The 72,089-nt window shown below is 43.2% G+C and overlaps 2 protein-coding genes across 2 annotated transcripts; one reads left to right on the forward strand and one right to left on the reverse strand.

Moving 5' to 3' along the window:
- The first annotated feature begins 16,943 nt into the window (after nucleotides 1-16,943).
- Nucleotides 16,944-20,087, forward strand: RAG1 (recombination activating 1). The gene has a single exon (XM_035105593.2). It carries the CDS (start codon nucleotides 16,944-16,946, stop codon nucleotides 20,085-20,087), a length of 3,144 nt encoding a protein of 1,047 aa, XP_034961484.2.
- A 6,928-nt stretch (nucleotides 20,088-27,015) lies between these two features.
- Nucleotides 27,016-30,712, reverse strand: RAG2 (recombination activating 2). The gene has a single exon (XM_035116086.3). The coding sequence runs from the start codon at nucleotides 30,706-30,708 to the stop codon at nucleotides 29,125-29,127; it is 1,584 nt and encodes a 527-aa protein (XP_034971977.2). The 5' UTR covers nucleotides 30,709-30,712; the 3' UTR covers nucleotides 27,016-29,124.
- Nucleotides 30,713-72,089: the final 41,377 nt, after the last annotated feature.

A 72,089-nucleotide genomic window follows, 5' to 3' on the forward strand; every position in this document is an offset into this window, starting at 1 on the left:
GACCCATTGGCTACCCTCACCTGGTTACGCTGGTCAGTCGAAGCCTTTTCCTGGGGTGTGGCTGCTGTCGGTATGCTGACAGCTTCTAGGAGCCACAGGTAAGAGATAGAATCATAGAATCATAGAGTTGGAAGAGACCACAAGGGCCATCCAGTCCAACCCCCTGCCAAGCAGATGAGTGCAGGGTGGGAACCAAAGGTGGACAAACTACCCCAGAAGGAGCATGACTTGTCCCCTACCTCCCCTAATACCTCACACATCCCAAAGAAATAGTAAGCCTGTATATTAAGAGAAGAGTTGTATACCCCAGTTGATGAGCCCTAGATAGCTCTCTGGCAGCTTCATTTTGGATCAATATTTTGAAAGGCAGGCCCACATAGAATGCACTGCAGTAGACCAGCTTAGAAGTAAATATGAGTGACTGGTGTCAGGTCCAACTCCTCTGATACACTGAAACAGAAGTCACCAGATGTTTCAGTGTATCTGAAGAAATGTGCATGCACATGAAAGCTCATACCAATGACAAACTTAGTTGGTCTCTAAGGTGCTGCTGGAAGGAATTTTTTTTATTTTGTTTCGACTACGTCAGACCAACACGGCTACCTACCTGTACTTAAAAGGGTTGCAACTAGCAGACCAGACATACCTGTACAAACGAACTTTATTCTCTGACTTGCAAAACGGAATGCAATTTCATTCAGCTATCTATATATCCAGACTACAATTCTGAGATTTTTCACACTGAGCAGCAATTTACAAGCGCACTACTACCGTGTTTCCCCTTTTTTAAGACACCGTCTTATAACTTTTTTCCTCAAAAAAACCACAGGGTGGCTTATTTTCGGTGTGTGTCTTAAGTAAGATGCAAAGTGATACACAAAATAAGGAAAATATTTGGTGTGTGCAAGCAGTTTTGCATTTATTTCTATTCTGCTGCTGAGTCTAGTCTTCTTACAACACAAGGAGGCGGCTTGCCGGGTTGTCGCCCAGCAGCGCGCGTGGAGCGCCCCGAGCCTCTGGGAGCCGGAGGAGGAGGCTTGCTGGATCGTCGTTTTCCTTGTGTTTCCTTGATTTCCTAATCCCTTCTTATCCCCGCCCTGTCCCACCCTAACCCTTCCCCACCCCCACTCCCACCCCCTCATCCTCCTAGTGCCGTACCTTCACTGCGTGTTCCCTGCTGGGGGTGCGGCTTGGGGGGGGGGTAATTTTTTCGGTTGCATAGGCTTCGTCGAGCGGCTTTTTAGCTGCTTGAAGGGGGAGCAGTCCAGAACGCTCCGTTTGTTTGCGCTGGGAGCAGGAGCGCTTTAGTGGCCGGGCTAATTTTAAGCTTTTGCCGTGTTTTCCGTGCTCTAGGCTAGCGCTCTGAGCGGGAGCGCTCTAACCGCCGCCCGCTACCGGTATTTGGGCGGCAGGGTGCCGTTTTCGCGCGCCTCAGGCCACGTGTCCAGTTTTAGGGCTGGCTTGTGGCGCCTTTGGAGGGGTGCTGTTGTGTGCGGAGGCTTCCACTCCCTCCCCCTCCTTTGTTGAGTCCATTGACAAGCGGCTTGAACCCGCTTGTCAGCGGTTCGTCAGGCTTTTCCTTGTCTGCGCTCTGACAGCCGCCAGTCAGCTGGGCTCGGGGAGGCTTTTGTGACAGCTGCAGGTCGCGCCTTTTTTGCCAAGGGAAGCGCGGAGCGGCTCCTGGCTCGGTGGCAGCGCTTCCTGTTTGGTAGTGTCTCTCAGTCCTCCGCCTTGCGGAAAGCCGCCTCCTCCTCTTCCCCGCCCCAGTTGTCTCCTTTCCCCGCTCCCCGCCTTTTCTCTCTCTCACACACACAGAGGGAGAGACACCGTTCCGTGCGCACGGCTGCTCAGCCATTCTTTCGCGAGCGTGTCACAAACACCGCTCTCCTCCTCCCCCCACCCATCCTTTCTTGCGTGCGTGTGCATGCCTCCTCTGTGCTTCAGGTCAACAGCTCGGTGAGCGCGAGCGCCGAAAGAGGGCCGAGCGCGCGGTGCTTGTGCCTCCTCCTGCTTCTCCCCCCCCGCCCGTGTGTGAGGGAGAAATTAGCAGTTGAGGGCGAGGACGGATAGAGAGCTGCACGGCGCTTCAGCAGCAACAGCAGCAACCAGTTCCAGGTGCCGAGTCGCGGCAGAAAGAGGAGGCGGCTTGTCGGGTCGGCGCCCAGCAGCGCCGCGCGGAGCGCCCTGAGTCTCCGGGACCCAGCGGTGCTCTATAGCCCTTTGAATCCTCCTCCTGCTGCTGCTGTGGCTTGGGGCGCTCCGTGCTGTGTTGCTGGGCGCTTTGTCGGTCCCGCTGCTGGGGCGCTCGGCGGTCTCATTCTAAGCGGCGCTGCTGCAGCAGCAGCAGTAGCCAGTTCTGGGCACCAACCCAGCAGCCCTCCTTTTCCTGCCGCGGCTGGCATGCTGGGTTCCGCTGTCTCGGGGTATGGCTTATTTTCGGGGTATGGCTTAATTCCGCAAAAGTGTAAAAATCCTGCTACGTCTTATAAAATGACTACGTCTTAAAATAGGGGAAACACGGTACATACTGAGAGCTCCACACCAAGCAGATGGTTGGCATGATCACTTTTAGAAACACTGATTACCAGCTGGTGTGAAGCTGGTGTGGGGTTGCTTGGAATCATTCCTACAAGAAGTGATTGGTGAGTTGTCAGAGCTGGCAGGACAAACCATCTGTTTGGTGCTGAACTCAGCCCAATCTAGCAAAATAAGCTACATGTACAGGCCTAGAGCTGGAACTCTTTCCCTGTATAACATGCCTTGCAGAAGATCTGATCAGGAAGTGGGATCTGTGTTCCCTGAATGCAGATCCCTTTCAGGTTTGGGTCACCTCTTATTAAGTCTAATCCAGAGGGACAGGAAAGTGGATGGTGTTTTTTTTTATATATATATAAAAATTATCTTGCTGGAGAGCAACAGATCTTGAAGTTCTTCTGGGTTTTCTTGGACTTTATCAATGCCCTTGTTCCACAGTTATGGGGGCCAAGCCACCAAGAATGTGTTTTGAGCATATTCAAGATGTTCTTACTTGGTGTATGGAGCAATAAGCGCAGAGATAACTTTTAGGTGTGCTTAAAGCTTGTAATGGAACATGATAAAAGGATACAACTTTTCATTAAAAACAATTTAAATTAAAAATTAACAACGGCAACAATATTTCATCATCAACATATTGATCAGGCCCAGTGTCACCACCCAGTATAGATGGGATGACACCAAGATTTCATTTTATATTTTACTTTAATGGCCCAACCTAGAAAACTAGGTTAAAAATAACCACAAGCAAATAAACAGAATGTTATGTTACCCTGTAGGACAATTCTTAGTGAATAGAGTAACAACCTCCCACCATTAGCACTGTAAGCTGCCTGCTTGTAGGGTTGCCAGACTCAATAGAGGACAGGACTTCTGTGCCTTTAATTGCCCTGCTCTCTTTTGAGTCTGGAAACCTTAAAGAGAAACCAGCAGACCCTTTGCTTGGAAATTAACAAAGTGTTAATTTCAAATGGGCAGTTCCTCCCTTCTTCTGCCTCCTTTGCTGTCTGATATGTTCAGACCTCCAAGTCTATGGTGAGGGGTCCCCCCCCCACTCTCAAGTGACGTCTTGACTAGCTTCCCCCTCCCTTCTGGCTCCTTTGTCATTATCTTGTAATTGGGTAACTCCTCCCTAAGCTGTTCAGCTTCTCTCTCTCTCTCTCTCTCTCTCTCTCTCTCTCTCTCTCTCTCTCTCTCTCTCTCTCTCTCTCTCTCTCTCTCTGCTTCTGGACACGCTGTGGATGGGGGGGGATTCTTCCCCCTCCAGCTCTCCATTGGAGAGAAGCTGGTCTGCCATAAAATGCATTCCCCAGTTCTTGTCTTCAGACCATTCCCTGACAGCCACGCCCCACTTGCCTGCCATCTCACTCCAAGGCACGCACCCCCAAACTTGGCCCTCCAGCTGTTTTGGGACTACAACTCCCATCATCCCTAGCTAACAGGACCAGTGGTCAGGGATGATGAGAATTGTAGTCCCAAAACAGCTGGAGTTTGGGGATGCCTGCTCCAAGGGATAGTGTTGCCTATCAGCTTCCTCAAACATCTCGATTTTGCCCTTAGAGAAGGTGATGGATGGAGACAAATCTAGAATTGGCTGACGTCTCTATCATTTGTTTTGGCTCCACCTGCTGTTGACCTCTCTGTTTTCTGCCCTACAACCCCCCAGTGGGCACCAACTTCCACTGATCACGCTCCCTGTCTGTCTTACCAGTGAAAGTCATGAAACAGGGTCCTGAATGCCATTTCAGTCCTGAAACTTGGCTATGAGCTCCTGGAAAAGGCACTCCTGATTAGAGCAGCTATTGGAGGTATAGGCATGGCAACCTCCTTTCATGCTGTCTCCAGGAGAACAATATGTCTGTAGCCTTTCTACAAAGATACGGTCCGTTATGAGATATATTGAGTGGACCAGCTGTGCTTCCAGGCCTAGAATGTTGGTTTGGAGTCAGCTCGGTTTGGCAGCAGGTTTGTTATGACCTGAGAGCTGTTCAAGGGATTTTTATGAATTGGCAGTTTCATCCAGAAGCTTTGTATCACACAGTTGCAACTGGCCCTTTTCTGAATTGCGTGGACTGAACTCAAAAGGTCCCAAGTGGTGTCCCTTTAACAGCATATCTGAAGTACGTAGACAAAAGCAGCTTATCTGTAAAGCATGAACCACTACTTCTGGTTTCAAAGATAAGTGCCCATTCCAGAGAGGCACTCTGATGATACAGGGAAGAAAACAAGCAAGTGCCACTTAGAGACAACAGTTCTACTGCTTCCATTTGTGGGGCACCATTTCGCTTCACAAAACAATGGCTTATGGAGCGTTCCTCTGGGTTTGAAGCCTGGCTAGTGAAATGGAGACTCAAACTTGCTTAGCATCTGAGACTCTCAACCTCACAATTCAGAAGAAGAACCACGATCAATTTATAAAGCAGAACAACAACAAAAAAGGCCTCCTAAAATGTATGCCTGTATTTATTTAAATATATATAGGCCACACTTTTCATTAATTACAGCAAGGCAGTATACAATGTACAAAATTGCAGTAAGATCATATATATATATATATATATATATATATATATATATATATATATATATATATATATATATATATATATATATATATATATAATCTATCTAGTTGGGAATAAGAAAGGTGTTTCAAAGGCCTGTCAGAATAACCGAGTTTTGAGGAGAAGTCTAAAGGTTCTTCTTTTGTCCTGCGACTAAACCTGCTGTTTACTGCTGAATCAGAATGAACACCATTTTTTTTTTGTGTGTGTGTGTGTGTATTGTTCCAGTTAAGCAGTAAACATCAGGTTTTCCCAGGGAAAGCGGCGAGATGAAACTAAAACCTCTTGGACTCATAACTAGAAACCATGGGACAAACAGAAGTGTCGATGAGCCCTAAAAGTAGGCAGGGATGATTTCTGCCGAGCTGCTAGTGGCAGGGAGTTCCACAGGGCCTGCTGCAGTAAATGCTCAGTCCCAAGTAAAGGATGCTTGAACATGAGGGGCATGAGAAACCACCAGAAGATCTCAGTGATCGAGATGGTGTGAAAGAAATCAGACAGTCCTTAAGGCATACATTGTTTAGGGCTGTACATTGTTTGCTGGCAGGGAAATTGCAGGCGCCATTTTGCCATATATTCCTGGAGGAATCGAAGTTCCCCAACAGGTTTTTTTTTGGGGGGGGGCACTGAATTTGCCCACACCTCTTTCTTGTGTTGGTTGTAGTGCAGTTCTGACTGCAGAGGTACACACACAAGATGACTGGAAGCACAGGAAAATTGGTATTAGTGATACAGCTAGAAAAACTAGCTGCAAAATGTCTTCTAGTAATTATTTGTTATGGAAGATCTATGCGGTAGTGATGGATAACTAACCATAAAAGATGGTAGGAAGGGGCAACCATGGAAAGACCATAACTATCAGAACTACCTATTCCTATGGAATGTGATGTACTTGATACGCCGTGGTAAATTGACATTTAACAAATGTCAATAGAAAGATGATAATAAGAATTTTTTTAAAAAAAACTAGCTGAAATTACCAATTTAAAAAGTCCAGTTGAAATTGCTATATCAAATTAATGTATATTGTGCTGTAATTAGTAACCAAGAACTGAACTTCTTGCTAAACACCAGAAATATATATTGACATTTCATGATGCAGAGATGCTATCCACCACATGATGGTGCTAACAGAACACAGAAAGCAAACAGATGCTGTGTATCATCAAGCCTGTGGTAACCGTTGAAGCGTTCATGGTTTTTGTGGTTTAACCCAATTGTGATCAAAGTGATAAAAGATAGACTTTCATGTAAAGCGGACAAACAAACTGGGATCGATCGCAGAATATTCCTGTATATACACATACACTGTAAGGGCAGAATTACTGTACTTAAAGGGAATATTTGGCAGGTAGGTTGTTTCCTTATATCTGAAACAATGTGGCATAACAAAGCACTTCTGCAAAGTCTCTCTCTTTTCCTTAAAAAAAAAGGGGGGGGGGGAGCATTGAAGATCGTGAATCTGAGCACTTTATGTATGGAGCCTGATTTCCTCCCACCAAACCTGGTTAGAATCGTGGATAAATAAAAACCACGGCTGGTTTCCCAACACCAGAGCTGAGAAATCCTGGGACAGATGATGTAATAAAACAAATGGTGTATCTGACCATGTGCTGAGAGCATTTCCCTTAACACGGAAGTGGCCACAATCAGACCCCAAATATCTGGAATGAAGGATTAGTTCCCTTATTGCTTCCTGTAGACTGAACACTGTAATTTTTCCCCCTTGCATAAATCTGGCTTATAAACGTTGCTGTCATTGGGTATTTATCAGTTACTCATGTATTTTCCCCTCCTATTTCTCTGGCTTCCTCTTTCTTCTCTGTTTTCAGCTTCTGGAACCTGCTTTTAGCTTTGTTCCTGTTTATTCTTTTGTACCCTTTATGCTCTTCTCTGTACTCTTTACCTTATTGGTACAGATGACCACTCTATTCCCTGTCTGCAAGTCTCTTACCCCTTGAAGTTCTCTGCCACTGGTAGGGCTGGCACAATACATTTTGGCACCTGAGGCGAATCACAAAATGGCATTTCACACCAGGGGAGAAGGGGTGAGTGAAGATCTACATTGAGAACAAGGAAGGGTGGAAATCAAATCAACCATACTCAATGGCTGAAGTGGAACTCAAAGGGTGGGTGGGTGGGGGTGGAGCAGTGGCATAGCAAGATCAGGTGGTACCTGGTGCAGAAAATTTCTTGCCACCAATTTAATAATTGATATTATTAAAGGAAGGTTTACTTACAGTTGCAAGTGTTATTTTCTGATTTATTTACTTAACATTGTGAGCATAAGCACTTAAAACCTTTTTTCCGTGATGGGAATTTCTTATTTTAAAAACACATATTTTTGCCCCCTCAGTGATGACACCCACCATGACTCCCTTCCTACGCCACTGGGGGGAAGGGGCCCACTCTGAATCATGCCAGTCAGGTACAGACCCCAGGAGATCTCAGAGGGCAGCTTCCACCACTTCCTCCCTAGAGGTGGGAGGAGACCAGCAGTGGCTCCTATTTGCCAAGAGTGGCGGCAATGGGGAGGGTTGCTGAGTTAGCAGCAGATCCAGGCCCGTCTTACCCATTGAGACTAGTGGTGCGGGGCACCAGGGCGTCAGGTTCTGGAGGGCGCCAGGTGAGAGTCCGGGGAACACTGAACGAGTGCGCTGAGTGAGCGAGGGTGTGTGTGCTGCTCCTGCCGAGGACTGGCTCAGTTTTTTCCCTTTTAGCCTGCAGGCACTGAATTCCGCAGGGCACCTGTTTAGGGAAGCTTTTAATGTTTAATAGCTCTTAATGTTTAATTTTAATATTCTGTTGAAAGCTGCCCAGAGTGGCTAGGGAAACCCAGCCAGATGGGCAGGGTATAAATAATAAATAATAAATTATTATTATTATTATTACTAAAAAGGGGGAAACAAAGCCAATGCTTGGTGGGAGCGATGCATGCGCCCTCGCTCATTCGGCGCAGGCCCGCTTGCTCGGTGTGCTGCCTGCCATGGCCACCGTGACACGAAGCGACCAGCTGAGCCAGGAGGCACGTCGTCCAGCCTCCACCTCTTCGCTGCCGGAGGAGCCGCCCTCTAGCCACTGCCTGCCTCCTCCAGCCCTAAAAAAAGGGCAGCTCTGGGAGGGGGGTGCCAGAGGGATCTTTGCACCACAGTGCTGGATATGCTTAAGATGGCCCTGAACAGATCTGGCCTCCAAGGATCATGCCACACCCATTACTGCCCCTCTGGCGGCAGCAGTAGCAGCAGACAATGCATTCTGTATAGGACGGAGCTGCTGTTACTGTGGATCCTGCCACCTGAAATAGTTAACTCACCCTGGCCAGCGGAATGCCCTTTTCACATCTGGCTTATCCTTTCTCTTCTGCTATCACAGTCCAACAAGTCATGCAGGCCTGCTGGCACAATATACTAAACTCCCCTTTCCAGTAAGCAAATGCAGTTCCCTGTTCTCCAATTTGCTCCCCCTTGGAAGCTAACACCAAACCTGTGATATCTGGGGTGATCTGGAGTGGAGAAACAGTGGGCAGTTAAGAAGCCCATCACCCTGTCTCCAAATAGTCTCCATTTGTTAATTGTTTATAAAAATCAGCTGTAAGGTAAAGAACCCCTGGATGGTTAAGTCCAGTCAAACTTAATGTGGGTGTGGGGTGCGGTGCTTGTCTCCGCTTTCAGGCCGAGGGAGCTGGCGTTTGTCCACAGACAGCTTTCCGGGTCATCTGGCCAGCATGACTAAACTGCTTCTGGCACAACAGAACACCATGATGGAAGACAGAGCACACGGAAATGCCATTTACCTTCCTGCCACAGTGGTACCTGTTTATCTGCTTGCACTGGCGTGCTTTCAAACTGCTAGGTTGGCAGGAGGTGGGACAAAGCAGCGGGAGCTCACTCCATCTTGCAGATTTGTACTGCCGACCTTCCACTCGGCAAGCCCAAGAGGCTCAGTGGTTTAGACCACAGTGCCACCTGGTTCTTAAAAAGCAGCTGTAGGGTTTACATGCGCACATGGGTAATGAAACACGTGGAGAGAGAGACAGAGACAGAGAGAGAGCAGCTACTGTGGTGGCAGCATCACCAGCCCTACCTGATCACCAACCCACCTGTACTGAGCCCTTTGATGGATGTTGTGGAGTCTAGAGAGGAGTCAGTAACCACAGCAGTCAGCAGCTGAAAATGCAAGCTATTGAAACCTTGGCTGTACCTCATGCTTTGTAAGGAGAAATCCTAGCCATGAGCCCATGTTCAGATGTCAGTGGCTAAGTGTGACACAAAAAGGACCAGATTGGAGCTAAGCGGCCACAACCTTCTCTGTGGGAATGTATACAGTCATACCTTGGTTTAAGTACGCCTCGGTTTGAGTATTTTCAGTTTAAGTACTCCGCGGACCCATCTGGAATGGATTAATCCACTTTCCATTACTTTCAATGGGAAAGTTCGCTTCAGGTTAAGTACGCTTCAGGTTAAGTACGGACTTCCGGAACCAATTACACTCATACCTCGGGTTAAGTACGCCTCGGTTTGAGTATTTTCAGTTTAAGTATTCCGCGGACCCATCTGGAACAGATTAATCCACTTTCCATTACTTTCAATGGGAAAGTTCACTTCAGGTTAAGTATGCTTCAGGTTAAGTACAGACTTCTGGAACCAATTGTGTTTGTAAACCGAGGTACCACTGTACATTCATGTGGTCCTGGTAAGCCATAGTTTGGTTTACTGCATCGTGTGAACCAGACCATAGGCATCTCAAAGTGACTTCAACGACACTCAGCAAAAAAGCAACAACAAAATGCAATAAGAATGTAAGAAGACCCCTTCTGGACCAGGCCAGTACAGCATCCTTTTCTCACAGTGGTCTACCCGATGCCTATGGGAAACCTGAAAGGAGGACCTGGCTGCAACAGCCCTCTCCCCACCTATGATTCCCAGAAACTGCTGCTCAGAGATAAGTTGCCTCTGACAATAGAGGCAGAACATGACTAGTAGCCACTGGTGATGGGAGTTGTTGTCCAACTACATAGAGAGGACAACAGGTCCCTCTTCCCTGTGCTACCTCCACTGTCCCAATTGTCCATATTTTGTACTGTCCTCTGACTCCAGATTCAAATTGGGAGGCAAAGGTAACTGCAACCCCATTATTCCAGCAAGGCCTCTCTTTTCTCTAGCAAGCCCTTCTCACACTTAAATATCTGAGAAGCAAATTGTGAGGGTTGACTAGGTGGTGCAGGAGTCAACTCCATTTCCAGTTGGACCTGAATTTGGAGGTTTCTGGACCTGGCTTTGAATGGAGGAGTTGATAATCGGAACTCTTCCCAGCTCCAAATTTCCCCCCATTGCTAACCAACATGGTGAAATGGCATAGCTTCATACTTTCAGACTTGTCCTTGAAACCTATTTAAAACATAAATGTACCATTGTGCATTACCTTTAAGAATGACAGTGTTTACAAAGGTTTTCTCGAAGTGCTTCACATAAGCCTTAAACTTGAGATAGCTTTGTAAGGTGGGCCCATAAAATTATCCCCATTTCGGGAGGGAAGAATTCTGAAAAATACTAGTTAGGCAGGGTGGACTACAACAGCCATCATCCTTGACCACTGGGCATCCTAGCTGGAGTCCATCAACATCTGAAGGAAGGTAGATTATCTATCCATGCTCTAATATCAGCTACTGAGTGAGATTCTTCAGGGGGAGCAAACTCTTGCCTGAGAGAATGTCTGTTTTTAACCATCATTTTAGCTGTGTAATGTATTTTATTCTGTTTTTATTCTTTTTGATGTATTTTATCCCTTGTAATGGCTTCAGCTGGACAAAATGAATGAATGAATGAATAATAAAAAGAGAGTGAGATATAAAGCAGGAGCACATGTTCTTAACTATTGCCCTAATTCAGGAGTCCAGTTTTTGACCTCCTGCAAAGGCCCCAGTGCCAGAACACAGAAGTGGATTGAAAAATAATGGCAAAATTCAATTGTGTCCATGAACTGTGGTTGTCCCATGGGAAGGTGTTGTTTTGCTAAGCTGCACAGCATCGACACATTAAAAAACAAAAACAAACAAAGCAGGTGTCAGCTGGAGCGGGGCCTCCTCAACTGTGGATGACAGTAAGCAACTTGTGGTTAGTAACCAAACGGCACAGGGAGTTGGGAGGGACAAGGCGAGGGCAGCATAACATGACAAGGAGCTTTAAAAGTGCAGTGGGAAGCATGTCTGTGTTTGTATGAGAGACCCTGGTGTCAGCAGAGCAGACATACATACGAACAACCAACGTTAGAAGCTGGGAGCGGAAACAAGGTAGGCTTCACTACATTATTCCAGTGTGTTATGGGCACTCTAAGGCTGGATTAAATTATTTTACTTTCCCAGAGCTTCTGTCGATTTTGTTTCTCCTCACCAGATCCACACAGTAGTATCTCCTCTATAGTACAGAGCTCATTTTACAGAGAAAACTGACAGAACATGGCAGCCTTTCCCAATCTGGTGCCCTCCAAATGTTTTGGACTGCAGGTACCGTCAGGCTCTGGCAGTATGGCCAATAATCAGGGATGATGGGATTTGTAGTCCAACAGCATCTGAGGGGCATCACATCAGGAGAGATGGAAGAAGGAAGGGTTCATGATGAGTGTGTCAGATGAGTGTGTCATTCCACAGCAGAAGTAACAGAAAAACAACAGCTTTCTATGACCAGTTTGAGCTATTGCGATTGAAATGAACTTTGTGTCAGAATACAAATCTGATTGTGCCATTCTAAGCAAATGCCAGGGATGAAAACAAACAAACAAACAAACAAACAAACAAACAAACAAACAAACCACCCTAGCCATTTTGCACATTAAGAGGGAAATAGCTTGAGAATTATTTTCATTCCCCTGCACCCCAAGTTAAAAAAACCCTATCCAATCTATCCAAATACAGAGAGTTAATTGTGGCAATTACGCAACTGCACGTCAAGGTAAGCACCAAGGGCACTGGAAGTCCTCTTGGTGCAGCTCCTATTCCTGCAGAAGGAGTTTGCACAGGAGATCTTCCCCGTGGTTTGTGTCCTTGGGTAGGATTACCTCACAGAGCTTAATTAGAGCCCACAGAGCACAGATAAATGCAGATGTAGTAAGTGAGAGGAAATCCCTCATGGTGAGACCTTTTGAATAATCTCCTAAGCAAGTAGATGGAAGTTACATTACCTGAGGCCTTGAGACCAAAGAAAGTATTTGACTACGAGGCCAGAGGGATTAGGAAATCTTCTCCTGGCATTTTAGTTTTGAACTTTTCTTAGGCAGGAGATGAAATCAATCTCATGTAACACCTGAGCTGCATAACCGTAGCAAGCATTAGGCCTAGGTGTGTGATATGGGATGAGTCATTGTGGAAGGTTGAGACAAGGTGAGATGACGTGATGAACTGCTTTGATTTAATGTCATCCACTGCAATCTGATTCTTTACTATGAGCCTCTCTCTCTCTCTCTCTCTCTCTCTCTCTCTTGCCAGTTTCTTAGGTTTAAGGAAAATAGTTTTGCATTAGCAGGACTATTAGCCGCTGCAAGGCAATTCTAAACACTCTTACTAATTCATTAAATCCCATTTAATTCAGTGGGACTGACCTTTGAGTAAACATATTTAGGACTGAGCTCTAAGGAAGCCCACACTTGGATACACTTAACAGCACAGTCCTGTGGATGTATCTGAAGAGGTACATTCCTGCCACAGGTTTACTGCCTTATCTGTTATTTGTGAGCTCTAAATCCTAGGGATCTTCCAGTACTGAAGGAGGATGGATGAATATTTGTTCCAATGATATTGTGAAAGGGAAGAGGTTATATGGCACTTTATTTTGCAATATAGATGTGTCACTGATTTGAAGATGGAAGGGTACAGATGATGGGCCAGATGCAAGTAACATCTGAATCAGGGGAGGCTGTGAAAACTTTGGATAGGTGTCTGGATGCTGGGTGGTAGTGTACAAGGGCCAATAAACTGTGTTTGAATCCTGGGAAGATGGAGGGTCTTTGGGTGGGTTCCTCTCATGTTCAGGAGATTGACAAGTTACCTGTTCTTGATGGGGATCCACCCCCTCTGAAGGAACAAGTGCATAGTTTGGGGGGGGGTACTCCTGGATACATCATTGCCACTAGAGGCACTCCACTAGAGGTGTCCTCTGTGGCTAAGAATGCCTATTAATGATTTTACTGTCTGGTTTTATGTTTTTATAGTGTGGACCACTGTGATATTTTTTTTCAAATAAACAAATAGTTGCCCTAGTGGGAGCCAGTGTAATGATTCCTGCTAGCACCATGGGGGTTTCCTGCATGCCCCCCAAAAACCTTGGTTCTGGGTGTGTGCATCAGAAGAACCCCTGTAGCAGTGTGGAGGGGAAGGACAGAGAGATCATTCCATCAGGCAAGCAGGAACAGTTGTGCTGATGGAGTGATCTCCTTAGCAATTACGTCCACCATTTCTTGTTATGTTCAAGCAGCACAGTTAGAAGCAGACTATAAAATAGCTTCATTGTGAATCCATGGTGCTGGGGGTGGGCAGCAGAAAGGGCAGGTCCTCTGCACTTTTAGTAGTTCTAAAGAAGCAGGGATTTCAGCAGGTGTGGGTTGCACAACAAGCTACACCTGTTGTGGTTCTTGCTTCTGCACAGCTGTTGAATGTGTAAGAGCTCTGTCCTCTTGTTTTGCATCTGCCGCCCCTGTCCTGTGTGGATCACACAGCGTTCTGTACACATCTGGTAAAGTGGATCAGGGAACTTGTAGCCCTTCCCTACAATGCTGTTACTTCAACTCCTATTAACCTCAACTAGTAGGCCAATGGTTAGGACTCCCCATTCCCATAGTTGCCAAGTTATCCCTTTTTTAAGGGAAATTCCCTTATGCTGAATAGGCTTCCTCGTGAGAAAAGGGAAAACTTGGCAGCTATGACCATTCCTGATGTGAGCTCTGTTGAAAACAATGAGACTAAGAAGTCCTAAGTGTCATGTAAACTAGCTTGAATGATTTGCAGAATGCAGCTAGAGTTGGATTATTATTATTATTATTATTATTATTATTATTATTATCATTTATATGCCGCCTTCATCTTCCAAGGACCTGGTTCTCCTTCTCTCAACTTCATCCTCACAACAACCCTGTGAGACAGGTTAGGCTGAGAGATGGTGACTGGCCCAAGGTCACCCAGTGAGCTTCATGACTGAGTGGAAATTCAAACCCTGCTCTCCAAGGTCCCAGTCCAACACTCTAGCCATTATGCCACACTGGCTTTGGATTAAGTGGTATGAGGACTGTGACCCAAGGGTGCAGTCAAAGACCTCCAAAGACCTTCTTTGGAGGTCTTTAAGCAGACGCTTGACAGGCATATGTCAAGAATGCTTTGATGGTGTTTCCTGCTTGGCAGGGGGTTGGACTGGATGGCCCTTGTGGTCTTTTCCAACTCTATGATTCTATGATTCTATGTACACAAGCACTGTTGCTGTACCTCTATGCATGCTTATCCCACTGAACTCAGTGAGACTTGATATGAGTAAGCAGTATGTACAGGATTGGACTGCACAGTCTTAATAGCAATAAGATTATTTAGAGAAAAAAAGAGGCTTAAGTTTCTACATTGCGACTATCAAATTCATTATGCTTAGAATGTTTTGTCTTGGAAAGACTTGGACACTCCAGTGCCTAATTTAGGGTTGCCAGACTCAATAGAGGACAGGACTTTTGTGCCTTTAATTGCCCTGTTCTCTTTTGAGTCTGGAAACCTTGAAGAGAAACCAGCAGACCCTTTGTTTAATTTCCAAGCAAAGGGTCTGCTGGTTTCTCTTTAAGGTTTCCAGACTCAAAAGTGAGCAGGGCAATTAAAAGCACAGAAGTCCTGTCCTCTATTGAGTCTGGCAACCCTACCTAATATATTGTGCTTGTTTGTCTTCTGTAACAAAAGGCACAGACTGCAGGGTTTTATTACTTGTTTTTCTAAGACACTGTACTTAAGATCACCAGCCGATTTGCACGTCTGCATTTAATAGCAATGTTTTATGCAGAAACCAGCAGGTAAATGTTAGGCCTCTTGCTAATGTGCTGAGACTAAGTAAAATATCTCAGGGACAGGGGTTAGGATACCACTGGACCTGCCCTCCAACTATTAATATATTATAGCTCCTTGTGCACACAGGCCTGCAGGAACAAATCTGTGGAGAGAGGCAAAATATGCCCATTGTGTACATACACTGAGCACACAGAGTAGTCCATGCATGTAGTTTGTGTTTGGCTAATAAATGTAATTCTGGTTGCCACACCACAGGCTGATTTCAGGCCGACAGAGCCGATGTCACCTGCTAATGGCTATGAATCAAAAAGTAATTTTAAAGGGGCCAGTTCCAAAGCTGGCAAGGCTACACACTTCTAGGACAGCACTCAGTGGGACACAACATAATCTGGGTTATATGAATCTATATATCAGACTATGGGGCCCCACAGGGCAAAGAACCTGCCCCCTGTTCCTTTAATAGTTGTGCAGAAGTGTGAATTGCAGCATTCAGCTTCCCTCGTATATATATGACAAACTTGTACTTGTCAAAATTTTCTCCTTCTGCACAGCTGTCTCCGTTGCATTCTGTCACTCTGGTTTTCTTTTTCTTTTTAACAACGAAGCTGGTTTTCTAATGCATAGCTGCCAAGTTATCCCTTTTTTTAAGGGATTTTCCCTTATGCTGAATAGGCTTCCTCGCGAGAAAAGGGAAAACTTGGCAGCTATGCTAATGTATATCCTGCTAAATTGGGATATTCTCTGGTGTATCCATATGCAGACTACATACCTTGATGAAGTAGTCTGGCAGCTATAAAAGTTCAAGTTAGTCTCTAAGGTGCCACAACATTTCCCCTTCAATCTGGCAACTCTCTGTAGACATGGGATCAGCAGCACACAGTCCTCAGAGCTGCTGAAGCTTTCTTTTCGTTGAACATAGACAGAATGCACAACGCTAATCAAAGGTTGTAACTTCTCTACATTGAAAACAGATGTAGCTACTGTCTGAAGGAGCCTTTTCCCAAATCCAAGAGGTTTAAAGTAAAGCATGTTGCTCATAAGAGCATTACTAGTGTAGAGTTGTAAGTATAAATTCCATGCATTTTTAAGTTGAGCATGTGGGCAGGGGACCGAATCCAGGGAAATCCTTCCCTTTCTTTCAAATAACGATGGAAGCTTATAATATTTGTGATCTGTTTACTGGATGCATCCTGGGTGCAGGCTACTGATGTATGTGAGAATCTCTGAAGCAGGACCAAATTCTGAAACATACAGGCCCTGGGCAGAGTTGCATAAGGATGCACACGTTAAACACAGCAGGACTTAACTCCTGAGAAAATGTGCATAGGAGTGTGCTGAGTGGCTTCAATCCTATGCACATGCTCATAACAACAAGCCCCATTTAACACATTGGACTATACTTCTGAATACTGTATACATAGTCAAGACTTGGCTACCAGTCTACGTACATGGCCACAACTGAATTGGCATGGCATTAATAACTGTGAGGGTATGCAATGGCTTTTAAATGTTGTTGGATGCTCTAAATGTTTTTAAGTTGTTTTTATTTGTTTTTTTAGATTGAATTGTTGTGTACAAACATTTTTCTGTTTGCTTCCCTGGACTTCTTTATAAGTAAATTAAACATTTCGTTGTCATTTTGTTAGCAATCAAATAATGTGCATTGGCCTTTTTAGGAAGGCGGGATATATTAGCACTTTCCCCCCTCATTGGTTTTTTTTAATCATAGCATTCACTTTGGTGCACTGAAATTCCTAACCCTCTTCTTTTTCTTTTTCTCTTTCTCTTTCCCTCATCATAGGAAGTCAACATCTGCCAGCATGGAGATGCTGCCACCACCAAGCATGAACTTGTGTTTTGTGTCGGAGCAGCTCCAGCCGCCCTCTATGAAGTTTTCTGAATGGAAATTCAAGCTGTTCAAAGTGAGATCACTTAGCAAACCGCTTCCTGAAGACGGTCACCTGGCTCACAGTGATAAAGGAAAAGAGGCAGCCTCTCTGGACAATGTCACCGAGGAGCAGGCTGAGGTGATGACTTCAGTGTCACAAGAACCTTCTGAAACAGTCACGGAAGTCAACAGCACTGTGCAGGCAAGAGATAAAAATGCCTCCCCCGTGAACCAAAGCGAGATTGAAACTCACCAAACGAAACTGCAGCACCTCTGTCGCATCTGTGGAGGCTCATTTAAGACTGACCCTTACAAGCGAAGCCACCCAGTTCATGGGCCAGTGGATGATGAGATGCAAGCCCTTCTAAGAAAGAAGGAGAAAAGGGCCACATCCTGGCCAGATCTTCTTGCTAAGGTTTTCAAGATAGACGTGAGAGGAGACATTGACACAATCCATCCTACTAATTTTTGCCACAACTGCTGGAATGTTGTTCAAAGGAAATTCAGCAATTCTCCATGCGAAGAGTATTTCCCAAGGAATGGCACCATGGAATGGCATCCCCATTCACCAAGCTGCGAGGTGTGTGGCACTTCCTTCCGCGGGGTCAAAAGAAAGAAGCAAGCCCTGAATCCACAGATGAGCAAAAAGCTCAGGATCGCAGCTGGACGTGCTAGAAAAATAAGGCGCGTAAGGAGTACGAAACGAGTGAACAACAAGGCTTTAATGAAAAAGATTGCCAACTGCAACAAGATACACCTCAGTACCAAGATCCTTGCTGTAGATTATCCTGTGGACTTTGTAAAATCGATCTCTTGTCAGGTCTGTGAGCATATCCTGGCTGATCCAGTAGAAACGACGTGTCGGCACTTATTCTGCAGAGTCTGCATCCTTAAATGCCTCAAAGTGATGGGAAGTTATTGCCCAGCCTGTCGCTATCCTTGCTTTCCAACAGATCTGGTGAGCCCTGTTAAATCCTTCTTGAGTATCCTCAACAGTTTGGCTGTGAGATGTCCAGTGAAAGGGTGTCATGAGGAGGTCCTCCTGGGAAAATACTGCCACCATCTTTCCATCCACAAAGAGGTAGAAGACAAAGAGGGCTATGTGTATGTAAACAAAGGTGGCCGGCCAAGACAACACTTACTTTCATTGACCCGGAGAGCACAAAAGCACCGCCTAAGAGAACTCAAGCTTCAAGTGAAAGCTTTTGCTGAGAAAGAAGAAGGGGGAGATGTAAAGTCTGTGTGTCTAACTTTGTTCCTACTGGCTCTGAGAGCGAGAAATGAACATAGACAAGCTGATGAGTTGGAAGCTATGATGCAAGGGAAGGGATCAGGCCTTCACCCAGCTGTTTGCTTGGCAATTCGGGTCAACACCTTTCTCAGCTGTAGCCAATACCATAAAATGTACAGAACTGTAAAAGCAATAACAGGAAGGCAGATATTTCAGCCATTGCATGCCCTCCGAACTGCTGAAAAGTCTCTCCTCCCAGGTTACCATCCATTTGAGTGGAAGCCACCCTTGAAAAATGTGTCCAGTAACACAGAAGTAGGCATTATTGATGGGCTGTCAGGCATACAGCGTTTGGTTGATGACTACCCAGTGGACACAATTGCCAAGAGATTTCGATATGATGCAGCTTTGGTTTCTGCCCTGATGGATATGGAAGAAGACATCATGGAAGGGCTGAAAACTAAGGACTTGGATGACTATTTGAAAGGCCCTTTCACAGTGGTGATTAAAGAGTCCTGTGATGGAATGGGAGATGTCAGTGAAAAGCATGGCTGTGGCCCACCGGTCCCCGAGAAAGCAGTTCGGTTCTCTTTCACACTCATGAGCATCACAGTAGCTCATGACAAGGGAAGCTCCAATATCTTTGAAGAAAGCAAGCCCAATTCAGAATTGTGTTGCAAACCTTTGTGCCTCATGCTGGCTGACGAATCAGATCATGAGACACTCACAGCCATACTGAGCCCTCTTGTGGCAGAAAGAGAGGCCATGAAAAATAGTGTATTGATACTTGATATGGCCGGGATCCCCAGAATGTTCAAATTTGTCTTTCGGGGCACTGGATATGATGAAAAGCTTGTCCGTGAAGTAGAGGGCCTTGAAGCCTCTGGCTCGACTTACATTTGCACACTTTGTGATGCAACACGCCAGGAGGCATCTCAGAACTTGATCCTCCATTCCATAACGAGAAGTCATACTGAGAACCTAGAGCGATATGAGGTGTGGAGGTCAAACCCTTTCCACGAGACTGTGGAAGAACTTCGTGACAGAGTGAAGGGTGTTTCTGCCAAGCCTTTTATTGAGACTGTTCCTTCGATAGATGCATTGCACTGTGACATTGGCAACGCAGCCGAGTTCTACAAAATATTCCAGTTTGAGATTGGCGAAGTATACAAAAACCCTGACACATCCAAAGAAGAGAGAAAGAGGTGGCAATCAACTCTTGATAAGCTCCTTAGAAAGAAAATGAACTTAAAGCCCATGACAAGGATGAATGGAAATTTTGCAAGAAAGCTCATGACCAAAGAGACTGTGGAAGCAGTTTGTGAATTAATAAAGTGTGATGAGAGACAGGAAGCCCTTAGAGAACTCATGGACCTTTACCTCAAGATGAAGCCAGTATGGCGGTCCTCATGTCCCACCAAGGAATGCCCAGAACTTGTTTGCCAGTACAGCTTCCATTCTCAACGTTTCGCAGAGTTGCTGTCCACAAAATTCAGTTACAGATATGAGGGAAGGATCACAAATTACTTTCATAAAACACTAGCTCATGTTCCTGAAATTATCGAAAGAGATGGCTCCATTGGTGCTTGGGCAAGTGAGGGCAATGAATCTGGGAACAAGCTATTCAGGCGCTTTCGAAAAATGAATGCCAGGCAATCAAAATGCTATGAAATGGAGGATGTCTTGAAGCACCATTGGCTGTACACCTCAAAACATTTGCAGAAGTTCATGAATGCTCATAATATGCTGAAAAGCCAGGGGTTCACATTAAATCCAGAGCAGAGTATGGGAGATTTCATGACACTGGAAGACTCATTAGAAACTACCGATTCCATGGAATTCTAAGCGGAGGGTAAAATTGCAATGGTCCTGGAGGTAGACTTGGAAATAACATTGTTGTTTACAATGAGTGGTAGAGAGTCCTGCCTTTGATGGCATTTTCTGGTGGGCTGTCCTGGGTAACATATTCCAGAATATGATAAGGCGTGTTAGTAGACTGGTGTGAATTACTGACCAGTTTGTAAGAGGAAAGTTGAAAGGTTTTAGGAATCTTATTCTGATTTCTTTCTATCATGTAGTAACTTTTGCCAAAGTTTTGGAAGTTTAGAAAAGTTTGTGGAGGCATCAAATGAAGATTATAATGCAGAGAGAGAATAGAATGCTTGTTTTCATAGCTATATTTTATCCTCCCTGGGAATCCATTTTATAGCTATATTTTATCCACCATGGGAATCCATCTTCAGGGTAGAATACACATTCATTTAATAGATAAAATATAAATATTTCATTTAAAAGTTTGAGATTTCTTTATTAGTGGCCAGTGGCCTCTAGTTTCTAATAGCAACATGAAGGGATTTGGCCCTTATTGTCCATTAAATGTTGCTAATATATAGATCTGAGGCTGTGCCAATATAGTATAAATTAAAAATTTATAGACTTCAATCCAGATAAATTCAGTCATGCTTATGTCCTTGTAAGAACAACACCAGAAATTGAAAACTTGAAATAATCACATTTCAAGTTTCCTTTACTCTACAAGCAAAGACCAATGAACTGGAGCAGGATGGAAAAACTTGAATTGTGATTATGTCACAGCATGCACACAGACTCACGTGAGATCATGGGAAGAGGGCAAGAAGGAGACAATGGGTTGCAGGTTGTTGGTAGGCACACCCATCTTTCTGTTCTTAACACCACTCACTAATAAATGACCATCTTCTATAGGTTTTCAAGAAGTCCCAGTGAATTTATTGTTAATGATTTCAGCATGCTTCAATGTAAGCTTTTGTTTTAACTACCTTATTGGATTGTGATTAGTTTAATTTACACATCTGCAATGCTGCTCATCTATTAGCATCAGTACAGTATTTATAAAATTGTTTGCACACTAGGATAATGCCGATCCAGGCTGTTCAGATAACTACAGCATATGCTTTTTATGACAGTCACTTTTATATTTTGCCAGCAAGTTCTGTGACAAGTAATTTTATTGATACAATAGCAGTGATTTTATATTTTACTGTTTTCTGAACTAATCTTATGTTTCTTTTAAAAATGTTTGCTTAAGCATTACGATTTTTTTTTTTAAAAAAACCCTGAAATGTTTTCCTTTTATATTTTAGCTTTTTAACAGATTGCAAATTGTTTTTGGTAATAAGCAAATGTTATTCTTATATATGTAATTTCTCTTGCAGTATGTATTTGTTTGAAAATATGCATCTTTCTATGCTTTGGGTACAGTTTTGGAGCTGAGAGCTATACTGTATTGCAAAATTGGAGACGTGCAAACTTCCCAAAATAACTGCATTTTGGTCCAACAGTAGTCTGGAAGGTGAGGTTCCAGAGTTTTGCAAAGAACACAATTCCCCAAGCATCCCATTGCCGAGACTCTCACAATGCACCAAGAGTCTGCTTTTAGTCTGTGGACTTAATAAATTTGATAGATTATAAATAAACTCAGTTGATGCTTAAAGGGATCTTACTGCCCACTGTGAAATTTTTATTTACAGACAAGTCCAGAAGGCTTAGTAAAATCTGCACCTTTCCTTTGGCACAACTCTGAAGTTCTGAACTATTCATGCTGCTGCATGTTTGCTTTCTACTTTATCTGGAACCTGACATTGCTGGGTTTGTAATCTTCTACTATATGCCAAATCTGCTTCAACAATATATTTCTGTCTTCTTTTGCAATGCCTTGGCAGTACCTGGTACATGTAAACTTCAGCGGGAGGGGGCGTTTTTGCTTTGTTTTTGCCTACATGCCAGTGTTGGGCGTGGCAAAAAGCTACCTCATATTCTCTCACACATTTTCTCTCCTACACATACACACATAGGGGCAGGCACACAGCTGATCCACGCAGCTCCAAATAGCAGAGGGACTCTTACCTTCTTTGTGCTCCTCAGATGACCAGGGACTTGAAGGGGGCAAATTAGGGTGCTGGGCTCTGCCCACCTCATACTTAATATTTTCTCTACTGATTCTAAAACGTCTCAGTTAGGATTTCTTCTTTTGAACAAGGTTGTATATGACTCAACTCAGTCTATATATGCCTTAGAGATATTCAAGTATTCTGAACTTAGCTCCTGTTGCTCTGTCCCAGCAGCATCTGCCAATCCAGCAGTTCAAAAGCATAGCAGTGCAAGTAGATAAATAGGTACCACTGCAGTGGGAAGGTAAATGGCATTTCAGTGCACTCTAGCACTCGTCACGGTCCTCCGTGCACCAGTAGCAATTTAGTCATGCTAGCCACATGACCTGGAAAACTGTCTGTAGACAAACGCCGGCTCCCGCGGCCTGAAGCGAGATGAGCTGTGCACCCTATAGTCACCTTTGGCTGGACTTCACCATCTAGGGGTCCTTTCCTTTACCCTTTAAAAAAACCAAAGCAAAAACAAACAAACCCCCTCTCTTTATTTTACCCTGCTTTTTTGTATGATCCCTTAGTCGTGTGGGTTGTTGCCAATAGTCTCATCTGATATATTAGTCTGGAAGTTACACTATTAAATCCCCCAGACACTTAGGGGAGGGGCTTGACATCTGATTTCCTCGGTGCACGCAAGCTATCGGGGAAAGTTGAGGCTGGCTTTGTTTTGTTGTCTTTCTCCTGTACAAACTTGAAATTAGTCTTGTGTTCTCTTTGTCTCTGTTGCTGCATTAATTAAATAAAGGTGTCTGTTTGGTTGAGAGGCTTTGAACTCATTTAGACAAAAGGAAGTCTCCTGCAACTGATTCCTTTAGTGAAGTGCAGAGAGAAAAACAATAGGACAAACTGCACAGCCTTGCATCTGAATGAGAGTGATTTTTGTTATTTGCCAAGAGATGCGCAGTGTTGGCCCACGGCTAGGCAAATGGTTTATTGTGAAGCTTTTGGGGGCTTTGATGCAGCTTTAAATAAGTGGAAGCACTTACATTCTTTCTCTTCTTCAAAATTACATTTCCTTTCTACTCTAAATTGATATAAATACCTCAGATGCTCGTTCTGTTGGTTGGGAAGCTGTTTTTTGTTTTGTTTTTTGTTCTCTTAAATCGTTCTTGCTAAATTGTATTGAAACTCAGCTCTTGGCAATTATTTTCTGTAGTTTTATTGTCAAAAGACTTGTGCAAGGTGTTTTATCAGGCAGTCTGAACCCCAGCCAAGAAACCTGGAGTTCAGTAACAATTAATTCATTGTGTTAATTTAGCTGACTGGATCCCACCAATGCCACTTTGATTTAACTGGGGTTTGGTTCAGGAGGCCAGTGGTTGGGACCTGACATGCTGGGCAGTTTACCAACAGACATTGTTTTCTCTTGTTTCACCATATTCTATGCTTACCTTATTGCTTCAGACAAAAAGGATTTGTGCTTGATTTTGAGGTATCCAGTTACAAATGCTCTAAACTCAGGGCTCGGCCATGTGTCATAAGCTGTGACATAAATGATCATTCCAAAATTAAAACAAACGTGGATGCCCAATTTATTTGATTGCCATTTTCTAAGGATTTAGAGCATACTGCAATTCTATAGTCAAACATTGACAGTAAAATCCAAAAACCTAGGAACAGGGAACCACTTTCTGTTACTTAGGTAAATGAAAACAACAAGACATGCCAAAGTGGGATGGATGTCCTTGTAATCATATGCCCTGTAACTTTAATGTATTTCTTTATCAGAGCACTATTTTATTTTTTAAGAAACCATTATGTGGGCGTAGCTAAGGGGGAGGGCATGGAGGGGCAGCCCCCAATCCCTAAATCAATAAAAATCAATAGCAAACCAAGGTCCTGCATCCCCCCCTCCAACAATAGGCCTGCCGCCCCCAACAAAAATCCTGGCTGCACACACACGAACCATTAGCTTATTCTGTGATTCTCATTGTCTCAGCTTTTAAAAGCAATGGCTTGTATCCTAATCTTGAAGTTATAAGAGTTAAGAAACATCTCGAGGTGATAACATTGTGAGACTTAGCACATTGTGAGACTTTGCTTTGCAGTGCAACCAGAGAGCTGAGGAGGCCACCATTTTATTTCTAATAAAATGCTTTCTAATGTTATATCAAGGAATATTATTTCTTGTTCTGTTCATTTTATGTTATTGTTAAAATTGTTCTTAAAAATAAACTCTTTGAGAAATATTTAATGTTTCCCTTTCTTACGGTTTACTGCGAAATTGTATTCGAGATGCTCTACCCTGGTTCTCGAAGGCAGTATGCAGTTGAATACCAGCTGCTGGGGACCACATAAGGGGAGAGTGCCCTTGGGTCCAGGTCCTGCTTGCAGGCTTTCCACAGGCATCAGGGGGTGGGGTGGGGGTTTAGCAATGTAATAACCGGATGCTGAACTAAATGTGCCATTGGCCTGATCCAGAAGACTCTTCTTATGTTCTTATTGGGAGAGGGGGGCCAAAAAGGAGAGTTAGGATTTAAGCCAATGCTGCACAAGCAGAGTTCCACTCACACAGCTGGACTTCAACTTCCTCTCCTCCTTCCCAAAATCTGCTCAGTGGGTCTGTCTGTCTCTGAACCCCTTGGAACATTTTTTTGGGGTACATAGGGGACTGTGAGGAGATAACGGGCCCTCCCTAACAAGAGGGCACGTGTTGCGGTGTGACCTGGCAACCAAACCCTGTGTTGTGGGTGGGAATGTTTGGATGGCCACAACACCCTATTGGAGGTCCCTTGATGCCGGGTGCAATTAGACCAATGGGATGCCAGCTAAATTCTATTGAGGGACCTCTATATAAGCCCATGCACATGTCCCTGAGCTTCCTCTTTTGGGCCAGTGCATCGGAACACCTGCCCACCTCTCCCTATATTTAGGGCTTGCACGCTTGACCTTGCTATGGCATCGTGTCTCGTCTGTCGTTGGGACAGGGGCACGGCAGGAATTTCCCCCACTTGGCTGATTGGCTGGTGCCGTGTACCAAATCGTCACAACTTGTAAGGTTGCGGATAGGCTCTGGTTCAGGTGATGGGGTGGCAGAACGCTCTTGCCATCCCTATGCAATGGGTATTCCGTTAAAGGAATCCAGGGACTCTTTGGTTGGTCAACCCTGAGAGGGGTTGTGCCCTGAGCCTGAGTCCAGGGGGACATCTGGCTGGTGGACTGGCATGACCCTGCTTTCCACTGTGCCAGGTGTTCACCTAAAGCCAGGTCAGCACTACCTGCAAGGGTGCAGGGAGTTAGTCAAATCAGAGCCTATGCAATGACTCACTTGATTGTAATCAATAAAGTTGTGGCCTAAATTTTGCCAAAAACCAAACCAAAAATTTGAGTCTTGCCTGAATTTATTTAGGGGGGTGGTTAAAGGGTCTGCACACACAGAACAGGAAACCCATCACCCCCAGACCTCCCATAGTCTTCCTGATACTGTAGTCAGCAGGGAGCAAGAGATAAGGAATACAGTCAAACCTTGGCTCCCAAACAGCTCCATTTTTGAACGTTTCGGCTCCCGAACATATGAGAGTGCCTCAGAGGTCATAACTACACACAGTGGTGGCTGCAGAGTCTCACCTCTTGCACAGCCTGTCTCTGTGAGAGTCATCCCAGGGTTGGAGTCAAGCTATGTAGCTCCTTTCTTCCTTGGTGGCAAACTGAAGTTCAAAAGAAAATGTCCCCACAGGTATGTCTGGATTTTGTGCTGGTTTTCACAGAAAGGAATGGAAGCGATGGCACTACTAGCACCTGCTTCAGAGCAATAACATGCATCCTGCCCCACAGCAAGTCACAGTCAAAGAGGTGCTACCTGATGGATTGCATCCAATTACATAATTCTCAGAGTAGGTCCATTGAACTCAGTGGACAAAGTTAGGCCTGTTGATTACAACTGTTGCGCCTACTCTGATAACGACTCAAAGTTTTCAGCAGCAGGGAGGAAAATTGAATCTCAGTTTGTTGATCCGAAATTGGCCCAGTTTGGCTTGGAGTGTTTTGGAGGCCACCAGCTTTGTGTCAGGTTTGAATCAGAACCTTTCTTAGGAAAACTGAAGCTTTGTCTTCAATATTCTAATTTTTTTTTTAAAGGTTGTGACTCCTTTCCCTTGCTTCTGTGCTGTGTGCCTTTAAAATTCTGGTATTGTTGCACATCAAAAAGAAGAGTGCCATTTTGTTCTCTCAACAATCCTGTGAGGTACATGAAATGGAGAAATAACAAGTGAGCTTCATACCTGAATGGGGAGATAAGCAAAGGCATCCCTGCTAAATTCTAACACTCCATCAGCTCTAGCAAACTACCGGTAACTCTTTTGCCATCCCTGTAGAAAGCTGCATGTACTCTATTATTTAGTCATTCATAAATTAACTAACTATTTATCCAGCCCTTCCTCCAAAAAGAGCCCAGGGCCAACCATTCGATTTTTTTAAAAATAATAACGTATTTGAAATATCTGAAACCATGAAAAACACATAAAAAAGAAACTACTTGCAAGTTCCATGTAAACTCCTACATGGAAGTGAGTTCCCTGAGGGAGCTTTGGAGCAGCTCAGGCAGTCTTGAGTCTTGAGCAGTGCTTTTGATATCAAGCCGTGCACATGTATCAGTGACTACAATCCTAAACACATTAAGTAGCGAGTAAGTCCCCACTGAATGCAATGGGATTTCAGAGTAAACATGTAGCATCTAGCATCCTTTTAAAGCATTCCTTTTTGGATGCCTTAATTAGCATGTCCAGTCCTATCCATGTTGGTGTTGGTTGTCAAACCTATTAAATCCTAAGCGTGATGGCACTGGTGCTCAAGCACATTATTCCTTTTTTTAATTTAATGCATTTATTGTTATTACAAAAACTATCAGATATTCTTGCCAAAAAACAACAACAAATTCAATAAAAATGAAGTGCCAACTTCCAAAATACATGTCACCACAAGACATTGAATAATCTCCACATTTCTAATTTACAAAGATTGTAAGTAATCACAACGTTTCCTCATACAAAATTAAAGCAATTTTGCATTTTTGGAAATAAAGCATTCTGCACACAAATTTGTATGTATGGTCCCACTTAATTACAAATAAATCTAATGTGTGGCGTCTTTCACTCAAACTTATTATTCTGTGCTGGAAAAAAATAGAGGAAGATTTCTGCACCATTATGCCTGTTTAATGCCATGTAAATTCACTGCTGATTGAATCAGGTTTACTGATTGTTTTATATGAAAGCTGAATAGATAACATTTTTGGATTTTCTGGTTAAGCTTTAAAACTCTTCTACATAGTAATATATAGGCATACAGAACAAGACCTTATGCAAATCACCTCTAGCTCTGGGCAGTGCTTTTTTGGGTAAGAAAGCAAAGTGCTGGTATTCATATATTGATAAAAAATGCCATGGGTGCCAGCACAAAATGGCTGCCAAGAATCCAGCTGAAAACCAGAACAGCCACCACCAGCCAATGAGACAATCCTATGCTAGATGGTAGATGGGCCAGTGGTCTGATTCAGTGGAGATATTCTCATTTTATTCTGTATCTAGACACAGGTCATCTGTACCTTTGTTCAGCTACTTGTGAGAAAAAGTCAAGATATGGTGATTCTAAATGTAACCACATGCTTTTGTCCCCTGAATAAACTGGAGTTCTTCTCATCTGTCCTCTCATTCTCTCCATGTGGTTTGGTTTTGAGTGTGTGTAGTTTTCACCCCCAGGAGAGTGTAGCCATTACTGTTTGTTTGTTTGTTTTACTGTTTAAAGTGGTATCATAGTGCTTTAACTGTATAGTGTGAATGAGGCCAGAATCTCAGAAGAGATAGCATTATTGGTCATACCACACATTATATTAATACAACCATTGCTTTGCTGAATTTAAGCAGAACCATTTTGATCCAGTAAAATGCATTTCTAATTATGTTATAAAATGATGCTATAAAATGGAGCAGCATTTGTCTTTACTTTTTATTTTATTTAAAAATTCTTAGAACGTAAAAAATACAGAAGCTATAATTACAACAATGGTATAGAGCTGATGTCAGGTGCTGGGCAGAGGAGGTCACAGTTCAGAGGCAGATGAGGGGAAAAGTTGGGAAATAATGGGAGAGGATGAGCAGGAAGAGCCAGAGCAGCAGCTGGCTGACACGTTGTTACTAGAAAGCATTCCAGACCCACCATCTCCCGGACACTGGAGAGCCTTAAAAGTAGGAGAGCAAAGAGCTCAAAGACAAAAGGCATTTAGAAGCATCCATAGAGGAGATGATGATGATGATGACAAATGAGGAAGTGGGAGAGAAGGGGGTGGAGATTTACTCGGGATAACGCCACTATCCAAGAGGCTGGGTTCTATAGCTTTTCTCTGTAAAGTTTGAAATAAAAAAGTATCAATACTTTTTTATCACTACAAAAAAGTATCAATACAAAGGAAAAGAGACTTTTCCTTTGTGTTGATACTTTCCTGGGCAACCAGCTGGGAGCACGCTGACAGCTAAAAACAATCACAACCTTCACCCTTGGTAAAAGCCAAGAAAAACACTTAGCCCACCATCTCTAAAACATTTTATCCACAGAATAAGAAGCCAAGAAGCCAAGCCAAGAAGAATATTTGTCTCAAATATGGAACTATACAGGGAATTGTGGATTCTTTTATACTATAAAGCAGGTATCCCCAAACTGCGGCCCTCCAGATGTTTTGGCCTACAACTCCCATGATCCCTAGCTAACAGGACCAGTGGTCATGGATAATGGGAATTGTAGTCCAAAACATCTGGAGGGCCGAAGTTTGGGGATGCCTGCTATAAAGTCCCAAGTACTGTGATCATCATATTAAACTGAAATAAATCCAAATAACTACAAACAAAACAAAAAAAGTTAAAACCAAAGCATCACTATGAAATCTTAAAACTATTTTGATTTGTTACTGGTCACTAAATTGGGATCTCAGAGTTTTTCATACGAAAATGCCATTCATTACTGTTAGACTATTGAAATAGCTTCCGGATAAAGGACTTTTTTGCAGGAGTGAATATTGTCGTGGGTTTTTTCCTGTGCAGTGCTTTCATGGGTGGCTTTTCCACTGGAGGAGTCTCCTTGGGAGTTTGCAGTCCCCTGGCCAAACTGGTATGCTCAGGGCAGAAGTACTTGGTGTTTACCTGTGAAAGGTGAATAAGCATGTCTTCAGATAAGTCCATGCACTGAGCGTGGACCCAGTGACCATCTCCATTTGAACAGAAGATCATTGCTGGCTTGTTGAGCTCTGTTGAGTACAAGGGCACCCAGGTGTTGATATCAATATCGCAGCCTGAAGAGCAGGTGATCCAATAGCCTGTTTCTGACTCATCTTCTTCATCATCTTCATTATAGGTGTCAATGTCAAAGCTGAAAGTGAACTCCTCTGAATCTTCAAAAGGCGTAGACTCTCCTGCATCTTCTGTAGAACTCTGACTGCACACTTGTGCCATCTGTTCTGGGTCCTGATCACTTTCTTCTCTGCATCTCAACAAGTAAAAGTAGTTAGCATCTGAAATTAGCTGCCTGTTGTCTCCAGGTATACCAAACAGTATGGCTCCATTTCCCATATCGCTCCCAAACCATATCTTGCAGTGTTTGATATCTGGGGTCCATTCTGGTGCCTCTCTTTCCACTATATCTATCTTGTTATCCTCTAGGTTGATTGTATTACAAACCATTCTCTTCTGGTTATCAGAATGGTAGCCTCCAACAATGACAAATTCCTGGTCTCCAGTCTGGGTCATGATGGCACTTGATACTGAGATCCCCCCAGACAAAACACTACAGTTTACAGCTGGGCTTCCCAAGGGAAGGTCAACTTTTATTCTATAGAGATTTGGGGGTCTCGTATTACTTTCAATGGAATGGCCTCCTATGATATAGATGGTGTCATTTCTAGCAAGGGAGAGATGAAAAGAGAATCCCCCCATAAGCTCTTGGAAGGCATGTGCGGTACAACATCCAAATTCAGGGTCAACCAGAAATATATATGGCATACAGTCAACCACACTGTTCCAGTTTTCAGTTGTCCTCTCTCCGAGGGCCTTGTATGATCTCCCCCCAACTATAACAATTATACTTTTACCTTGACTATGAACCACATTAATGGTATGGCCATATCTGGCTTCCGGGATCTCCCCAGCTAATTCTTTCTCAGTACACCTAAATGTGAATTTCTTGTTATTCTTGCTGATTAGGCTCATGATGTACAGCTTATCAGAAAGTTCATTGTTGGGTGTTTTCCCTCCATGAATGAAGTATTGACACTTCTCAGACTGGGCCATACTGCCTTTGGGAGTGCAGATGGCAGGGTACCGCAGAGGGGGAAGGTAGCAAGAATCCTTAGAGAAGTATGTCGGCTTCAGTTTGAGCTCTTCCTTTTTGAAATCAAGAAGGAAAACTCCAGTTGGACAGGACCTCTTTGGCCAGCCTTTCTGTCCAAACAAGAAAACACGGCCATCAAAGTTCAGCAGTGAAAATCCTGGCTGGATCAGTGAAGAATTGTTAATGGTCGATATCATCTGAAGAGGCATCTTCTCAGGCAAACAAGTCATGGTATTGTCAATATCTGAAAAAAGAAGAAGAGAGAATGAGAAGGTGAGCTGCAGGGTGATTAAATAAGTTACTGCTTGGCTGTGTGACCTTGAACATATCAGGTCACTGCTCTTCACCCTGTGTCACTGCCTGTCAATGGAAGTAATTCTCTGAGATAAATGGTGTGAGAACCACAACATGAAAAAGAATGGTAGAAAAGGCAATCAAAAGGCTAAATAAGATGTGACATTTGTTTTATATCTTCTCCTGGAGGGAGCAAGGCCATATAGCTCAGCACTCATCTAGAGTGGTAAACTTTCAGAGGTCTGGCTGCAAGTGCACATAAGCCTGTAAGGATGTCATTTCAAGCCAGCTCTTGCTCAGTGTTAACAACAGAGCAACAAGGAGGAATAGGTTGGAGACAGGGACCAGTTTCAGGATGAATTCATCAAGTGGTATCAGTCCTTCTGGAAAGCCTTTTGAAAAGTGAAGAGTTTAGGTGGGCTACAAAGAATCAATATCAAGTCAAAGGCCTTGGCTAACCTAGGGCACAGTCCACCTGGAAATACTGTATTCTTGCACCAGCTCTGTTGAAAGGTGCTAAGGAATTCTCATGCTAGCCACACCTCTTTTTCACTTCAACACAATGTTCCCCTGAGGTTTTGGCTCCAAAGGAAGATGGCATGTGATCTAGGCAGCAGCAAGAGCAGCACATGCATATCACAGGCCAGAAACCCCAAGCCTCCCCTCTCTGTTATCTAGCTGACCAACACTACTATCTTAACTACAGCTAGGTCAAAACAAACAAACAAACAAAAAAACTTAGTTGGTCTCTAAGGTGCTACTGGAAGGATTTTTTTATTTTGTTTTGACTGCACACGGCTACCTACCTACCCACCTACAGCTAGGTGAGGAAATTAGACTTTAAATGCAGTCTGTGGGACCTCTGACCTGCAGGCCAGATGCACCCCATGAGAGATCCCTATTTGGGCTTCCACCTGGCTCCAATGAGATGCTGTTTTCAAGTCTAACAGACTTGCAGGGGACATATTTGGTGGGCAAGTGTAGCTGAGTGGGGACTAGTTGCTCCTCCTCATGTGCAGCAGCAGTTAAGCTTGACAAAGACCTCCCATTGGCTTTGCTAAATGTTCAGACCAGCTGCATTACACAGAAACAAAAACAGCACATTGCTAGCATACTTCTACAGCATTTTTCAGTTTAGTCATGCATAACCATAATAGAGGTGCCATAGTTTATTATAAGAAGCATCATGATCCTTGACGGGATGCTATCATTTGTCTGTTATCATTTATCTCTTGGGATGTTGACAAGAAGAAATTGTGATGTGGCAAATGGCATAGATTTGCCAGTCTCTTTATTGTTTGCTTAAAGGCTTCCCAGGTTTGCACTGGCCAAATACTTTAGTTTTTATTTCATAAACGTGAGCCTAGGGTATCTATCTCCCATCTATCTGAAAGATATTTTGTTTCTGTATTTGCTTTGTGTGTTATCAAATCTTGAAATTTATATGAAAAGTTGCAAATATGCTGGGAAAATGTGCAAGGAAGCAGTCCATTTCTTCTTGTCTTGCAGACCCTATGAAAATCAGAAATGTAGGTTACAACTGTATACACAATTACCTGGGAGTAAGCAGCATTATAGGGCCATAGGTCCTATCAATGTCAGTGAAATTTGTTTTCATGTAATGATTCACGACTGGGAGGTTAATGCTTTTACACTGGGGGGTTGGAATTGGTTGACTTTGCAGAATAAAACGGCATTGCCCTCTAGCTTACACTACAAGTGTCACTCTTGGTGGATAGTCAATATAAACACTGTGGGATCTCAGACAGAAGTCCTTCACGGTCTTTTTTCTTGCGATCTCCTCATAGGGAAAGTTAACAATTTAACATGGAACATGGTATATGCATAACAAGCCATTATACTGTACTAGAAATAGAGAGGACACATCCACACTGCTCATTTAAAGCACATGACTTTCCACAAAGAATCCTGCAAACTGTAGTTTGTTAAGGGTGCTAAGAATTATAGTTTTGTAGTTCCCAGGATTCTTTGGGGGAAGCTGTGTGCTTTAAATGTGCCTTCTTTGGCACCCAGTATGTTTCCAAGCACAATTCAAAGTGTTGGTGCTGAACTTTAAAGCCCTAAATGGCCTTGGCCCAGTAAACCTGAAAGAGCGTCTCCACCCCCCATTGTTCAGCCTGAGGTCCTCCTCTGAGGATCTTCTGCTGGTTCCCTCACTGCGAGAAGTGAGGTTACAGGGAACCCGCCCTGCGGAACGCCCTCCCATCAGATGCCAAGGAAATAAACAACTATCTGACTTTTAGAAGACATCTGAAGGCAACCCTGTCTAGGGAAGTTATTAATGTTTGATGTTTTATCATGTTTTTAATATTTTGTTGGGAGCCACCCAGAGTGACTGGGGGATAAATAATAAATAAAATTATTATTATTATTATTATTATTACTGAAGTGTACATTTTTAGAGTCCATTCACATGTTAAAAGTCCCCAAGGAAGTCACTTTAAATTGCACTACATGGAAGCAATAAACAATTCCTGGAGTGGTTTCACAATCAATTCCTCTTCCCAGGGAACTCTGGGAATCGTAGCTCTGTGAGGGGAAGGGTGTGCGTGTCTCTTAATAACTCCCAGCACCCTTAATGAACTACAGTGCCCAGGATTCTTGGGGTATAGACATGACTATTAAAGTGGTATAACAGTGGTTTAAATGTAAGGCGAGGATGTGACCTGAGTGGTAAGATGCTGATGTGCAGCTGATCACTACAAATATCCAGAAACAAATATTTGCATTGGTGTGGTGCTGTGTGCTCGCAACAATGCAGTTCATTTTATTTATTTATCATGTATTCAGCACCGTCTATCAAGGGAGAGCTCCATATTTCTTTGCACCTGTGTGTGTACATATGTGTGTGTATGTTCATGCTAAGTATTGACTAGAGCAAAAAAACATCTGGAGGGATGCAGTAAGCCAAACCTGGTGGCTTCCAGATGTTTTGCACTACAACTCTCATCAGCTGCAGGCAGCATGGCCAATGGTCAGGGAAAAAGGGAGTTGTAGCAGCAAATATCTAAAGGTTAAGGGAGGCTGCATTACACATATAATGCTTGAAATTCTTTATATTAAAAAATAATCTCATCAATGACAATAGATTAAGGCTTCAACCCCATACCAAGTTACCTGGGAGTAAGCTCCTCAGCAGTAATATAAGAATGCACTCTTTATCTTTAGGAACACATCTTATTATTTATTTAAAATAGTGACTATCCACTCTTCATCCAGACAGACACCAGGGTGGGGCACATAACATAACATAACATAACATAACATAACATAACATAACATAACATAACATAACATAACATAACATAACATAACATAACATAACATAACATAACATAACATAACATAACATAACATAATATAGATTGATGCAATGACCAACAATAAAACGTATCAGATACAAATAAAAGGATGTTTAAAAAGACCAACGGAACAGGGAATGTATTGTTTTAGTTAAAAACAGCAAATGTAATGCCCTCCAGATGTCATTGGACTAACTCTTTTTGACTTAGCTAGCATGGCCAATGGTTATAGATGACGGCACCACCATTGACTACTGCTGAATCAAATCATCCTATTTGTAATATAATTGTTTTTCTCTGTAAACATGGCAAATTGGAGACAGATACTGCATAGCTGTAAAGTTCGCCTTTTTTAAAAGGGAAATTCCCTTATGCTGAATAGGCTTCCTCGTGAGAAAAGGGAAAACTTGACAGCTATGAGATACAGGGTGGGGAAACTGTGGCCCACATTAACATTAATGTGTTCAGTTCCCATCATCTCTGACCATTGGCCATGCTGGCTGGGGTAACTCCCTCGAAGTCCAGCAATATATGGAAGGCCACAGGTAACCTGTTAATCATCCCTCAACATCAATTCCCAGTTTTAGTTAAGCCTCCTCCACAAATGCGTGTATATACTTGTGTCCCATGTATACTGGGCATTTGATAACTCAATAGATAAAGAGCAGAAACACATCAGTTCTGAGTCTCTATTAGTCTGCCAGTGCCATCATTTGACACTCAAGATTCTTTGCTATGAACCAGCAAAGATGGGATACTTGCAGCACCTAATAAGTTGAGCGAGAGCCTGCAATGTGCATGTGAAAAAATAGAAAACAGCATGAGTAATGAAAAATGTGAAACCTTTAAGGAGTGAGGTGAGTGCCGTACAAAATTACTCCTTGCTTATCAAGAACTGGGAAGAAGGACAGAGAAGTGATTTACAATGAGCAGCCCTCCCACTCTCCTGCAAACAATCACCTGCAAACAATGACCTTTCAAAGTACTTAATTTGAAGCATGTACTAAAATTTGTGTTTTTTCCCTTCAGCTTTAGGACACTAGTTCTGTGGATATCTGCTCAGAAGTAAGTCCAGCTGAGTTCATTGGGAGTTACTCCCAGGTACATCTGTTTAAGACAATAGTCTGATTTATCTTAACTTTTAAAGTTTTGAAGCTACTGATGGAACTAAAACACACCTAAAGGGTATAAAAATAAGGGGAAACAACTCGTATACATTAAGGTTGGTAGTCAATGCTAGAGATATTGAAGTCGCTGGACTTTAATAACTTATCCAATTATTTTCATAGGTCTACTATGAATATGACTAACATAACATAAGGGTCTCTTAACTCTATTTTAGCAGATTATTTGTGTCCTGCAGTGGTTTTACAGAGCTGGATGTATGTAGATGTCACTAGGGCTGCCCGACTCAATAGTGCACAGGACTTCGGTGCCTTTAATTGCCCTGCTCTCTTTTGAGTCTGGAAACCTTAAAGAGAAACCAGCAGACCCTTTGTTTAATTTCCAAGCAAAGGGTCTGCTGGTTTCTCTTTAAGGTTTCCAGACTCAAAAGAGAGCAGGGCAATTAAAGGCACAGAAGTCCTGTCCACTATTGAGTCTGGCAACCCTAGATGTCACATGCCACAGAATTTTCCTGCACTGAACCACTACATGGCTGACATGCTTATGTGTGTCACCTTCTGCTATGTGGACAATGAATAAACAACATAGTCCTACTAATAATACATATAATCAGAGTTACCTTTAACCCCCCCCCCCAAAAGTATTCAGTATTTGTTTTGTAAAACTTAAAAGATCCACTGTAGGCAATTCAGTATCCAAACGCTTTACAATCTGGTTTCTGTTCTACTCTAGCCTGCCTTGCCACCTATCTTAGTGCAGAAATGTGAATATATGATTTCTCAAGAAAGAAAAATTAAAGAAAGACAAATAAGCAAACCCCTTTGCATTGGGGTATATATGATATCATCGGGACCTACCTGGGCGATGGAGACTTTTGCTTCCTACTGATACGTTTGTATCAAAATAGGGATTCAAATGTCAACACATTTGGACGCTTCTTTGACTGCTTTGTGTCACAGAAAAGAGGCAGGCAGGGGAAACTGTTGGCTTAGCTTACAGATGTGCTTCTGTGTTCATTGATGTGACTAACTGACTGTGACCATTTCCCCCACTTCAGATGATACAAAAGGAAACCCAACACTAGCTTGCAGTTTTAACCCTTTCAGGCTCTACCAGCCCCGAATAATAACAGGAACTTGTTTTGTTTTAGGCTACAATGTGTGTGTGTATATAGAGTGCTTATATAGAAATGTAGCTTTCCTTTAATGTCAATGTGAAGGCCCAATGATTTGAAAAATTGTAGTGTCTTAGAGAAGGATCCCTATAATTCCTATTTTATGCTATGTAAGTATATATGTAATTTTCATGCTGCCTTGCCTCAATCTCATATAACAGGTGGTGGTGGGGAGGGAAATAAGAAGGGATAGAAATTCTGACATCTCCATTAATTATTTGCTAAGGTAGTTAAGAAAAGTTTGACCAGCCACCAAATTCTACCCATATCACAAAAGTGTGAAATAAAATATTTTGCCTACTGTTTTTCCACAGTACTGTTTTATATATCCCCCAGGACACGAGGGACTAGCTACATTATACTGCTAAAACAGAACCGATGCAGCTATGCAAAATATGGTTGTGTCCCATTTGACTACAGGCCATTGACAAGGACTGACTACCTTATTTTATAAAGAAGATTGCAGCTCAGCACCATGAATCATCTTATCCAAGGGCTGTTTCTCATATTGCACACAGGAAATTTGGTACCTTTGTTAGAAAGTTGAAGCCGACCACAGTAGTGATGTTCATACATACAACAGACACGTTAGCAAACACGTGTCTGCTGCATCCACACTTTTCCACCTTTGATGTACTCTTAAAAATCTTAGCTTTCATACCTAAAAATAAAAAATAAAAAAGTAATGTGTGAATTGTCCCTGAACTAGTTGTCTATTGCTGATAATGATACAGGAGGAACTGCCTGTACTCCAAAGGCAGGATCCTCCTGTTTTGAAGCAAATGGTGCTCTTCAGCGCTAGGAGAGCAGCAACAAATATCCCTACATCAAATGCAAGAAGATTGCAATGTAGCATCCTCTTCTGTTGTTTTTCAAAGATGCCAGATTGACAGGGGGAGAGTTCACCTAGGTGTAGGCCTAATCATCTTCTTTCTCTTGGTAATTTGTAAAGCTGAAAAGCAACTTAAGAAGCCACTTGGAATTCAAAACGGCGGAATTAAATTGGATACCGTAGCTGCGCAATCAAGAGCGATCTGTGAGGCTGATTGCAAGGTGGGCTTTAGTACCAAAAGCATGTACTACTACCACAATGCCCACAAAACACCTGTGCTGCTGCACCTGGCCACCTGTACCTACTTTCCCCCCTTTAATGGACTTTTATTTCGAAATAACATTAGACATAAAGATACAATATCACTAATCAAGGGGGGAAAGGAAACTCCCTGATTACGGTCCAAAGAACATAATGGGAAAGCTGGTGGAGCAATGAGAGTGAAACAGTCTAGGGCTGCTTTCTCAGACATGTCTACTTAGAAGTCCCAAAGAGTAACTGACTCTGAGTAGAACTTAGGAGGAAACAGGAGGGCCATCTCGCCCTCAGGATTGTGGGTGTCCGCTGCCACACACGGACGTGTGATGTCACAGACGGACACACCTGCACATAGTGCATGTGACATCACACAGCCAGCAGTCAGCGAGGAACCCTTTTCCGAGGTGAGGGACTCAGACTCAGAGGCAGAGAGAGTCTGCCTCCATGCCTGAGCCCCACTTCTTTGAAAAGGATCCCTCGCTGGCTGGCTGCGGAGGACAGAGCTGAACTGCTTCTCTCCCTGTGGGCCTTTTCCATTGACTTTGTGGGTGCTCAACCCCCACAATTTCCTGCTCCTAGGGGAGGAAAACAATGCAATGCATAGGATTGTAGCTGGATGTTCCCCCTCCAACTTTGAATGAATGAAAAGTCCCTGCTTCTTGATGCGGTGTTGATGAATTTCATCTATTTCAATGAAACGTCAAATGAAAATGACTTTCTCTGGATTGCACAACTGGTTGGAATCCCTGCTTACTCTTTATTATGGAAAGGGACTGTGCTGGTTGGACCACCATGCTTACAAGCCTGTGCGGAACTACTTTGTGCATATAAAGGTAAAGAGACCCCTGACCATTAGGTCCAGTCACGGACGACTCTGGGGTTGCAGCGCTCATCTCGTTTTACTAGCTGAGGGAGCCGGCGTGCAGCTTCCAGGTCATGTGGCCAGCATGACTAACCCGCTTCTGGCGAACCAGACCAGCACACGGAAACGCCATTTACCTTCCCAAGTATTTATCTACTTGCACTTTGACGTGCTTTCGAACTGCTAGATTGGCAGGAGCTGGGACCAAGCAACGGGAGCTCACCCCGTCACAGGGTTTCGAACCGCCGACCTTCTGATCGGCAAGCCCAAGAGGCTCAGTGGTTTAGACCACAGCGCCACCTGCGTTGTGCATATGTGAGAAATGTATGCATGGAACAACAATCCTCTGCCACATGAGTGTGTAAACTGGTCCTTTGCTCAAAAACAGATAACAACGGCATGTGTGCTGCTGCTTTAGCCTGTAAATCCAAGTGCTTATTTTGCTCTTTGCAGGTTGAGGGGAAAAACAACATGGGATATAAGAATCACAGTGTAATGTTCAAGTTCACCGTGCCTAATGGGAAGCCTGTTGGCAGGGCCACACTACATTTTTCATTGTTTAATGGAATTAATAACTGTGTAATTGAAAGCATGCTAATCCCCAGCTGACCTGCCTCCATGATTCAGCGGTGGCATTCCTCATTTGACTTAAACAGTGGGGAGGAAGATTCCCATTTGGGGAAGCATAAATTGATTCTGCACAATCTGCTGATGATCAGCAAAGCTTAATGAATGATAGCCTCAAGTAACCTCATTACAAATAACTTGGATGGATGAGCAAGAAAAATGCATATTTTTCAAAGGAAAAGAAAGTGGTTTCTGCTTCAATGAATCATTTTCGGAAACTTTATTTAGATCATCCAGTATGAGGAGAAGCAGTCCAATCTTTGGCATTCTCTACACCTAAGAAAATCTTCAGGATACGTTTTGTTATTAATGGTTGCTGGAATATTTTTATTATTATTATTAATGCGACTGTGCAGAAACCAGTGGTGCAATCCAGAGAAAGTCAAGTTCATTTGATGTTTCATTGAAATAGATGAAATTTAAATATACAAAAACCAAAAACCAAACCCAAACCCCAGGGCAAGATCCAGAACTTCGTGGCTGTGATCTTAAATGCACTTACCATAGAGTAAGTTCCCTTGGGAACAATGGGGCTTGCATGTACATGTGCACAGGCCTGGTGGATGTAGACAAGCCACAGAAATGCTCCTGATCTTTATCTCTGCAGTCCATGAAGTTAAGCAGAAAAAGAGGATTCGTTTGGGGTTTTGGTTTTTGACCATGGTTTTGCTGTTTTGGCCCACAGTTGCCAGAAAAGCAGGATACAAGCCTATTCTTCCTCTCCAACTGTTTATTCTAAAGCTCCATTGAATGGGCTTTGCACCCAGACCCATCCTGAATTGCTGGTTCCTACTTTTGGTCCAGAAGGCTCTGTCAGGGTATCATTTTATTTTATTTTATTATTTTCAGGGTAGGCAACACAACAGGCCAGGTATCGGCAATGAAGTGCCCTGCATTCCTCCTGTCAGTCAGTTGGTGGCCTGGCTTAAATTGGCAGAGACCATGCAGTGGTTGTGATGCCCCGAGATACAAGCTTTCCCTCTAAACACAGGTCACCCATCATAACAATGGGCATTGTTTTGCTAACGAGAATCATAAATGTTGGCATCCAAGAAACAGTTCAAGATATCATTTTTCAACAGCACAGTGCTCTTTCACATTCTCTAATGGGAGGTGATGTAGAAGGGCAAGACGTGGCAATTATTGCTTTGATTATTTATTATTGCGTGGATGCACATATGTTGCTTCTTTTTAAAAATGAGACTCTTTCATAAAGGTCTTATAGTGTACTCCAGCCTACCATGCAACGAATGGTGCTTAGAGTAATGACTGCAATAACGGAACGGTAATGAAAAATAAAACAACATTTCTTCCTCTTGAAAAACCACTAGAATTTGCATAAACCACTCTGATGGTCTGGTAAATGATTATCTGCACAGTCAGTCCCTAGAGAGATTTATATTAGCTATGTTTTTGTGAAAGCTAAAAAAAGAAAGGAAAAAATTTAGCGTCTTTTTTTAAAGAAAAGTTCAAAACAATGCTCTGTTTTTGCTATCAACATCACCACAGAGTAACATTGAAGAAAATAGACCTCTTTCTATTTTGGGGCTGCAAGCAAAGCTCTTCTTCCGTCTATTTTCAAAGCAAATTCAACCACTGTGCTTCAGTAGATAGGTGACTTAATTAAGATTAGGGCAGCTTTCCTCAACTGTATGTCCTCCAGATGTTCTTCCATCAGCCACAGACAGTGTGGGTGTGCTGCATGCGGAATGGGGCTGATGGGAGCTGCAGTCCAAAACATCTGGAGGGCACCAGGTTGAGGAAGGATAGACCAGGGGCACCTGTGTTCCATGTCCCACTCAGCGATCAGGCTCACTGGATGTCTGAGGGCCAATCTCCTAGACCAATATACCTCAAACTAATCCAAATGAAACAAAATAAACAATAAAAATAAAATTCCTTCCAGTAGCACCTTAGAGACCAACTAAGTTTGTCATAGGTATGAGCTTTCGTGTGCATGCACACTTCTTCAGATACCTGGTGCATGCACATGAAAGCTCATACCTATGACAAACTTAGTTGGTCTCTAAGGTGCTACTGGAAGGAATTTTATTTTTATTTTGTTTTGACTACGTCATACCAACATGGCTACCTACCTGTAGCTAATCCAAATGAGAGAAGCTTTAGAAAAAAAGCTAGGGTATGAGTCTGACTAAACTGCGGGAGGCAGTGGAAGACAGGAGTGCCTGGTGTGCTCTGGTCCATGGGGTCACAAAGAGTCGGACACGACTAAACAACAACAACAACAACAACGAGTCTAATAAACATATAAATGAATATTTCAGGAGGACAGCCATTTCCAATGTGTTTAATGAATTCCAATGGCTTCAAGTTACAAGAAAGGAGATTCCGACTATCCACCAGGAAGAAATTTCTGATGGTAAGAGCTGTTTGACCGTGGAACAGACTCCCTTGGAAGGTGGTGGATTTTGCTTCCTTGGAGGTTATTAAGCAGAGGCTGGTTGGCCACCTGTCATGGATGCTTTAGCTGAGATTCCTGCATAGCAAGGGTTTGGACTAGATGACCATAGGAGTCCCTTCCAACACTACAATTCTATGATTCAATGGATTCATTGATCCTTTATTGTTCCCACAGTTTAGGGAGTTCAGCATTATCTATCTGCATTGAGATCAGGAGCAGGGAGATGGACACAAGTTTTTACTGGGTGAGATCTTACACTGGAAGGTGGGAAGTTGCCTTATTTCATTTATTTATTTTTAATATATAATTTTTTTGAACAAGCAGATTCTTAAAATACATGCAATACCAGCAAACAAACATAGAAATTATTGAGAGTATACATACAAAAGAACAAAAAGAAAGCAAAAAAGAAAAAGAAAGGGGGGGGGGGAGAAAAGAAAAAAGAAAAGAAAAGAAAAGAAAAGAAAGAGGGAAAAGGTATGAATATAAAAAACATAGTAATATCTCATATTTCAGTCAGCAAAGAAAAGAAACTTCCGACTATACCCATTATACTAATTTTCAAATAAACTACCGGTATTATTTGCACAGTTACACAACGTTATTTTTCGTTAACTTAATTTAACTTTATCTAACATGTACTTCGTATTACAAGGCTCATTCAATATCTGCCAGAAAACTTTTACTATTGCAGTACCCTTTGAGAAGTTGCCTTATTTCAAGTCAGACCACTGGTCCATCTTATTCAGTATTGTCTACAGTGATTTTCAGTTGCTCTCTAGCATACCAAACATGGAGCATTCCTTGCCCTACCTGGAGATGCTGGAGATTCAAACTGTGACTATCCATGTAAAAAGCAGATGTTTGGCCTCTGTGCTCTGGCCCTTCCTCCAAAGACAAGAAACTTGACTGGCTAGATAATTATTAATATCTGTTATGATAGACTCTATTTTTAATAGCTTACAATAATGTCCATGTAAGTCCATAAATTGTGGCAATTGTGGGTCAAACTAAGTTTCGTGCTTTGCCCATCTGGGTACTAACGCCTCTTCTTGTGTAACCCAATTATCAAGCTATAGGAGCAGAATTCCATATTAAACAACTCATTGTGGAAGGATTGTTTCTTATAGTGCAAAGTGTGATCTCAGACCAACACTGCACTGACAAAAAGCCGTACATTGTCCGGGGGGGGGGGGCAGCTAGAAGATTGTTGCAGTAAACTGAGGATATTAGCCAATGAGTGAATAGAAGGATGCAAACAACACACAAAAATGCAGAAATATCTCAGCAGGTTTGTAATCATCCAGCTGATTAAGGTACAATAACCAAAGCGATTGTGCGGGAGTAAGTCACCCATGGAAGTATGTGGCATTGAAATAACTGTCTTGTGGACTGCTCTGAAACATAACAAACTAATTTTTGAATATACTGGTGGCATTAAGGAGCACTCACACCCCAAGGTACATTTGATATGTATTTGTTTATTGATCAGCAGTGGTGGTCTTTTCATCATAAAAGTACCAGAGTTCAAGCATGCCTGGAAACCAAGATTTTTGGAAATACTCTATTACCTTAGAAATTCATATCTTAAAGATTTGTACATACAATGCCATTAAGTTGTTGGAAGACACAGCTGTGGCCTTTGACCCCAAAGCTAGACTACTGGTCGCAGGAGGGGTGAAGAATGCTGTCCCATCACTGGCCCTAAACTGACTCTACTGTTGACTTTGTGTTGAATTTTAGATTGCAGGAACTTGTCTTCTTGTGCAACTCTGTACATGTCTACTCAAAAGTAATCCCCACTAAGTTCAGTGAGGAAAGTGTGAATTAGGTAGTTTTGCTTTTGAATGCAAAGTGAATTGAATTTCCCCCCATCCCTCCTTGACAGACACACACTCTACATTGTAGGTTCACACTTAAACCATCTTAGGTGTATATCTGAAGAACAGGCATCCTTCTTAAGCCTCCTGAACCCTGTTAGATTGTGTGAATGTGTGAAGAGGCTCTCAGTGTCAAACAGGTCACCCACCTCTGTTCTAAAGCAATATCATAAATCAGAATACCTTCACTTGTGAGCCAAGTTCTGGTCTGCATTTGAGTGCTGTAGTCCAGCCTATCTCACTGGCAAGTGCTAAATAGATAGGTACTTTACATCATTCTTTGGAAATGACCATGTCAGGTTCATATTGCCCAACTGCATTCTATTAAGAGTAATGACCTCATCTTATTGCAGAAGCAATGTTTTCCAATTACACCACGTGGCATGCTCCACTGAGTGGCATTTAGTATCTCTCTTGTCCTTGTCCTTCAGGCAGAAGGAAGTGCCCGTCAGCCACAGGCACCGGAGCTAAGAAAGCTAGTGGGTGGAGAGAGAGAGAGAGAGAGAGAGAGAGAGAGAGAGAGAGAGAGAGAGAGAGAGAGAGAGAGAGATGATAGATGATAGAGAGAGAGAGCATCAACACTATCAGCTCTGTACCCATGGTGACATTTCCAGGAAAAGGTAACAATTTAGACTAGAATGATAAGTAAATAACTGGACCCTGTATAATGCCTGACCAAATCCCTTTCCAACTACATCAGCTAATGCTGGATGTAGCCCAGCTGATTTGCTTTTCTACAGTGATGTAGGCTTATTTGTGGGTGGGGCCTGCCTCCCGGCACTACTGTGCTGAATGGGGGACCAGGGGTGGCCAGACGCTCGGCACCCCGCTCTTCAAGCCAGTGTTGGCGCTCGACTCCAAATATAAGCCACACTTTAATTTTTCACAGTTGGAATTCGGGGGGAAAGTGCAGCATATTCGGGTCAATACGGTATATTTGCTGTCAAGTGAAAAGAAATGGCTGCAACAGCTTGGGGGGAGGACTATAGCTCATTGGTGAACACATATTTTCTTGTAGAAGGTCTCAGGTTCAATTCCAACATCTCAAGGCAGGGCCAGGAAAGATTCCTGCCTGGAATCCCTGGAGGGCCATGGCTAGTCAGTGGAGACAATAATACGCCAGATGGACCAGTAGTTTGATTCAGCATTAGGCAACTTCCTATGTCCCTAGGAAACGTTGTTTCTAAACAAATTACTCACTTTGTGCATATGATTTCTGCATCTGAAATACCCAAAGGCTTTGGTTCACATTATGAGCTAATGGCCTGCAAAAATTCCACTTTGGGTGCAGAGATTTTCAGAGCAATTTTTTTTGGCTTTTTAGCGTATCACATTACAGTTTCCTTCATTTTGCCTACACAAACTAGCCGTTCGGAGTTTAATGAAATATAGGTTTAAAAAGGGAAATGGGTGAGATTGTAGGTTTATTGGTAAGCAGGGGAAGAAGAGCTTTTCATTTCCACAATGGGACTTGGAATCCAACAACATCTCAAGGGTACCACTTTTTGTTGTTGTCTACCTCAACTAAAGTGGTACTGTGCTGGCAAACCTAAACGTTAACTCGTGGCTGGCTCATGTCCTCATTTCCCTCTCCATCTAGCACCAGGACTCTGAATCCTGGGTGTGAATGAATTATTCCTTATTGGATGTCCTTTCTCCATCCTTTCTGTGACCTATATCCATCTACCCTCTCCATCAAAGGCCCCTCTAGTCCAGCATCTTGTTCTCACAGTGGCCAACCAGATACTTAGGAAAACCTCCAGGGAGGACATGAGTATAATTCCCAGTAACTGGCATTCAGAAGCATACTACCTCTGATACTGGATGCAATACACAAGGCATATATCCCAGAGGCTATTGAAGATGCACAAGCCCCTTAGCATGTCTGAAACAGCCCCTGAATTTCCACTCCCTTCCCTTATTGGAGGTTGGAGGATGGATTCCCGGTTGGAGGACGGATGGCGGCTAACAGATTGAGGTTGAATCCTGACAAGACAGAAGTACTGTTTGTGGGGGACAGGAGGCGGGCAGGAGTGGAGGATTCCCTGTTCCTGAATGGGGTAACTGTGCCCCTGAAGGACCAGGTGCGCAGCCTGGGAGTCATTCTGGACTCACAGCTGTCCATGGAGGTGCAGGTCAATTCTGTGTCCAGGGCAGCTGTCTATCTGCTCCATCTGGTATGCAGGCTTAGACCCTACCTGCCTGCAGACTGTCTCGCTAGAGTGGTGCATGCTCTAGTTACTACTGCAATGTGCTCTACGTGGGGCTACCTTTGAAGGTGACCTGGAAACTACAACTAATCTAGAATGCGGCAGCTAGACTGGTGACTGGGAGCAGCCGCTGAGACCATATAACACCGGTCTTGAAAGATCTACATTGGCTCCCAGTACGTTTCCGAGCACAGTTCAAAGTGTTGGTGCTGACCTTTAAAGCCTTAAATGGCCTCGGTCCAGTATACCTGAAGGAGCGTCTCCACCTCCATCGTTCTGCCCGGACACTGAGATCCAGCGCCAAGGGCCTTCTGGCGGTTCCCTCAGGGAACCAGGCAGAGGGCCTTCTCGGTAGTGGCGCCCGCCCTGTGGAACGCCCTCCCATCAGATGTCAAAGAGAAAAACAGCTACCAGATTTTTAGAAGACATCTGAAGGCAGCCCTGTTTTGGGAGGCTTTTAATGTTTAATAGATTATTTTATTTTCTTTTCTTTTGGAAGACGCCCAGAGTGGCTGGGGAAACCCAGCCAGATGGGCAGGGTATAAATAATAAATTTATTATTATTATTATTATTATTATTATTATTATTATTATTATTATTATTATTATTAGACTGGTTTGGTGACCAGAAGTCTGCTTCCCAGTTCTGACATGGCTTGCTTGTGGTCAGCTAAGCTATTCCTCAATACCAATTCCAACAAAGTCAACCTGTGTGTGCAAGCACTCCTGCTTGCACAACACACCTCCCCCTCCCCCTCCTCCTCCTGTTCCCCACACCAAATCTGCTCCAGGGGGCTGGAGGGAAGCCCAGAATAGGTTTGGAGGGGGGAGGAGAGTGGGGTGAATTTCCACTGTTCCAAGCCTATGTCATGGACTGAATGCGAGTCATTGCCTACAACCCTATGGTTCTAGTCTGAGTAAAAGTTGGAAACAACCCCAATGACACTGCTTTTTCGTGTTTATGTGCAACTGCTCACTGACCCTATGACCCTTGGTTGGGGTTATCTCCTCTGTGCCAGGAGAAAGAACTTGGGTGGTACAGAGAAAATCACTCCAACCACATGTTGAGCAGCTGCACCAAAATGCATTGGGATGGACTATGCAAAAATGGCACAACTACGGTAACAGGAATAATTAGGAACCAGGAAGACAAAAATTTCAATAAGGAATGGGGGAAATGTATAATTTACCTAAAAAAACATAATTGTGAACAATTAAAAGTATTAGTAGGATTGGAATGACGCTTGTAGTTAAAAGTTGGACTGTGGTTTGATTGGAGATTTAATAGAATTTAATAGAATTAACAAAGAAGATGCAGGAGAAAAAGTTCAAATAAGGACCCACAAAAGGGGAGGAAGGAAACCCAGGGGAACTTATGGAAATTGTTTTATTTGTTTGCTTGATGATTGCTTGTAAATCTGAAAATTTAAATAAAGGTGTGTTTGTGTGTGTGTGTGTGTGTGTGTGTGTGTGTGTGTGTTGGGATGCACTAGCCACTGCTTATTTGTCACCTTGCACCCATAACATGTACATAGGCAGATACTATGCTTTAGAGTGATTTAGGGGTATCACCGAGACTACCATAACTTGAGTGGTTGCTGTCTAACTGTCAGGCAGCTTGTATTTCCTTTCAGTGGGGGAAGCCTGTACAGTATTCTTTGATCTTATGGTTATTTTCGATAGCTGTGGTACGGTCTTCTGCTGTTGCGTTCCTTGTGAATTTTGTGCTTTTATGCTTTATGCTGTGCGCTTTTATACTTTATGTTTTTACCGTATGTTTATATGGACTTATAGCCGCAATAAACTTTGAAACCGATCTTTGATTTGAATTGATAGGAGTGCAACTCTGTGTCACCATATCTAAGAAACCGAAGTTTTTGTATGCCAGTTCAGCCCTTTGATGCTTTTGTTTTGCACAAGCTGTTTTAGTTAAAAACAAAACAGGAAGCTGGAAACTGACTGACTAGTCTTGTGCTTCCAGGTGGCATTCAGCTGGCATCTGCTGTGCTGTTTAGGTCAGCGTCATTTAATTCCCCAGTGAAGGCTGAGCGGTGTTTTTAGTTCACAGTCCATTTGGCAATATCTATTTGCTTCCTATTATTCGTTAATCATGCTGGGGACTGGGAGGTGGCAGAGAGCAGCGAATCAAACCTTAAACTTCTCGGTATAAGTGGCCATGAAGGCACTGTACAAATGTGAGTTTAATGGCACAGAGTACAGCCGAAAATAACGCAAGGCATGGCAATAAATTTACTTTAATTTAAAAAATGGGCCAATAGGATGGTGCTATCCTCCAGAGAAATTTGTAGAAGGCCTCGTATGAGTGCATTTGCCAATAAAAGCAACTAGGCAGTTCAATAAAACTAATTAAATTAATCTGTCATCCCCAGGGAATTTAAGCAGGGCATGAAATAAGGAAACAGCTTCAGTTCACACACACACACACACACACACACACACACACACACACACAGAGAGAGAGAGAGAGAGAGAGAGAGAGATGTATTTCATTGGATCATTGGAAAGAATCTGTCAGGAGAAAATGAAGGTTTGCATTTTCTACTGGTCATAAATTTAGTAACCATCTTGATGTAATCTCCTTTCCTCATTATATAAAAATCAAGTAAAAGTTTGAGATATGAAATGAAAATCAGTGTTACAGTACCAAACCAGAGTCAGGATTTGGAAGGCCTCTGGGGAAAAGACCATAAATGGGCAGTCATAACCAGCAGAACAGGAAGGGCCAGAAACTGCAGTTGTCCAAGAATCCAAGCCACATAACAAACTTTATTTATTTATTTCAAGCCAGCATCTCTCAACCCGGCATCAACATTCGCCATTCTACTGCTGGTCTTTAGTGCTGGTTAAGACTAATGTGAAAGGAAATTTAGTTTGCTTATGATGCCTATTTATGAAAGTTTTGTTTAGGTTCTATGGAAGAGGAACAGGACAGGTGACTGTGTTAATACTGGAAGCACTGGGTAGTTTTTCTGCCTTTTGCATAATAAAGTTAGGAGGAAGCTGGGATCACACCATAGCAGAAAATAATTGTGATGACTGCAGTTGCAATATAATTTTTATGAACTTAGAATGTTCACCCAGATCTTATATGGAAGTAGGAACATACATGGAAGAACCATATTGTATATGGAATAAAGTCCCACTGGATTCAATGGGTCTTGTTCCAAGAGAGTGCATATTGGATTGCAGCCTTAGTAAAAGTAACTGATGCTCATCTAGTCTTTCCCATACTTTTCTCACACCTACCATACACAGAAATGCTTCCAATGATTAACCCACATTGCAGAAATGATAATGTGCTACAAAGAGACAGAGGAACCCTGCTCATCTGTGGATCTGAATGCATGGAGACGAAGAGTGTGAACATGGTTACTGCCTCTATCCTGATCTCTGTGTGTTCATCAGAACATAGATTCTGCATGTACAAATGTATGCATGTAGGTTCTGTATGGGTGAACAGGAGATCTGCAAAATGCATGATCCTTGCTTGAGTAACAAAATCCCAGAAAGAAATGACTATGGCCATGTGAATAGGATTAATGCACAAACAAGATATTCTACATTAGAAGTGCTAGTGTAATTTATTGTGTAGCTTACTGTTGTCTACAATAAAATTAGTGATCAGGTCTTGGGGAGAAGAAAGATGAGTTCTGACATGAGTCAACAGTGTGATGCAGCAGCAAAAAAAGCTAATGCTATTCTAGGCTGCATCACCAGAAGTATAGTGTCCAGTTCAAGAGAAATAATAGTCCTATTCTATTCTGCCTTTGTCAGACTACACCTGGAATACTGTGTCCAGTTCTGGAACTCACAATTTAAGAAGGATGTTGACAAGCTGGAACATATCAGAGGAGGGCAACCAAGATGATCAAGTCTGGATATATGAGGAATGGTTGAGGGAGTTGGGTATGTTTAGCATGGAAAAGAGGAGACTGAGAGGAGATATCATAACCATCTTCAAATATCTAAAGGACTAGCAAGCTTGTTTTCTCCTGAAAAGGTAGGAGCCAAACCAATGGATTCAAGTCACAATTCTGACTAAACATCAGGAAGAATTTTATGATGCAATGGAATGGACTCTTCTTCATTGGATGTTTTTAATCAGAGGCTGGATGGCCATCTGCCATGGATGCTTTAGTCAAGATTCCTGCATCTAGGCAGTGGCCTAGATGACGTAAATGGTCCCTTCCTATTCTACAGTCCTGCGATTCTATGATTAATATCTTTATCAAATAAGTGTTTTGTTGTCATTTTTGTCACCTAATCCTTGGTGTATGTTATTTATCTGGAAAATGTAAGATTTTGCCCCTCCCATGCAGAAATAGCAATTGTCAGATGAGCAGAAGCTTGTGATGAAACTGAGGGGGTGTGTGTGTCCAAATATAGAAGGTAAGCAACAAATACTATTGCTGAACCATGGAAGAATCATATTTTTCTCTTATACGGCCAGATGAGCAAGGAGTGGCACAAACAGGAAACATTGTGTTGGATCCAGACTTAGTCATGCTTAAGGTAGCTGCATTGAAATCACTGGCTCTTATGTTAGCTACTCCTAGTACTCTAAGCACGACCAGCTCATTACTTTGCTGTTTTCTAGCTTGAGAATATAGATGAACAACAAAAAAAGACTTGTAATGTATTGGATTTATTCTAAGATAAAATACAAGGGCAAATTCGGAGATATCTAAAACCCTTTCTTACACCCTAAGAAGAGAGTGCTTTAAACTGAGAACAACTGTGACAGTGTAACACTCTGTCTTGTGGCATTGTAAACACACACTTATTGACAGAAGGAATTAGTACACCCCAGCCCCCTGGTAGTTGGGGTACAAATGCCTTCCAAATATTGGGCTCAGATAGTAATCTATGGTTAGTTCAGATGTGAGATGCAACCCTGTACATAATTAGGCTACTTAAATTTCAGTGGGTTTCAACAGTCTGTGTGCAGGATTAGAGCCTTACATTTTAACGTAGAGAAGTGAATAATGTCAAATGCTTCTTTTCAGTCACATCCTATATTTTTAATTTTACAAAACTCCGAGTGAGTATACAAGAATCAGAATACAGGCTGTCTTCTTTTATGTGGTTTTCATTATTTAATGGGCAAATGTGATAAGGGAGTAAGGAGCTCAGTCTGTGGCAACATTTGCAATATCCGAGGCTCCAAAATGAATCCTTGACGTTGCTCTAATCCACTTCAAATGTGCAAACCTAAAGTTCTATCCTCCCTGCAAAACACTGACAGACTGGAGGCACCCAAAATATTCTGGAGCTGGGGGACTTTATGGGCTAGTTCATTATGTTATATGCCTCCTTGGATAAAAGGAGGTTTGTTAATACTACCTTTTAAAATGGATATTTGAATCAATCTTTTCACAGCGCTCACTACTCTGCCATACACAGATTTGAAGATGAAGGCTTAAAGAAACCTCACACAAGCAGGAATTCTGATACTGCCTTGTGCTGGGTTGTTGATGAATGACCCCCATTAACTTTTGAAATCAGGGATGGAACAGGTGAAGATGGAAGACCACAAAGGAGTTTCAGCAAAAAGATGGACAGGTAAAGGGGCAGACTGGCTATGTCAGGTTGGATGTGTTTTTGGAAGAAAGGCATCTTGCTGGCTGAAACACAGTTCTGAGTGACACTTGATTATGAGGCATGGTACATACATTCCTCGGAGACTCTCACCTTTTTTGGAGCCTTGAGGGTTGGGGAGGTGGTAGCGGAGGTACAACCAAATGGTACCTCCTGTGGCCTTCTTTTAAGTGACATTCAATTATCCAGTTCTGAGTTAATAGTGTGTATTCAGAGGTAAAAAACGGGCCAGATTGGCAAGGGTGCTCTGATTAAACTTGCTGCTTCCAAATATCAGGGTCCATGCTCAGTAAAGGACATCAGGCGGTACCTGTATCAGAGACCTTCTGGCCCTTTACTCATACACAAGGATGGTTCCCAGTTGATGAGACATCAGTTCATGCATGTCTTACGCAAGGCGATTGATGCCTGCAGTTTCCCTGCCAAGGAATATGCTGCCCACTCTTTCAGGATTGGGGCTGCCACCATAGCCACCCATTTAGGCCTCCCGACAGACAGAATCAAGGAACTGGGCCACTGGAAGTCGAATGCATATAAAGGGTACATACGGAGGAATTAAAAAAAAAATAGCAACCACTTACCTGTCTTTTTGTTTTCTTATTTCTCAGCTTCTTCTAACGTTCAAGTTTGGATCTGTGGTCACTGTATCGTCCACTGGGCCCATGTGCGAGCCAGCAATTGTGGCATGGGCAACAACCTTGGTTTGCCTGCAGGTGTTTGTATTTCCTGGATTTCAAGATGTGGTATGCGTTGGGAAGAGTTAATGCCAGTTGTGAAAGCTAAAGCAGGATCTTTTGGTCCTCCCGACATCCTGATTATTCAGCTGGGGGAGAATGATTTGGCCTTCAGGAAAAGCTTGGACTTCTTATTGAACATAAAGAAGGACTTTGATGAACTTGCTGCTTTATTTCCCATGATAGCCTTGTTTTGGTCCTCCCTTCTGAAGAGAAGAGTTTGGCACGGCAGTCATAGCCCTGTGGCCATCGACAAATCCAGGAAACTCTTGAATTGTGTGGTGGCTCGCAAACTGCCTTTTATGAATGGCCATGTGATTGAGCACCCTGACAATAGATTCAGTGAGGTGGCTCTGTTTCATGACAATGGCGTTCATCTTTCCGATCAAGGAAATGATGTGTGGTTGGCTGATATCACCCAAAGCATTAGGGATTGGTTGCAGCTGTGAGGGTATTGCCAGCGAACCTCTTTTGGCTCGAGTGGTGGTTAGGCATTGGAATATGTGTAGTGTGTTGGAGGGCAGGTTGTGGCCATCACCTACCCCTCCTCTTTTTGGGTATTACATTAAAGGGATCCAGCGGTCGTGGATCCTGTCCGATGCCCTGCTGGTGGCTAAGGCCATGGCACGACCCCTGGTGACGTCAGGGGGAGCTTCCAGTTGTATTTGCATCAACAAGCTCCTCCCACTGGTTGTTAACCCTCAAATGACTCCCCGCTGAGCGGGGTGGAGTCAAACATAAATTGTTTTATCCAATGCCTAAGCCAATACCACTCACATGCTGTAACCAATACAGTTGTGGCCTTATTTTGCCCATTAACCTTAAATACACGTGTCCTTGTGTCTTATTTAACTCTATGCGGGTGGCAGGTTCTCGACTCGCAAAGGCATCTTGCTGGCTGAAACACAGTTCTGAGTGACACTTGATTATGAGGCATGGTACATACATTCCTTAGAGACACAAATCTACTTTATACAATCCCTTCCATCCTGTTATCACTTTGTTAGCTGCCTTGAGATACTGGCAGCAGAAATTCAGAGCTGTAAAACTGAACGTGTTTGGGGGGGGAGTGTTTTCCAGCTGAATGATCTCACATCACTGAAACCTTTCTCCTCGGCTACTTTTCTTTTCTTTTCTTGATCTTGTGTCCTCTGTTTGGGGCCTGCTTTGTCCCATGTTCTAAAGGCTAGTACTGTGCATTTGGCGCTTGGCAAGTTGAATGCTACAGCTGCGAATAATGAGTCAATTATCACCTAGCCAGGGGGAAGGTAGGACAATTCCCTTTGCTAGCTGCACTGAGGTGATTTTCTCCCCCTCGCCATCTCCTTCAATATGAAGGACAAAAATACACAAATTGGCATTCAAAATACAGATAGAATACTTTAGCAAAAAAAAAAAAAGTGCTCCAGAAGTATTTTTTAAAATACTTTGATTGAGGGTGTGTTATAAAATTATTTAGGATAAAACCCTGCAGGATGTGTCTTGCACCACCTGCATATATTTTGTTGAAGTCAACCTAGGAGGCTATTTTACCATTATCTCCAGTGTGGAAGCCATTTTGAGCAGGTGGCTGTGATTAGGACAGCGGCCAAAGAACCGTACACTGGTCCAAATGAATTCTATGCTATTATTATTTATTATATATTTATTTATAGACCACCTTTCTTCTTGACAGGGACTCAGGGTGGCTTGCAGATAAACATAGAGTCCTGCTGAATCTATGAAAGGGCCTATCTAGTCCATCGTTCTGTTCTCACAATGGCCGACTAAATATCCATGAGAAACCACAATCTGAATGCAACTGTGCTCTCCTAATCTGTGGTTTCCAGAAACTAGTATTCAGAGGCATAGCGCCTCTGACAGTGGAGGTTATATAAACCGTAAGAATTGTGGTTAAACTCTGAAAATTCAGGTTACAGGTAGGTAGCCGTGTTGGTCTGGATCGAAGTAAAATAAAAATAAAAATAAAAAAATAAAAAAATTCCTTCAGTAGCACCTTAAAGACCAACTAAGTCAAAATAAAATAAAATTAATATTTTTATTACCAAAATAAAAACTTAGTTGGTCTGAAAATTCAGTGCCTGAACGAAAATTGTTGACAGCCTCTTGATTTTGATTTTTCTTCCATTTCACTCTATCCGTTTGCCTAGCTGTTTATACATGCTAAGTATAATGGGAATGGTTATCTAAAGAGTGAAAGGCAGGTCTTTAATATTTTAAAGGCTTATTTCCTTTTATTTTTCAGTAAAAACCTTCATATTCTGGCAAGCTTAAAGTTACAGTGCTGAATGGGAATTGACAAACATGGTTCCCCTCCCCGAGAAACTATTAAACAGACAAAGGAAATATTACATTAATAATAAAGGGTTTTAATGAGATACGTTGTGCTACACACCTTATTTTGCTTGGAAGAGATTTCTCTCTCTCTAACATGATGCAATTTCTTTTTGTGTGTTGTAGACGAGATAATGAAAAGTCAAGTACCTCAAAATGGATTCCTTTGGAAGCCAGGGGGAGGGGGAGAGCATTTTCTATGCTTGAGTTATCAAACAGAAATAAACAGAATGTTTCTCCTATGAGATACCAAGAACTATCAGTGTGTTCCCCAACACAGCCTCTGGATGAAAAACCGGAAGCAAGACAAACATTAGATTATAGGGGGAGAACTATGAAGCTGTATGTACAGAAAAGGAGGGATTCATGGTTTTAGACTATGGCATCAGCTTGAGGGTGATGTTCCCTTCCAGGGAATGTCAGAGGGTGGTGGGAATCAGCGTCCCATAGGCAGAAGTGGGCAGAGAAACATATTCAAATGTTTACCTTTGTACCATTAGCTAGTTTCTATATGCATTTACACACTGCATCCAAGAAGGCAAGAAGCACCACCGGTGTCTGCAGATGCATTCTGGGCAGCCAAAAGCATTCAAGGAAGACAGAAAGCAGGGTTGTTGAGGGGTGTGGCCTGCCAAGAGTCTTGAGGGCCAGATAGAGAAGTCTTGAGGGCCTCATGCCCCACCCAGGCTTAAGGTTCTCCTGGACTAGGGGAAGTAGACGGTGTCACCATGGAATGTGGAGGAAGACTGAAGAGGAGAAATGAATTGTGTTTGGGCATGTGTAAAGGTCAAAGTTCTTTCCCTCAGACAAAATGCATAGCTGCCAGGGTGGCCAGTTATGCATTTCCAAGAAAGGAACACAGATTTGCATATGCCAATGCATATGTATACATCCATATTTGAAATAATTACTATAGTCTAAAAAGAATTGAAATAGAAATGCAATGCATCTCAGCATACAATAATAGAATCATAGACTCTTCAAGTTGGAGGGGACACCAAGGGTCATCTAGTCCAACCCCCTGCAATACAGGAATCTCAGCTAAAGCATCCAAGACGGATGGACATCCAACCTCCAGCTTCAAAACCTCCAAGGAAGCAGAGCCCACAACCTCCCGAGGGAGAATGTTGCACTGTCTCCCTCGGGAGGAACATAGCGAGGAACAATATTAAGACCAGATGGCCTGCTCAGTCTGCTGCCCAGATGCTAACCGTGGATGTGCAGCTTCAAAGGTCTTCTGTCTTGCGCTTCTTTGTCTTCAAATCAGGCTTGGGGAGCTCTTCAAATAGAGGGCCCCTTCTGTTGCTGTGATGGACAGAATGGCATGGGCTGACATTGTCAGAGTGGCACCCATCATTGAGAAAATGAGCTTTCCTTGTCCCTCAGAGCTGCCCTTCATTTTCAGTATGTTAGGCTAGTAACAGTTGTACCAATCTCACGTCCAGCACGGAATGAGACAACCCGTGAACCAGGGTTCAAATCCCTACTTTGCCATGATGGCCACTGGGTGACCTTGGGTCAGTTACGGCCTCTCAGCCTAACCTACCTCACAGTTTTGTTGTGGGACTTAAAAGAGGAGGTGGAGAATTCTGCACACCACCTTGAGCTCCTTGAAAGCGGGTTCTCCATTCATGGAGAGCACGTGGTGCAGAAGGGTTAACAAGACATCTCCTGGGTTGCTGGGCAGGTTAGTCTAGATAGCCACAGGGTGATTGGGCATTTTTGTTGCTGGGGAAAAAGTTATATTGCAAGTTAATGATTGACAGCCATAGCCGTTATAAACTCCTGCATGCAGCTTCTGTTTTCACTTTTGCCAAGTGCAACGGATCTCCCGCCCACCCACCCTCTTTAAGGGTCTTTTTGCGATTGACATTGCTATGCCTGTCACGGGGTCGCCTGCTTTCGTAGGAATTTTGTCCATTTGGCTGATTGGCTGTTGCCATTTGGTTTTTGCCTACTGCATAGCAAATCATCACAACTTGTAAAGTTGTCGGCTAGGCATTGGTTAAAATTGGTTGGTGGGGGGGGGTAAGGAAAGGCTGTGCCTACCCCTCAAAATTGCTGCTGCTTATAGCGGTATTCCGTTAAAGGAATCCTGGGGCTCGACATGCTTTTGTCCGTACCCCCGCAAGGGGCTAGGGCCTTGGGGAACATTCGGGGAGAGGTGAAGGGCCTGACACCCAGCTCCATCCTCTCTCAGGGGGTGTTTACCTACTGATTTCCCTAGATGGCTAGGGATGTCAGATCTGTCCCAGGGCGGGGGACAGATGGAGGAACCAATGCCTAACCAATGCCTAAGCAACCACTCACATTTGGTTGAGATTTAAATAAAGTTGTGGCCAAAATAATGCCAAAAACCTTAAACTTTAATTGCTGTGTGATGTGTGAATTATTGGGGGGGGTGTCTTGTTACCTCAACACGCAAATACAAATGCATGATGTAACAATGCTAGAAGTTACATCCTCCCTTTTATGTGCTGGAGCATAATCTGTACAGTGAGTTTACTCTGCCTGTTTTATACTCTAAAACAACCTTTCTCTGCTTGGCACCCTAGGGGTGTTTTGAGCTATAACTCCCAGGCAGTATTATTGTAGTCCAGAATTTCTGGAGGGCACCATGTTGAGGAAGGCTGCTGTGGCTCTTGGTTTTGGAGGTGGTGTGGACCATGGAGTATGGCTCAGAGAGCAGATCTCCATGTTTTGGGCAAGATGACAAAGCATGTGGTTGAAAGGAATCAATATTCTATTTCAGCATCTTTCTGGTTTCTAGCCTGGGTTCATAATGGGAGCTGCATCAGTAAACCTGGTGAATGACTGTCCCCTAGTGGTTGAAAAGAGATCGGTGCATTCAGACCTTCTCCTCCACACACAAGCAAGCATCTGAAAGAGGGAGAGGCATCATGAAAACAGCCTCACCCTGATGGGCCTGCTGGACACATCACTATCAGCTGTGCATTGGCAGGAGTGTGGAAAGGGGGCGGGGAGGAGCGTGTCCATTCAACAGAAGGGTTAGTTTTCCCAGTCATGTGGAAAAGCACTGTGGAAGTGCACCTGTGCCTATGGAGGGCCCCATCACATTAACACACCGAACATGTGTTCAGTGGGTGACATGGCTTGTGGGGCAGGACAACAAAGACATAAGAACTGTCCCTGGAAAGAGGAACAACTGAATGGCATGAGATGGGCTCCTTTATAAACAGACCAGGACCACCCTCTGGCCTACTTTGCCACTTTGCTGAAAAAGAACAAGGCTTGAAACTAGCAATGGACTCTCCTTGGTTCTCTCTCAAGCTTTCCTCCCCATACTTTGCAACAAACTCCTCAAGACTTCTTATGGTTTTGTGAGGAGAGTCAGGGAGAAAACAAAACCAAATTGGTGAAGCTATCTTCTCTGCGTCAATTCTGAATTAACTGCCCTAGAAAACAGCAGCTCCCAGAATTCTTTGGGGGAAAGCCATGCCTGTTTCAAGTAGTCAGATAGCACTTTGAAGGTGGTCTATGTATAAATGGTGTGTGCTGCAAAAGTTAGATGCAAGACGAAAGAAAGAGTAGAGTTAGGGCTGGTCCTGTTTCAAAACTTCACTCTCCTAAATCACCAACATGGCTTTTCATTTCTTGGTGGAAAAATGGGCAGGCCCACACCAAGCACCGTGCAGCTTATCTGGAGTGTCATGAAACAGCAGCAAATTATTAGCTGTTTAATTTAATATTAATTTATTGTTATTATTAATATTTAATTTTTTATTAATTTATTATTAATGTGGACACGGGTGGCGCTGTGGGTTAAACCACAGAGCCTAGGGCATGCTGATCAGAAGGTCGGCGGTTCGAATCCCCATGACAGGGTGAGCGCCCGTTGTTTGGTCCCTGCTCCTGCCAACCTAGCAGTTCGAAAGCATGTCAAAGTACAAGTAGATAAATAGATACCGCTCCAGCGGGAAGGTAAACGCCATTTCCGTGCACTGCTGTGGTTCGCCAGAAGTGGCATAGTCATGCTGGCCACATGACCAGGAAGCTGTACACCGGCTCCCTCGGCTAATAATGTGAGATGAGTGCCACAACCCCAGAGTCGTCCGTGACTGGACCTAATGATCAGGGGTTCCTTTACCTTTACCTTTACCTTTAATTTATTATTATTGTGTTTTTACTACCAGGAAGGGAGAGAGGCTCTTCTGGGATTTTCAGCCAAAATAACTTCATCAACCTTGGGTGCTAGGCATCTCTGCTTGAAATTGTGTAGAGGGCAATGCAATTTGCTGCCCCAATAGCAACATCTCAACTTGTCATAGGATACCCCAACACTGTTCCACAGCAGGTGATGCACGCTTCAGATGTATGAAAATTGTATGCAGATGGCACAAATATACGACACTGTTTAACAACCCCACCCTTTTATGACCTATTTCCATCCCATCAAGCCTCACAAAGCTGAGCTAAAGAAAATAGACTTATGTGATTTGAAATCTATTTAACGGAGCTTAATCCAGAGGAGATCCAGCTATTAGCTCCCTCACCCAAATATGCCTCTGGGGCCGAATGCACTTTTAAAAAGGAAATTACTCTTTACAATACCTTGAATGCTACTGGTGACAACAGAAGGTTTGTGCTGTTTTTCTCATTAAAAAATATAGCCCACTCACTGGAATAAACTGCCTTTTGGACTTATTTTAGCAACATAGGATTTAGATTTCTGCCTCATAAAGCACCACAAGGCTTCCATTATCCCTTAGCTAATAGAACATCCTAATATTTGTCTTTGTTACTACAGTACAAAAAGTTTCAGGCATGACCGCACATTTTTGTCACATTAGTAGCTGGCGAGACAATGGCAGCAATAATTGGATGCGCTGGAGAAATGGCTGAAGTTATAGCAGGAAGAATGCGCTATGCGTTGATCCCTACAGCCTTTATTCCTTTCCCTGAAGGAAAAGGGTGTAAAAAAAGAGTCCAACAAGGACGTTAGCCAGTTCTTCTCTAAACATTTCTTGGGCACTTATCTTCACTAAAACCTTCGCTCCTCTCCCTGAGGGTCTCTCCAGACAGCCTTTTTATTGTCCACTCATGATGATTTCAGCTCATGATGGTATCAGGCTGGTTATACGTGCTCCCGCTTTCAATACTGTTTGCACCTTCAAATTTTCTGGGGTGGACATTCTGCATCATTTCCAAAGAGTGCATGTCCTGTAGCTTCCTGAGGAAATCCTTAACTTTTTATATGACAAATGTTCTGGTTTACTTTTTGCCCTGTAGTGGTGAGATTGTCTATAATGCAACAACACTGGAGGAAGCATTGCAGAACAATGAATCAAGCGGACTGTTGTGTGGACAGTCCAGTATAACAGCACTAATACACCATTATTGCATCAGTGACATGCTGAAGAATGCACTGGCCCCCCAACACCAGTTTGGATGGGTTCTCAACCTCGTCAGGTGCTCAAAGGTTTCCAATTTCTTCAAGGACTTCTTCCACTCTTCCTTGTGGTCCCTTGTGTCTGGATTTATTTCCATAACCACCAAACACATTCATGGTTCCAACTCACTGACTTACTTCATATTTCCCCTCAAAACTAGCATTTTATTATTTATACCCCACCCATCTGTCTGGGTTTCCCCAGCCACTCTGGGGTCTCTTACAGAATATATAAAACATCATAAAGCATCAAACATAAAAAAACTTCCCGATACAAGCTTAGTCTCCTCAGCAAAGGAAGGAAAGGAATTTTGCTCAAATTTGTTGATTGTTACTCTCGTTCCACCTTTGCCTTTCTTTCTCCCTTACTGTCAACATTTGGATTGCAAGCTGTTCAGCGTATCCTTCTGTCTCTGTCTTTCTTCTGAAACTCTGCAGAACTCCATGCACAAAGGTTTTTATTTTATGTTTAATTTATTTTTTACATTTTTATACAGTGCTGTCCTTCAACCAAAGATCACAGGGCAGTTCACAACATAAAAATATAAAACGAGAACAGAATGAATGAGAAAACAATAATACATAATAAAGAAAAAACAAACCAATACCCACCCCCAACAAATTTAAAAGGGCATGGAATGTTAATCACCCCAAGGCCTGGTTACTGAGAAATGTTTGTGCCTGACGCCTAAAGATATGTAATGAAGACGCCAGGCGAGCCTCCCTGGAGACAGCAGTCCATAAATGGAGCCACCACAGGAAAGGCCCCTTCTCATGTTACTGCCCGAAGAAGGGCCTCAGATGATGACTCTGATCACTAGCCATATTGGCTGGAGTTGATGGAAGTTGTAGTCCAAAACATCTGGAAAGCACCATGTTGTCTACCTCTTCTATACATCATAAGCATAGCTGTCAAGTTCTCCCCCTTTTTTGAGGGAAATTCCCTTATGCTGAATAGGCTTCCTCACAAGAAAAGGGAAAACTTGACAGCTATGGTCATAAGAAAGGCAACACACATTGCCAAAGTCAAATTCTGACCCAGCGGCAATGCCTCACTATTTTGTGAACTTCACTTTTTAATCTTACGTTGCTGCAGGCTTTCCAGAACCAAAGAATACTTCTAGCGACGGAACTTCATGGTGCACATTCTGGGGGCAGGGCGCTGCACGAGTTTTGGGGGCAGGGTGCGACATGCGCAATGACGTGGCGCGCCTTTTGGGACAGGACACGCCTTTTGGGGGCGGGGCAGGCAGCATCCATGGCGCCCCTGGGATCGCGTCGCTCAGGGTGATCCGCCCCCCCCGCCCCTATCTTCCTACGCCCCTGCATACATCACCTATGGTTTTGTTTTCCGCATCTAGTCAGTTAGTTAATTTTATCATTTGCTAATCAATTTCACCTCCTACACACCGGGGGTTGGTTAATTTCTCAGGTGTCTGTCTGCCTCCTCTGGAAGAGCATTACCACTTGTGCACGAACACATTATTAAGCAAAATTGTTCACACCCACCTTCCCCTGAGACGTTGCAGATGGTTTAAAAACTTTGCTGGTTCAGAAGCAATGCTAATTTGTCTGAATTTAGCATTTCCCTGCAAAAATCTAACAGACTTGAAACTCAACTTTTGAAATTTCAATAATAGCACAGATGTCAATTGTTTTAGAACTTAGATGATTTGCTTTCATCACTGAAGAAGAAAAAGTCTTTCTGCTTTCCCTCTTAGATAAATGTCTGAAGTTGTTTTACATTATGAAATTAACCTTATTTGTAATAGGTTTTCTGAAACCTTGTGTTTGCATTTCTGTAGTTCCCCTTCCTTTAAATGCTTTGTAATATTGTCTGAAGGTCTTTGCTTTGAGCTACAGGAGAACAATTACGCACACTGTAGCTTATTTCCTTATGATTTTTACTGGGCATTTATCCAGGTAACCAATTACTTCACATTAGAAGATTTTTTTGGCACAGCTGAAGACACTAACCAAGGAATACATAAAGGTATGTTTGTCTTCAGTTGTGACAGTTCACTGTCTCTTTGAGGCAGCACAGGCAATTCTGTCTCCCCCCCCCAAAAAAAAAATCCAAGGAGACTGTAGTTTGATTTTTATAGATAGAAGTTACTACTCAGGGACACAGTCCCACAGTAGTTGGTGTTCATCTGAATAACTGTATGAGAACGATTTCTTCTTGCACAATAGGACTCCTACCTCCTCCATGTGTAAATTTGTTTGGGAGTTTCCCTTCAAGCATCCTGTTGGGCAAATGGAAGTCTTTCTCCTTGGGCAGTTATTTAGTTGAATAAAGTGGTACCTCGGTTTATGAACGCAATTGGTTCCGGAAGTCTGTTCATAAACTGAAGCGTTCATAAACTGAAGCGAACTTTCCCATTGAAAGTAATGGAAAGTGGATTAATCTGTTCCAGACGGTCCATGGAGTACTTAAACTGAAGCGTTCATAAACTGAAGTGAACTTTCCCATTGAAAGTAATGGAAAGTGGATTAATCCGTTCCAGACGGGTCCACGGAGTACTCAACCTGAAGCGTACTTAACCCAAAGCATGGGTGTAATTGATTCTGGAAGTCTGTTCATAAATTGAAGTGTTCATAAACTGAAGTGAACTTTCCCATTGAAAGTAATGGAAAGTGAATTAATCCATTCCAGATGGGTCTGCGGCATTCGTAAACTGAAAATTCGTAAACCGAGGTGTTCGTAAACCGAGGTTCCACTGTACTGCACAGTATTGCTGTTGTTTCCTATGTTGGAGGAAACCACAAAGGTAATCAAGTCCAACTCTTTGTGGATGCCAGAAACTCACTATTACAGCTTCCCTGAGAGGTTAAAAGAATGGAGCCTGGGTCTGATGGGTGTTATAGTCCATACTACGGTATTTGGAAGGCACCAGGTTGGAGAAGACTGATCTACATTGAACAGCAGAAGCCTTTTAGGATTTCAGACAGAAGTTTTTTTTGCCAGCCCTGTCCGGAAACGCTGGGAATTATATGCTGGCAAAGCAGTTGTTTTACTACTGAGCTATGTCCCATTCTATTTGGTTCATCAGAGTATTTTTTTTTAATATATAAAAAAATAGTTCACCATTAATTCTGTCTTTGTGTCTGAACTTTGTGTAAAACTTCTTTGGAAGAATATTGCAAATGCTCATATTTAATTGTATTTCTAAGCTTAAAAATAAGCAAAGGTTCCTTAAGAGAGTGGTGGAGAAGCAAAACCTTCTCCCACATATGCTCACAGAGAGCATGAGATGAGGGGGAAAAATCATCTCAAAGACTAGTCTTTTGAGTAACCTGCACAGCTGCAACTGTCAACAATTTCAGTTCGAGGGGCCCCTTGTAACTTTCATGCTTCTACAGCTGCCAGGACAAGCTCATGTAAAGGCTCCAGTCCATGCAGTTTGTTATGATGCCTTGTTTATGTACCATGCAAGTAATGCATCCCCCCCAATGTCTCCTGACACGCTCAAGACGTGGATTACAAATAGCTAGATTGGGAGCAGCTAAAAGTACATGTACAGTGAGCTTTATTTGGCAGTAGTTCAAAAAATTAACATTACACCTTTGACCTGCAATTAGCCACAATGTGGACAAGCTCTTCCCTGTTTTAGTTACTTTGGGGATTGTCTCATTTGACGTTCATATAGCTATCTCTTGCTGAAGCCCAATCCCTTCCTGACAGTTGCTGCTTTCAAGTGGCATTCAGTCACATCCCAGGAAATTCAGGTCGTACAATTCAGGTTTAATTTGGAGATCTTGCACAACAAACCTGCTTCCCCACCCCCCGAAATCAGACTTTTCTCAATAAAGATAAGTAAAGGGACCCCTGACCATTAGGTCCAGTCGTGACCGACTCTGAGGTTGCGCACTCATCTCGCATTATTGGCCGAGGGAGCTGGCGTACAGCTTCCAGGTCATGTGGCCAGCATGACAAAGCTGCTTCTGGCAAACCAGAGCAGCACACGGAAACACCGTTTACCTTCCTGCTGTAGTGGTCCCTATTTATCTACTTGCACTTTGACGTGCTTTCGAACTGCTAGGTTGGCAGGAGCTGGGACCGAGCAATGGGAGCTCACCCCGTCGCAGGGATTCGAACCGCCGACCTTTTGATCAGCAAGCCCTAGGCTCTGTGGTTTAACCCACAGTGCCACCTGCGTCCCTCTCAATAAAGATAGTGATGGGGAAATGCACAGAGAAGTGTAGGATAACATTCACTTGAGCAAATGTTGTCTAACCTCTCCGCAAACAGATCAGGATGAATGCTCAATAAACAGGTCATCTGGGATCTGCACTGCCCGCCTGCTAACTACTGAACCAGTTATAATGTCTTGCTACTTGCACATAAAGCCCGAAACAACTCTGGACCAGGTTACTTGAAAGACAGACCACCACCCTTTCATTGCCCAGTAAGGGGGTGAAGATCTAACCAGGGGATCCTGTGAATCCTACCACAGCCTGATAATTATTGGCTTGTGGTGGCACAGAGGTGAGCTTTTTCGCTGATGTTTCAGGACACTCCCTGCTGAGATACGAGAGGCGCCATCTGTACTGGCATTCCACCAGCTCTTGAAGAGGCATACAAGCATTGCCTTGATCTCTTGACCAGCGTCACCTGTATTAATCGTTGTGTTTTAATGGGATTGTTTTTTTGCGTATTTTAATGACAATTTTTAATGTTTCAGTCAAGCTGTGTTATTGTCTATTTTAATTATGGTGTCCTTTATTAATGTGCAATAGGTTTTTATATTTCGTAAACCACTTAGAAGCCCCATTTTGGCATTTAGAGATATATAAATCAAATGCTCATCACCATCACCCCGATTTCAAAAGAATTCCACATTAGCTGGTCTCAGCGTGACTCATGAAAATGCTCTTGACTCAATTCACGTGCATTCCTGCAGTAATTGGCGATATCTATTCATGGCAGGCCAGCTCTTAAGTAAATATGGGCATTAACTGGTCTATTGGTCAGGACTGAAATGTAGCATTGCTGTGTTGTCAGTTGATATGGCAGCTTCCCATCCGGCCTTAGCAGTAGCCGGGATATCAGGAAGCATTAATGTTTATCACAGACATTTAGAAACACCAACTTGAGCAGGATGCACGTTAAAAGATGAGAAATCGCTGCAATGATTACCTCTTTCCACTATCCATTGCTTGATGGATGGGACTTGGAACCTTGGAGGGATACATTTTCAATTAGTCCTTTATTGGTGATTATAAAAATGATAATGATCACTGTGTTCCGTATAAGGCTTTTATGAGATGGTCCATTTTATTTGCTGTAGGGGGTGCTCTTCCCTGTACCCTTGCCCCCCTCCAAGAGGTTCTAATCATTATAGAGAGTCCTCAGCACTGAAAGAAGAGTCCTTTTTGACCTCTGAAAAATCTACAGCAAACATAATAGCAATAGGCAGCAGTACAGTATATCTTGCCGCCAAGCCCGACTGCTTTGCACACTGAACAGGTACTGCCTAATTATTGCTCTTAAGAGTCTTCTGAGTAAAGCAAGATTTTCTAGGGCACGGGAATTAAGTGGTTTGTCCCATGCTGTAGGAGGGCTGCAGCTAAATATTTGAAAGGGTACCACATATTATTTAGTTGCCCCTGGACTTGAGAAGAAGTTGATGTAGAGGTCAGGGATGCTGACAAAAAAAGTCTTTCAGAAATCTAGGCTGTCATATCTCACTGACACTGGGCCAGAGAGGAGTCAGATAGTTTAGTCATTCCGTTATGAGGCCCAGAGGACTAGAAACCCGCTCTTTCTAGCAAAATAAAAGCAGATATTGCCTGAATGAGTTGAATGGCATGAGCGACTCTGTACTCTTACTGAGTCCCTTGGTGTTGCTGGCTTTGTGAACGGAGAACCACTGTATTTTGGGGGCTGGGTGTGTATTTCTATTATTGGTTTTTAAATTTAATATTATGAGTGTTATGGGATCTTCCATATTGTATTCTATTTTTATCATTATTGGAATCATATTTTTCTCTGCTATTGTGTAAGCCATCTTGAGTGAATTTTATTAATAGAGGTGGCCTGATAATATTTAAATGAACAAATAATAAAGGCCATGCTGGAAAGCAAGTTTAGAAAACTAAGGCTGCAATTAACTGAGAAGAAGCCCCATTTAATTGTGAGCAAACATGTACAGGATTGTGCTATAAGGTGTCAATGGTATGCATTGCAGCATATTCATTGTAGTACAGTGGTACCTCGGTTTAAGTACACAATTGGTTCCAGAAGTCTGTACTTAACCTGAAGTGTACTTAACCTGAAGTGAACTTTCCCACTGAAAGTAATGTAAAGTGGATTAATTCGTTCCAGACGGTCCGCAGAGTACTTAAACTGAAGCGTACTTAACCTGAGGTATGACTGTAATTGGTTCTGGAAGTCTGTACTTAACCTGAAGTGTACTTAACCTGAAGCAAACTTTCCCATTGAAAGTAATGGAAAGTGGATTAATCCGTTCCAGACAGGTCCACGGAGTACTTAAAATGAACGTACTCAAACCGAAGCATACTTAAACCGAGGTATGACTGTACATCATATCCATTCTGCTTGCACTGGAAGTTACTAGCTATAATTTTACCATTCAGGCATGTTTCTAACCAATTGACCAGAAAGGATAAAGAGTGTTTCAACCCCCCCCCCCCAATATCTGAGCATTCAGAGACTCCCGGAGTTCCAGCACTTAACCAGGGTTTGGTTTCTTTGGAAAGAAGGTCAGTGGAGATTGTGGTGTGTTTAGGATATATGGTTTTATTCACACATCTATACAACCTGAGCATAGGATGGAGGGTCTCACAGTATTGTGTGTTTAGACCTTTAAACCTCCCCCTATAAATAAATTCAGACAAGACTCAAACTTTGGTTTGGTTTTTGGCAGAATTTAGGCCACAACTTTTATTGATTACATCAGGTGAGTGGTTGCATAGGCTCTGGTTCGACTAGCTCCCTGCACCCTTGCAGGTAGCGCTGACCCAGGGCACCAGCTTAGGTCAGCCTAGGATGAACACCTGGAATGGCAGAAAGCCGTGGACATGCTACGTCCACCACCCAGATGTCCCCCTGGACTCAGGCACAGGCACAACCCCCTCACAGGGTTGACCAAACCGTTGAGTCCCTGGATTCCTTTAACGGAATACCCTCCACATAGGAATGGCGAGAGCATTCTCCCATCCCTATCACCTGAACCAGAGCCTATCCGCAACCTTACAAGTTGTGACGATTTGCTACGTGGCAGGCGAAACCCAAGTGGCACCAGCCTTTCAGCCAAGTGGGGAAAATTACTGCCGTGCCCCTGTCCCAAAGACAGACGACACATGACGACATAGCAAGGTCAAGCGCATGAGCCCTTAAAGTAGGGAGAGGTGGGTGGGTGTTCCAATGCATTGACCAAAAGAGGAAGCTCTGAGTCACATGCATGGGCATATATAGGTACCTCGATCAGTTTGGCTAGCATCCCATTGGCCTGGTTAAACCCAGCATCACGGGACCTACCAATAGGGTGTTGTGGCTATCCAATTGTACCCACCCACAACACAGGGTTTGATTGCCAGGTCGTACCGCAACACGTGCCCTCGTTAAGGGAGGACACAATTTTGCACCTCAAAATATCTTGCTTCTCATTATTCACAGCTTTGGTTTCAGGACAGAACAAAACATGTCTCTCTGTCTCCAGCTTCCAGTCCAATCCACTTACCTCTGCTATTGTTCTTCTGTCTTGCAGCTAGGTGCTGGGACAGGGTGGAGGAAAAAAAAACAAAGACCCATCCATTTGCTGTATGGCACAAAGCAACTTCTTTGATTGTGCTAATCATGGTACTTAATTAGTCAGCCAAAGCCATTATTTTGAAACAAGATTTGGCAAACATGTTACCCCACCCCCATATTACAGCTTTGGGAGGGGCACAGCCTGTCATCCAGACCAGGGGTAGGCAACCTAAGGCCCAGGGGCTGGATGTGGCCCAATCACCTTCTAAATCTGGCCCGCGGATTGTCAGGGAATCAGCGTGTTTTTATATGAGTAGAATGTGTCCTTTTATTTAAAATGCATCTCTGGGTTATTTGTGGGGCCTGCCTGGTGTTTTTACAGGAGTAGAATGTGTGCTTTTAATTAAAATGCATCTCTGGGTTATCTGTGGGGCACAGGAATTCGTTCACCCCCCCCAATATAGTCCGGCCCACCACATGGTCTGAGGGATGGTGGACCGGCCCATGGCTGAAAAAGGTTGCTGACCCCTGATCCAGACTGACTTCCTCAAGTATGGAAGGAAACTAGAGTTGCCATGGCAAATCACTGGGCTAGGTGTCTAACTATGTGTGAATGGGCCATTTTAGTACTACTGATTTTGAAGCTTTCAACCCTTCCTTCTGCTGCTCAAAATGATTCCAAATTACATCAGTAGGCAGGGTTGCGGGGAGAGTTGCTGTTCACAAGAAACACACACATTGTTTTCTGTATAAGCACCTCCACTTGGTGCAGTTTTGCAGTTGGCCTTGACTTGACAATGTTTGAGAATGACAACTCCCCTGCCTTCAGGGTTATCTACCCTGCCATTTGGATTTCATGTCAAATGGAGTCCCAACATAGCCGAACTTGCTCCGTCTGAACTGAAAGCAGCCCCTGTGGAGTTGGGTAAGGAGTGATATGGCCAAGATGGTCTACTTTATCACTTTTATAAGTTTCCAGTGGAATCACAGTATCAGCTCCCTCCCTCCCTCCCTTCCTTCTGTGTTTAAGAAGTGTGTTGGTGCTGCAAAACTACCTAATAAAGTGACTCAATTAACAATGCTCACTGATTTAGTAACTGCCTGCAGCTCATCATAGTGTATATATTAAAAGAACTGAAGATAACAGAACGGCTTGGTTTCTAAATCTGCTCTGCTGGGCTGTTAGTAGAATTCCAGGATTACATCAGCATATCACCCAAAGAGTTGTTGCTCTGTGGTAAACAAAGTGGAATCCAAATCCTTCTCAGCCTTTTCATATCAATGCCTCCTCAATTATATCTCCCTATATGGCGCCACTGGCAACATCTAAGGCAACCCTGTTTCTAATTAATCACCTCCACTGAGAATGTAATTAGCAGTTTAATTAGGATCATCATCCCCTAGCACTGTTTTAGCAGCATCAACCAGCTGTGAGATACTGGCTAGATCTTCATGGAAACCCTACAGCTCTCGTGGAATCTCCCACTGAGGCAGGAGGTTGTCAAGCCCTCCCTTATTTTTATATCTCAGAAAGAGCTTCTTGATTAACCATTACCGGGAACAGGAGTGCTGGCTGATTATGCCTGCCTGCAATGCCACCTATGCCAGGTTGGGAGGGGCAACACTCAGTTTTTGATGTGTTTTCTGACTGCCTCCCCACACGGGTCAGCTTCCACCTTCCTACCTACATCAATGATTGATAGGAATGTGACACATTGTTTGCATGACTAATAAGCTTCAGAAATAGGAAGCAGAGAAGCCCTTACATCTCCTTCTGTTGTCCTACTTCTGAAGTAAGGATGAGAGAGAAATTCAGCTCAATTCAGGTTTTTGTCTGAACCTACCAAATTCACACTTTCTGATGATAAAGATAAAAATTGAAACAGTGCTGCCCTTTGAAATTCACACTTATCTGAATTTTGTGATGTGGTTCCCCAGCCAGATACTGTGTACAAAGAATATGTTCAGGGAAAGTATGCCTGGAAAGCACATATTTGTGAAAATAAAATATACAACGTGTTATATTAGGGGAAATTGCTTGCAAGAATATGCAGATCAAGCAAAAGTTGCATACCAAAATGTGTCTGTTAGGAAAAGTTTGCATTAAAATACTGATGGGTTTTCATGGGGACCTTTTAAAACAAACAAAAACTGATTCAGAAATGTGGAGAGAACTAAAGAGGAGACTGGAAAAAAAAGAGAAACTGAGAGAAATTGAAATTGACAGATTTGTCCATTTGGGTTGTAGTGGATTTTGGAGGCCATGACATTTTGGTGCTTGAAGCAGAGCCCAAACATCCCACCACGGCTAGGACTAACTCTTTACAGTCTTGCTCCATTATTGAGAAGACTATTCCTGTTTTCCTTTATTCTCTTCTGATGATACTACCTGAAGCAGATCACTTCACCATGTTCCATGGCAAGGCTCCATGTGTTCAAAGGTTTTGCTGGAGTGTTGCCTACCAGTTCTGCTCTTCAACGTCTTCCTTGCCTCTTCTGTCCACACACTAACCCTAAGCACATTGCTTTCTTGGATGGCAATAATCAGGGAGGCACCTACTGTATGTCTAGCATACAAAAGCATTTGGGGACAAAACTCAGAAGGCAGCCTGATGAGTTCTACATAGGCAGCAACTCAGCTTTCAGTGTAGAAAGGAACAAATGACCTTTTTCTTTTGAACTCTAGGATACTTCAATACAGTGGTACCTCTGGTTGCGAATGGGATCTGTTCCGGAGGCCCATTCACAACATGAAAAGGCCGCATCCTGAAGCGCTGCATCTGCGCACGCATGTGACGCAATTCAGCGTTTCTGCGCATGCACAAAGCACGATTTAGCATTTCTGCGCATGCACGCCAAACCCAGAAGTAACCCGCATGGCACCCGTAACTTAAAAAGACGTAACCCGCAGTGGACATAACATGAGGTATGACTGTACAGCTGAAATCAGCCTTAGCCTACGTCTGCGATGGGGCAACCATAAGATACTTCAATACAGCTGAAATTAGCCTTAGTCTGTGCCTTCAGAGGGGACAATTGGTCTCTAATCAGAATATCAGGGCTGGTGGTCTGCAGACAAAGCAAGCACTAAACAGGCAAGCAGAGTATGGCCAATCCAAGAGCAGCTTGAACAGGACCATTCTAAGGATCCATACCTGAATCTGAGCCATTCACTATTCCAACATTTGAAATGTGCTCTATTAGAACCTGCTGCAACTCCTACCTTCTATCTTGGCGGCAATCAAGCCCAGCAGATAAACACTTGTGATGACATAGTAAGCACAGTGCCTGATTCTGGTTCCCAAAGTCTCCAGTTTGAGACTACCCCCCCCCCCAGCTTCATCCTCATAAAACTATAACACAGAGCTAGAAGAAAGAAAAAGGCCATTCCATACAAGTTCTGGCTGCAAAGGCTAAATAATTCTCCTTGTCCCTCATGTAGATCAACTGCTTCAATCCTGAACACATTGCATATTAATCAGAGACCAATTAAATAGTACAGAGCAACTAGATCTAGGTAATTTAAGCTACTCAGCCATGCACTACTGGGGAAATGAAAATATTTCCTTGGATGTCTAGCTAGCTGTCCACCAAACATGGCGAACGTTCAAACCGTGAGTGGGAGGAAAACCATACTACAGTATTGTATCTTCTGAAAGAAAACCTGATGGCTGAATTCTGTCTGAGGTGAAGATCCTGAATGGTTTTCAAAGAGGAATAGACAAACTCATGGAGGTTAAGGGTATCAACAGCTAGTAGGGATGAAGGGTTTGTTCTACCTCCCCTGTGGGAGGCAGTATGCCTCTGAATGCCAGTCTCTGGGAATCAATGGTGAGCAGAATGCTGCTGTTTGTGGGCTTCCCATGCGCATCTGGTAGGAGTGCAGACTAAATGGGTCTTTGGTGTTCCCCTCCTCTATATCCTCGGCTCTGTTGACTAGATGAAGGAGGGAACCAGATTGCGGGCCTAATTCAACTAGCAGAAGCAAGTGCAGTGACTCCCACTAGCACAACAGGGCTTCCCTCTCTTATCCTCCCCATGCAACCCTTGCACCTTCCCCAAGGGTGGTGAGAAGCTCCAGAACAGGGCACAGTGGGGGAGGGGAGATGGTTCTGTCTGAGAACCATAATTGCTTTTACTTTGGCATGATGTTGAATTCCATGCAAAAAGTCAAGACTCCCCAAAACTATAGAGAAATATGAATGGCCTTTTTGGTTTATAGTGTTCAAAAGCCACCTTTGATTAGCTGGCTTATTTGAATCCCAGGAGCTTATCTGCTCCTTTGTATAGCAAAACATAGGTGACACGAGGCCACACATTTGTTTAAGCCTACTTTTCTGATTTCTTTCTTCCTCTCTCCCCCCTCCCTCTCCCACTTACAGGAGTTTTTAATGATGCTTCCATAGAGAAACACAAGGTTGTAGAAAGAGCCTGCGGGGAACTGTTTTGAACTAGCTGTTCGCCATTTTAATTATATTTTTAAAATAAACATGTTACAGTAATTATGCTCTTTGCTAGAAGAGCTTCACTTCATAATGCATGCTATTATATAATGTAATAAATCAAGTACCAAAAGTATACCACCTTTATATTTGTTTCTAATCTTAGCCTACATTGTTCTTTTTCTTTTTTTATAAATTGTTATCATCACTTATTATTTTAAATAAACCGGTGCAGCTCTTGTATTGTTATAGATAGAAAGACGCCCCACTTCTTTTCCTGATGGGTCTGCTATCCTGCATCTCACATGGGATGAAATGCTCCTCACACTAATGAATTTTTAAAATGAG

This window comes from Zootoca vivipara, chromosome 1, assembly GCF_965207765.1.
Source record: "Zootoca vivipara chromosome 1, rZooViv2.hap1.1, whole genome shotgun sequence".
NCBI classification, from domain to species: domain Eukaryota; kingdom Metazoa; phylum Chordata; class Lepidosauria; order Squamata; family Lacertidae; genus Zootoca; species Zootoca vivipara.

Coding starts and splice junctions, on each gene's coding strand:
- RAG1 (XM_035105593.2), top strand. CDS start 16,944: ATGGAGATGCTGCCACCACCAAGCATGAACTTGTGTTTTGTGTCGGAG.
- RAG2 (XM_035116086.3), bottom strand. CDS start 30,708: ATGACTTGTTTGCCTGAGAAGATGCCTCTTCAGATGATATCGACCATT.